The following is a 72089-nucleotide window of genomic DNA, read 5'->3' as shown; positions in this document are numbered from 1 at the left end:
CACCCAGTTTTTCAAAATGAGAGCAAGGGGCCCTGGCAGGCATTCAGACAATGTCTTAGCTTATGCCTAGCCATGTACTTTAATTAATTTTTATTCAAGTGTTTTATATTACAAAACAGATAAAGAGGGAAACGAACATCTACTGCCTCCAATTTCAATTCATAGTCTTTTTCACAGTTCATTTGCATATAGTGAGAGACACTTTTGTCATAGACATCTTGCATTTGGGGAAAAGCAAGGGGGAGAGAGATGTGTTACTGTTCTTTTGTTCTATTGCTCATTATTAGTTTAGTAGGTTTGTGTCAGCATCATGTGGGTAGGTCCTTTATGTATTTCATTTTATTGTTAACGTGAGAGATTAGGGGGTCCTGAGCTTGGTTGGCTGCATTCAATTGACTGCAGTGTGGCTTGTTTGTTGAGGGAGGAGGGTTGGTTGTTAGGTCAGGTTAGCCATAGTGATTCGTATGCTATTGGGGAAGTTTCCTCCATTGACGTCTAATCCTTTCCAATCCAGCACTGAAGAAGCTAAGAGAAAGGGATGATGTGGAGGATGAGATTCAAGAGCTGAAGCTGGAGGACATCACTGAGAAGGAAGAAAAGAATATGAATCCTCTAAAACTGCTGAGGACCCCAAGCCTACGACGAGAAGTGTTCCCCATAGTTGCCTTGATTGGTGGAGAACACCTCAATGTCCTCAATTCGGTAAGGAAAGCAAGATCCTAAGATGTTAGGAGGGCGAGCCTGGTAAAATGAGGGTCCATTTCAAACCAAGTTCAGAGGCACCAGTTATCACTTTTTGTCTCGAGGAATGCCCTAGATCTTTTCTCCAAGGGAGCTGTTTTGTTCTCCGGATTCTATTCCAGGGGCTGGGACTATCTAACCCCCCTACTGTGAAATCTGTGGCCCAGCCAATGTTGTTGGACCCCAGTTCCCATCACCTCCAGCCCGCATGGCTAATGATTAGGAATCACTCATTCACTCACTCATTTTATTTGTTAAATCCATGCTCAAGGCAGTTTACAACTTATAAAATAATACATAACAACAAATATAACCAAAGCAGTCATCAACAGTAATGTGTGGAATAATGGGTGGATTTGTCCCAAAACATCTGGGTGTCTCTTCCATCATGAATGGTCATGTTATCCTGGAAACATGGGTGTCAATAAAAAAAAAATGGGAGGGGGGCAAGTAAGTCCTGCCCCATATAAATGATAAATTGTGCTCAGTATTTGCCTGTATCTGTGTGAAGGCATTGACTGTCCCAAGATCACCCAGTGAGCTTCATGGGCAAGTGGGGATTTGAACCCTTGTCTCCCAGGTTCTAGTCTAACCACTCTAACCACTACACCACACTGGGTCGCAAGGAACCTGGAAGTAGTTTATCTTCTAGACTAAGAGCAGCTGACATACAAGGTTCAGTCCAAAAAGAGAGAGAGAAAGAACATTGCATAATCAGAACACTGAGTTCGACATCCTGTTTCTCACATTAGCCCAAAGCGGAGTCTTCAATTTCTAATAACCTTAGGTGACCACCAGTTGTTTCTTCCAGTCACTCAAGGCTTTCCATTGTGTTGGTCTGATTTCAGGCATACTATTACTCAGAAAGAATCTACCTGGCTATGGGAGTAGAAACAGATAACCTCCAGCTTACTGTTATAGGCGGAATTGCTTTTTATTGCTGTGCAACTGCATTTACGGTAAGCCTCCCCAGATTTTTATTCTCTTGCTTTCTAATTCTTGAAAATCAGTCTTCTTAAAAGGACCGGTCTTTGCTGCGACCGTTTACATCCCTTCCATGGCTATTTATGGTGCAACAGCTCCCTCCACTCTCAATAAATCATGGGAATTGTAGGTCTATGAAGGTTCCCTCATTCTTCTTTGTAAGAGAACTCCATAGATTTAAATGTGGTTCATGGAAACTGCAAATTGACTGAAGCAGGTTATTTTTTTAAAAGAAATCCCTTTTCAAATTTGTTTTAATATGTTTGATGTTATTATTTTTTCTTCACTTGAGATAGAAAAGAAAACTCACATCCGTCTATCATAGAACTGCAGTTCCCAAGATCCTTTGAGAAAGCAGAAGGGAGCAATCCTGTACAGAAAAAGCTGGTGTAGAGCAAGTCAGAGTACATTTACATGGTGTCAAGGTACATGACATCCAGTTATACGATTGCTGCTGCTCTGCTTAATCATGGCAGAGGGGAAACTGCAACACGCTCTACGTGGGGCTACCTTTGAAGGTGACCCAATAACTACAACTAATCCAGAATGCAGCAGCTAGACTGGTTACTGAGAGTGGTCGCCGGAACCATATAACACAGGTTCTAAAGAATCTTCATTGGCTCCCAGTGCATTTCTGAGCACAATTCAAAATGTTGGCACTGACCTTTAAAGCCCTAAATGGCCTCAGCCCAGTACAGTGGTACCTCGGGTTAAGTACTTAATTCGGTCTGGAGGTCCGTTCTTAACCTGAAACTGTTCTTAACCTGAAGCACCACTTCAGCTAATGGGGCCTCCTGCTGCCGCCGTGCCGCCGGAGCACGATTTCTTTTTTTAAAAAATAAATATTTATTAAGATTTTGCAAAAAACAAAGGTTTACAAAATAAGAAAAAAGCATATAAAAAGAAAGAAATAGGAAAAAAACATACAAAAATACATAAAAAATAAAAACAAAAAAATAAAAATACAAAATACATAAAGCAAATAGGTAAGAAAAAATTAAAAACAAATCCATTTTCTGATATCCGTAAACTCATTTGCTTGTTTCCTTGACCTCCTCACACTTCCCCTTCTTGTATTCCCATTTACATAATCAAATCAGCAAATCCTTACCCTCTTTCATTTATCTTAGCTCTATAGCTTAACATATTATAACTATATATTTTCATCCATTATCAATCCATTTTTGCATATTCTTATTAACTTTGTTTCTAATGCCACTTACTTTCAATCCAGCATCATTTTAACATTCATTAATTTTACAATGTTTCTGCAGATAGTCTTTAAATTTCTTCCAGTCTTCTTCCACCAACTCTTCTCCCAGGTCTCGGATTCTGCCAGTCATTTCCGCCAATTCCATATAGTCCATCACCTTCATCTGCCACTCTTCCAGGGTGGGTAAATCTTGTGTCTTCCAATACTTTGCAATCAGTATTCTTGCTGCTGTTGCTGCATACATAAAAAAAGTTCTATCCTTCTTTGGCACCAATTGGCCGACTATGCCCAGGAGAAAGGCCTCTGGTTTCTTCAGAAAGGTATACTTAAATACCTTTTTCATTTCATTATAGATCATCTCCCAGAAAGCCTTTATCTTTGGGCACCTCCACCAAAGGTGAAAGAATGTACTTTCATTTTCTTTACATTTCCAACATTTATTATCGGGCAGATGTTATATTTTTGCAAGCTTGACTGGTGTCATGTACCACCTGTATATCATTTTCATAATATTCTCTCTTAAGGCATTACATGCCGTAAATTTCATACCGGTGGTCCACAACTGTTCCCAGTCAGCAAACATAATGTTATGTCCAACATCTTGTGCCCATTTAATGATAGCAGATTTAACCGTTTCATCCTGCGTATTCCATTTTAACAGCAAGTTATACATTCTTGAAAGTATCTTAGTTTTGGGATCTAACAGTTCTGTTTCCAATTTTGATTTTTCCACCTGGAAGCCAATTTTTTTATCCAAATTGTAGGCCTCTCTTATTTGATAATAATGTAGCCAGTCTCGCACTTTATCTTTTAATTTCTCAAAACTCTGCAATTTCAATTTGTCTCCATCTTGTTCCAATATTTCCCAATATTTCGGGCAATTGGCCTCCATATTGAGCTTTTTCTGAGCCTTTGCTTCCATTGGTGACAACCACATTGGGGTTTTAATTTCCAGTAAGTCTTTGTATCTTATCCAGACATTAAACAATGCTTTCCTGACAATATGGTTTTTAAATGCTTTATGTGCTTTAACCTTGTCGTACCACAAATATGCATGCCACCCAAAAACATTATTGAAACCTTCTAAGTCCAAAATGTCTGTGTTCTCAAGAAGCAGCCAATCTTTCAACCAGCAGAATGCTGCTGATTCATAGTAAAGTTTAAGGTCCGGCAGGGCAAATCCACCTCTTTCCTTTGCGTCAGTTAGTATTTTAAATTTTATTCTGGGCTTCTTGCCCTGCCAGACAAATCTAGAAATATCTGTCTGCCACTTCTTGAAACAGTCCATCTTGTCCAAAATTTGCAATGACTGAAACAAAAATAACATTTTTGGCAATACATTCATCTTTATACAGTGGTGCCCCGCAAGACGAATGCCTCGCTAAACGAAAAACCCGCAAGACGAAAGGGTTTTCCGATTTTTTAGCAGCTTCGCAAGACGAATTTCCCTATGGGCTTGCTTCGCAAGACGAAAGCCCATAGAGAAATCTCCGGGGACAGCGGGGAAGCACAGCGCGCCTTCTCCTCTGTTCCCGGACCTGTCCTGAAGGCTTGCGGTGGGAGGTCCGGGAACAGAGGAGAAGGCGTGCAGCGCTTCTCCTCTGTTCCCGGGGCTTGCGGTGGGAGGAGGGTTTTTCCTCCCCACCGCCAACATTCAGAACAGCATTCTGAATGTTGGCGGTGGGGAGGAAAGCCCTCCTCCCACCGCAAGCCTTCAGGACAGGTCCGGGAACAGAGGAGAAGGCGCGCAGTGCTTCTCCTCTGTTCCCGGACCTGTCTTGAAGACTTGCGGTGGGAGGAAGGTTTTCCTCCCCACCGCCAACATTCAGAACAGCATTCTGAATGTTGGCGGTGGGGAGGAAAGCCCTCCTCCCACCGCAAGCCTTCAGGACAGGTCCGGGAACAGAGGGGAAGGCGCGCAGTGCTTCTCCTCTGTTCCTGGACCTGTCTTGAAGACTTGCGGTGGGAGGAAGGTTTTCCTCCCCACCGCCAACATTCAGAACAGCATTCTGAATGTTGGCGGTGGGGAGGAAAGCCCTCCTCCCACCGCAAGCCTTCAGGACAGGTCCGGGAACAGAGGGGAAGGCGCGCAGCACTTCTCCTCTGTTCCCGGACCTGTCCTGAAGACTTGCGGTGGGAGGAAGGTTTTCCTCCCCACCGCCAACATTCAGAACAGCATTCTGAAAAATTCAGATTTCCCCTCATTTGGTGCATAAACTCCTACTATTAAAATTTTTTCTCCTTGTGATTGAATTTCAATTGCCACAAATCTTCCTTGATCGTCTTTAAAAACGAATTTCGGTGATAGGCTCTCTTTTGCATAAATAACGACTCCTCTCTTTTTAACCTTATCCGATGAAATAAACTCTTGACCCAATCTTTTATTAATCAATACTTTCCTGTGTAGCCTTATCACATGTGTTTCCTGTAAACAAATCAAGTCCAATTGTTCCTTTTTCAATAAATGAAAGATTTTCCTCCTTTTCTCCGGGAAATTAAATCCATGAATGTTCCAACTTAATAATTGCAGAGACATGGTGTATTTATTCTACTTTCCTCCAACTGCTCCCAATACCTCCTCTTGTTCTGACGGTGGTATCACTTTTTCTAGCTTGTCCAATCCCGAAGGTGGTGGTACTATGTCTAGTACTCCTGGTTTTAAAGCTCTTAGCTCTTCTACAGCTTCTTTTTGAAGGTCTTCTCCGTGTTCTCTCATGAATTTTTCTTTATCTTCCACTGATCTTATTTTAAACTTTTTCCCTTTAAAGGTAAAAGATAGGCCTTGGGGGAATTCCCACCTAAAAATGATTCTATTTCCTCTCAACAGGGCCACCAAATCTCCGTAGTTAGACCTAAGGTCCAAAAGATATTTCGGAATGTCCTTATATATCTCCACTCTTGAATCATTTATTTCCAAGGTCTTCTGGAAATGCAGACTCAGTATTTTATCTCTCTCCTTTTTTGATCGGAGGGAAATCAAACAGTCTCTCGACCTGTTCTTTCTCCCTCCTCTTCCAAGTCTAAAAGCACTTACTATCTTAAAGTCTTGCTTGTCATCCAAGTTCCAAAAGCCTGCAAATTCCTGTGTAAGAAAATCACTTAGGCTGTCTTTTTCAAGTTCAGGGACCGCCCTGATCCTCAGATTAGTCTGTTTCTCCCTCAGTTCAATCATAGACAAAAGCAACTGATGGTCCCCAAGCTGTTTGCATATCGGTCATATTTTTTCCTCTACAATCGCTGCTTATTCCCTTGCTTCCTCTGCTGTCTTTCGATTAGAAGTCGATTCTTGCAGCAGTTTTTCAATTGATTCTGTATTAGAGTTCACCTTCTGCCCCAAATTGTTAATGCTAGAAGTATTCTGGTCAATTTTAGTTGTCGCTTCAGTAACTTGTTTGCTTAATTTTTCCAATGTTTCATAAATTTTGTTTAATACTGAAGTAAATCCCTCTTCAGAAGCCATTCCTTTTGACCCAGCTTGTACAGGATCTTCCCCCTGTGGTGCAGGAGGGCCGGAAGCAGATGCTCTACGCTGCTGGGATGCTGCACTGGTCTGCTGTAATCTGACCTTACCCGATCTTGTTACTTTTTCCTCCATCACACTTTGTCTGAGAATCAAGGTCAATCCCACGGCCCAAGCTTGTTTTGCAGTGGAAATTCCCAGGCTAGTTGAGAGTGGAAAATTCCCCAAGCAGTTGTAACAATTTCAGTGTTCCTCTAGGGGGACACAGTAGCAGTCAATAATATTGCAATAGAATGTCTTTTCCAAAGTCCCCCTTCAACAAAATAGGCAACAGTTTCAAGTCCAAAGAAGCCCTTTAACAAGTATCTCCCTAGCAGAGCTAGCTGTCAAAAAGTTACATTGTCCATAAATAGTGCGACTCTCAGTACAACAGTTCTAACAATCCTGGCAATCCGTTCCCAGGGATTAAGTGGTGGTCTTTATTCCCTTTTCTCTCCTTCTTGTCTTTTTTTGCAGGCAAAGAAAAATTACTTTCCCTTCTTCCCTCCCCTCTCCTGCAATTCAGGGAGGGAATTATTTTGCTTTGACGTTTGGATTTAAGACTTTAAACTCAACTCTCCAGGTCTTAGCTTAAACAGTCTTTGCTTTGATCTGTATACAGAAAGTGGAAGGCGGACTTCCTGTTTACACCTTCCCGCTTCAGTGCCAAATTAGTCCCTTTTCCCCCTTTAATCCCAATCTTTGAAACTTCACCTACTCACGGGTAGTTGTTTAGTAGCCGAATTGTCACAGGAAAAAGGTCAGCGCTCTCCAGCAACAGCTGCACGGCTTCACTCCACGGAAAGAGCAATTGACTCTCAGCACCGCGCCAATCTCCCCATTACGCTCCGGAGCCCCTTGCAGGGTTCCCTCGCGATTTGGGGGGGCGCTGAAGGTGCCCGCCGAGTCCCACGGTCACAGGCTTCACCCGCCTGTGATTTTCGAGAGGGTCCCCGCTTCGCCGTAGCGGCAAGACCCGATTACCATGGAGCTTCTCCCTCCAGACTAGAGGGAATCCGCCATTGCCTATGGTGCCGCCTCCGGAAGTCCCGATTTCTGTTCTCATCCTGAAGCAAAGTTTTTAATCCGAGGTACTATTTCTGGGTTAGCAGAGTCTGTAACCTGAAGCGTATGTAACCTGAAGCGTTGGTAGCTCGAGGTACCACTGTATACCTGAAGGAGCATCTCCTCCCCCATCATTCAGTCCATACATTGAGATTCTCTTTCAAGGGTCTTCCCTCACTGTGAGAAGTGGGGTTACAGGGAACCAGGCAGAGGGCCTTCTCGGTAGAGTCACCCTCCCTGTGGAACACCCACCCTTCAGATGTCAAGGAAATAAACAACTATCTGACTTTTAGAAGACATCTGAAGGCAGCCCTGTATTGGGAAGTTTTCAATGTTTGATGTTTTAATATGTTCTGATATGTCCTGTGAGCCGCCCAGAGTGGCTGGGGAAACTCAGGCAGATGGGTGGGGTATAAATAATAAAATGTTGTTGTTGTTGTTGTTGAACAAGCCTTTAAAATAGCACTCTATGCCACATTGCCATGTCACGTGACTGGGCTGAATGTGCTTAAGTCACCACTCTCTGGTCCCATCCTTTCCACACACCCAGAATATCCCCTTTTTTGGAACTTACGCTGCTCCCAGTTCCACCAACCTGTATCTTTGGCTGGGGTTGGGTAATTGAGGCCAGGGGACCCATTGCATCCTAAGCTGCTCATCCTGGCATACCTCATGAGCCTGGGATGCAGTTGTTACCTAAAGACTGCTAGCTAAAATATCTCTGTACACCTCTACCGTGTGACCCCTTGCTTTGCTTTTTTTCTTCCCTAAACAAATCTCTTGCCCCAATGTTCAACTCTTTCCAAACCAGGGAATTACTTCATAGAATCATAGCATTGGAAGGGATCCTGAGTCTAGTCCAACCCCCTGCAATGCAGAAATATGCAGTTGTCCCATATGGGGATCAAACCTGCAACCTTGCTGTTATCAGCACCATACTTTAAGCAACTGAACTATTTGACCTTATAATCATGGCTGGACTCTTCTGCACTTTTTCCAATGCTGTGATATTGTTGTTGTGAAAATTTTGTCTAATGGCATTATTACTTCAGGAGTTTTATCTTCAGTCTCCTCCTTGTTGATCCCTTACAGAGAATTCACTTTTTTCCACAGCTGCCATGTGCTGGGGACAACATTTTCCTTGAGCTGCCCACCGTGTAGTGGGGAGATTTTAGTGGGGAGAATTGCCCCAATATGCATCGTTTATGCTTTCTTATACTGACACACTCAAAGAAATCCAAAAGTGTCATTAGCAGGGAGAGAAACCAAGCTAGGATTTCTTCAGCATGACTTGTTCATATATATGCTTTTAATTTTATCTTTAATAGTGCTTTCTGCCAGCTGTACAGGTAAAGGCATAAGCTAACTAGCTTGTAGCTAAGAGGATCTTTTTCTTTCTCTTTATACTCTTTAGGTCTATCTCACTGATTCTAAGGGGCACAGGTTGATGCTTCTCATTGGCTTTGGAATGTGTATCATTTCCTGTGTTCTGTTAACCCTGAGCCTAGAACTACAGGTTTGTGATTGGTGACATTTGGAACTGAGAATGACTAAGGGTTCTGCTCTTTGCCTCTGTTCCTTCCTCTGTAACAGCTACAAAGGACTGTGCAAGTAGGCAGTAGATGTGACAGAACATTTATTTTCTTGAAATATTTTCCATTTTCTGATCTTCCCTGTGAAAGTCAGATGGGCGTTCCACTCCAAGGCAAGTGATCTCAAAGAGATCTTCACTCTGTGGGCCAGCAGGTCTATGGAATAAGAGATGATAATTGCTTAATAGAAAAAATTATGAAGATATAGTTGTATCTGACAAGCAACAGATCAGCAAAAATGTCAAAATCAATAAAAGGTAACTGCTGGAAGTGTAAAACAACAGAAGGAACCTTCTACCACATGTGGTGGTCATGCAGCATAATTTAAAATTATTGGGAAATGATTTTAAAAAACCTTTTGTTAAAAACCCAGAAGCACTACTGCTGGGGTTAATAACAACAGAAGTTTCCAATAAAGAAAGAAAGTTGTTTCTGTATGCCACAATGGCTGCCCACATATTATTAGCACAAAAATGGAAAAATGATAAAGTGCCAATGAAAGAAGTCTGGCATATTAAACTGTTAGAATATGTGGAGTTAGCAGGGAGGAGCACTGGAATAAAACCAAAACGATGAAAGATGTAAAGAAGACCGGATACTATTTACAGAATATATGGGAAAGTATATGGCCACATGAACCAGAAAAACTGTCTGTGGAGAAACATCAGCTCCCTCAGCCAGTAAAGCGAGATGAGCGCCACAACCCCAGAGTCCTTCGCAGCTGGACTTAACTATCAGGGGTCCTTTACCTTTTACATGTGGAAAATGCTGCCTAAATATGGACACATGAAATCCAGGTGTAAATGACCCCCGGTATGTAATGGAAATACTACCCTACTTTCTTCGACAGGCCACCTTCCCAGAAATGGTGTATTTCAGCTCAGTTGTTGACCACTTGTTCATCTTTGGAGAAGGCTTAGGAACAGGTAAGTGCTCAGATGATGTGCTGTGCTCTTTAGATGATGCAAAAGATATGAATACAATAGATATTCCCCCCAAAAGGTGAAAAGATGGTATTCATTTCTCTGAATCATTTCTCTCTACTTAGGTCCTATTCCAACTGTAATTGTGATGGAGTTGTTTCTTCAGTCATCTCGGTCATCAGCCCTTGTGATTGCAGGAATAGTGCATTGGTTAACGAGCTATCTTGCAGACATGACAACCATTTATGTGGAGGTGGGTGATTTTGAATGTCAGTTTGATAAAGAGCGCATCGTTTCAGTCACGAAACTAAGCTCAACCCCTTCCCACACCATTATTGTCCCCCTCCAAACCCACAAGTGAAGCCATGTCCTTAGAGTGATTTTGATTTATCCGCCATTATTCCTTCCCCTTCCCCAACCGTCAGTGTGTTTTGTTAAAGCTGAATGTTAGATTGTTTCAGAAATATACAGCATACGTTTGTCACCTGGGTTCGGTGTAGTGATGGGAAAACTTTGCCCTTCCAGATGTTGCTGGGTTGTAAATTCTAACATCTCTCCATAATGGCCATCCTTGCTAGGGCTTATGGGAGTTGGAACCCTCCGGCTTCTAGGTGGCCACGGCTTCTACATTTAGTAGGTAGGCTTGGGGTTCAAATGCCCAGTTGGTCATGAAGCCCATGAACAACCCATGTCTTTGGGAAAATCACTCGTGCTCTCAGGTGATAACCCACATCTCACTGACAGAGCACATGGTTTGCATGCAGAAGGTCCCAGAATGAACGCCTGACACCTCCATGGAAGCTCTCAAAAGACCTGCTGGGCAGCATAGACAATGGCAAGTTAGATGGACAAGCAGTCTGTCTCTGTAGAAGGCAGTGTTATGTGTTCATAACTGTGATTAGTTTTGTCTCGCCACAAGGAAGAGAGACACCAGTCATTATTCCTTACAACAGAGGAATGGTGGCAGCAACAGCTGTAGCATGCACAGCTTGGAGACCGGATCTGGGCCCCCTACACACACCATGCCACCTCTACACTGACCTCTTGGCGAAAAGGAGGTGCTGCTGGTTTCCTGATGTAGATCTTTATTTCACCACCACCCTGTTCCTGATACAGATCTCGCCCCTTCTTCCCCAGTGGGATGTGCATGCGGTTCTGTGGTTCGCCTCAGGTGCCGAAATGTCATGGGCCAGCCCTGGTAATAAGGGTAGCGGTCACTCAATAATTAGCAAGCAGCACTACAGTAGGGAGGACTCTGCATAGCCTCCTCCCCTACCTCCAAGACCAATAGTTCCTTCCAAGGCAAGAAAGACTTAGCTAGGTTTTTGGGTGGACTGGCAAGGTTCTGGGACAAGTGGCAGCAGCAGGAAGGTCCCACCATTCAATGTGCAAGACAACATGAAGCAAAACTGAGGTGGGCCAATATGGGGCAGAAATGTCGGGAGCTGGTTCACAATCTACCCCTCATCCTGAACTGCCATCTGGCACAAATATGGCAGCAAGTGTAAGAGGATGACTGGTCTTGATCTCCTTGTGGGGGAAAGTCAAGGAGAATATTTGTACAACAGGCAAATAAAAAGATTCTGATTCTTTCCTCCCCTCTCCTTTTCTTTCACCTCTAGGCATATATTGGAGCCTTCATTTTCCTTCTTTTCTGGCCTATCTCTGTAGCCACAATGTTTTATATCTTCCGGTATGTCCCAGAAACGAAAAACAGGACCTTTGTGGGTATCAGGAGACGCACGGCATTGAAAAAGGCAGTGAAGATCCACATCCAGAAGCAGGCGGAAAAGTAGAAACTCAGGAAGCACCCCTTTCGGCAGATTGTTTGTTTGTCTATTAAATAGATTTTTAAGACTAATGGAAGGATTCCAAAAGAGTAGTTACTGTTATCATTCAACTCTTTATGCCCAGTTGGCCAAATTTCAATAGTAGCAACTTCCTTCCTGGGCTGAAGACAAGACCTTCTTTTCTCATCCCACTCCACCCCAGTTTCCTGGCTTTTCTGTGAAAGCGGGAATATTTCAAGAAAGCAACAGACATACGCCTCATCGGTTGCTACCCTTCTAGACCTCTGCGGTTGTTTGTGAATATTGTGTGGCTGATATTTGGGCTGGGCTGAACTAGATGCACCTCTGGAATTGGCTGAAGCTCAGTTTTATTTATTAGTTACTGATATGCAGCAATGGCAGCTTAGGAAACAGAGGCCTGTTAAGTCTGAGTCGATTCCTGTAAGGAGAGATGGAGAAGTGCGTAACTCATGCTGGGGATAACTTCTCAGGAATGACCCTCCTGAAATTATTGGACTAATACATATCTGCTGAACTCAGCATAGTCAAACTTCATGGGAGATGGGAGTTGGGGGTCCAACAGTATCTGAAGGACCAGTTCCCTCATGTCAGGCTTAACTCAGGCTTAACTCCCTATTTATGAAACCTCAGTACTAAGCTGACACTGCCTGCCTTTTGACCTAATTGGATTGCTGCTCATGTCCTAAGTAGTCTGAAGTAAATATCACAGTCTGAATGTAAACCACTTACAAGGACTATCAATCGTCTCATGAGTGTGGAGAACCAGCCCTTTGACTTCTGTCTGCAAGTGGTTTGCATTCAACCCACTTACACAGAGACTTCTGAAAGGATTGTTCTCTCCATCAATCGGCTGATGGGACCAGAAGCCATCTCCTGAGAGCCAGTGTGGTGTAGTGGTTAGAGTGTTGGACTACAACCTGGGAGACGGCAGGGTTCAAATCCCCACTCAGACGCCATCTCTCAACCTAACCAACCTCAAAGGGTTGTTGTAAGGATGACATGGTGAAGAACAGAACCATGTGACCACCTTTAGCCCCTTGGAAGAAAAGGGTTGTATATATATGTAATAAACACAAATATAATGCTCAAAGTAGCAATTCATCCAGGAATACCAGGAAGGAAGGAAGGAAGGAAGGAAGGAAGGAAGGAAGGAAGGAAGGAAGGAAGCCCTCCCCTTTCAAAGCAAGCTGTTGGTGCCAATTTTCTGGTTGGTATTGGCAGCCCCACTGTCATAATGATGCCAGGTGAGCAACAGATAGGGCACCCATACACCTGTCAATCTGGGCCCAGGTCTAGTTCCCTATCCTTGAAGTACAGCTTCCAATCAGGAACTGATTTTACCAGGGCTATCCTTTTTCTCCAATCATAGTGCTGTGATTCCTATCTAATGCTTATACTAAAAGGGAGATATGGGCAGATGTCTTGGACCACAAGTGTCTGTGTCTATGTCAAGGCAACTGTAAACGGAAAGCTGTAGTTGTGTGTGTGTCAAACTCTCCATCTGCTTGGGACTGGAATGAGAACATTGCAGATCCAACAGATCCTTCCCTGAATTCAGAGCAGCACGTGGCACTCATCAGTGTGCTCCTCCTGGCAAAAATTCTTGGAAAGAGGTGCAAGTCTTGCAGATATATTTTCTGCCTGATCAAGGGTTCTTCAGAAACATTACATTTGCTAGTGCTTAATTGCTTCCACGGGATGGAATGGTGCACTCTCTGTATCTGAGGAAGAAAGGGTAGTTTATTTTTCAGTGCAAGAGATAGGGGCAGGTCATTCAGCAATGAGAGAAGGTAGGGCGGACCCTGTTGGAAACACATGCAGGAAAGCCGCCAACTTCCCAAGACTCTGGGGCATCTTCCCAGTGGTCCTCCCTGGCTATAAATCTCCTTCAGTCCAGAGAGACCGGTAATAAGCGACCCCTCCCTCCTGAGAGGAGCATGCTCTTCTTCTGGCATATCATAGCAGAAGAAAAAGTCAATCAGTAGCCACCGGGCCCATCACCTCCTGGGAAATAGAAGGGGAAGAAATGGAAGCAGTGAGAGGTTTTACTTTCTTGGGCTCCATGATCACTGCAGATGGTGACAGCAGCCACGAAATTAAGAGACGCCTGCTTCTTGGGAGGAAAGGAATGACAAACCTAGACTGCATCTTAAAAACCAGAGACATCACCTTGCCAACAAAGGTCTGTATAGTTAAAGCTATGGATTTCCCAGTAGTGATGTATGGAAGTGAGAGCTGGACCATAAACGCCGAAGAACTGATGCTTTTGAATTATGGTCTGGAGGAGACTCTTGAGAGTCCCATGGACTGCAAGAGGATCAAACCTATCCATTCTTAAGGAAATCAGCCCTGAGTGCTCACTGGAAGGACAGATCCTGAAGCTGAGGTTTCAGTACTTTGGCCACCTCATGAAAAGAGAAGACTCCCTGGAAAAGACCCTGATGTTGGGAAAGATGGAGGGCACAAGGAGAAGGGGATGACAGAGGACGAGATGGTTGGAGAGTGTTCTCGAAGCTACCAGCATGAGTTTGACCAAACTGCGGGAGGCAGTGGAAGACAGGAGTGCCTGGCGTGCTCTGGTCCATGAGGTCACAAAGAGTCAGACACAACTAAACGACTAAACAACAACAAAAGCTCTAAACTACTTTATTTTACATTCTATATACAGATTGTCCATCTGTATAGCCAGATGGAGAGCCAGTGTGGTGTAGTGTTAAGAGCGGTAGTCTCGTAATCTGGGGAACCGGGTTCGCGTCTCTGCTCCTCCACATGCAGCTGCTGGGTGACCTTGGGCCAGTCACACCTCTTTGAAGTCTCTCAGCCCCACTCACCTCACAGAGTGTTTGTTGTGGGGGAGGAAGGGAAAGGAGAATGTTAGCCGCTTTGAGACTTCTTAAAGGGAGTGAAAGGCGGGATATCAAATCCAAACTCTTCTCTTCTTCATCACATCTGTGCACTTTGAGCACCAGCACAGAACAGCATCACAAACAGAAGTGAAACTAACTTCCAACAGCACTCCAGAAGTTCTGAGACTTCCTGTCTCATGCTCTCTCAGACACTCACATGATATACACAAAACATAGTGCTACTGCTGGAGCAGCATGAATGGATAAAAATCCTTGCAGACCCAAGATATTTTGAAATGGCAAAACAACAATTGTCACCACTCCTTCTCAAATCAAGGTAAAGTACAGTACCTTGAGGTACAGTACTCAAAGCTTGCCAAGTTGTTCGGTCCCTGGAGGCATAAAGCCCCCCGTTTACTACTCTCCAGAAATAAAAACACAATAATCATACATTAAACAACTAACAATGTTATGCCCTCTCAAGTCCTCAAATTCTTTCAATTTAAACTCTCCTCCCTCTTCTCTTAATAAATTTCATAAATAAATAAAGTTGCTGTCTAATGGTAGGGCCAGGCCTCAAAAAGATCACTCTTCTTCATAAATACTGCATGTAATTAACTTTTGGATTTCTCTTACTGCAAAGTTTGGCTACTGACTGGAAGGGGTTTTAAAAGAATATAACACACAGGGGATTGCAGGATTGGTCTATAAATCGTGTGGATGTGAGAATGTCCCATAACCATTTTATTCCTTTGCTATTCCCTTAGATCGATCTAAGAACCCCACTTCTTGTGAATCTAGGATTCCTTAATAAAAAAAGTTCACTGTTGAATTTGAGTATGCACACAGTTTGCCGCACCTTTTTTATTTTGCTCTTTTTTCTGTTCCTAACTACATCAACAATCTGCACATGTGGACATAGATGTAGAGATGAAACACTGCAAAAAAAAAGTAGTAGCAGGAACCTCGATATGGATTCTCAGATGGAATCTTTCTGTCTAAGACTGAACTTCTTGCAAAGACTGAACAAATACTTTTTAAAATTTCAGCGGGCATTTAAGGAATGGTGCCCTACCCCATGATGGTTTTTATGATTAACTGGTTTTACCTACCATTCATTTTGCAACTTTATTTCACATGGCTTAGACGCTATGGTGTTCAGGAGCATATAAACGGGTGGAAATACTTCATCAGTTAATTATTTAATATATGTATCATTTCATCCTGATACTTTATCAATGCCCATGTTTCCTTCTACACATTGGCAAAACATGGCACAAAATAATATTGGTCTAACTGAATGTACAATACCATCAAGTTTTCATACCATCAGTTTATACTTCTGCTTGTCTGCTGGGGCAGCACAGAGCATCCCCAGCAGCTGGATCTAGACTTGAGGCGGCTCCTTCATCTCCTCTGCGTTTTCATATTCAGTATGCATCATTTTATGACTTTGAACCACAGCTGTGGAGCTTTTTACCATCTTCCCATTGTCCAAGATTACTTCAGTCTCACGCAGGCTGTTATTTCTGCAACGCTTGCAGTCGGTGACAGAGTTCAAGGACAGTCAATATCATGCCTGGCTTGTTCCATGCCGCTAATATCAAATATAAAAAGAGATGTCACCTCCTACCTTTCCAAGTAGAGATAGCACTGCCACTGGCCCAGGAAATCTGGTGAAAATCTGAATGGAGTCATCTGGCCAAGTCCTGTCCCCAAATGATTACATTCAGCTGTGAACGGAGAAAATGCAGTTCACATCAAATAAAAAAAGGTTAAAGCATAGCACCCAAGGTGCTACAAACTGAGTTTCCCCCTCAGAGAAGCATTATTGCTTATCAAATATCTTTTTCTAGAGAGAAAAAAAGCACTGCAAAGGCCCATTTATACAGCTGGGGAAACCTGCTGGAACAAAACTGCCTTCAGTTGTTTTCCGAAAATGCAGATAGCAGGTGCTGTCGTATCTCAACAGGGATGCTATTCCACAAAGTGGGGCTTTCATGCTTAAAACCCTCCTCCAAGTAAATGCAGAGCAGTAGATGACAATCTGGGACGCGGGTGGCGCTGTTGGTTAAACCACAGAGCCTAGGACTTGCCAATCAGAAGGTCGGCAGTTTGAATCCCCGCGACGGGGTGAGCTCCCGTTGCTCCTATATAGGGAAGTTGTTTTAAAAAAGGTTTAATGTTTTATTATGTTTTTACATATGTTGGAAGCTGCCCAAAGTACTTGGGGCAGCCCAGTAAGATGTGTGGGATATAAATAGTAAAATTATCATTATGGAATGGGGCGTCCCTATTTTCATCGGAGAAATGTTGGAGGATATGCTTTAAAGCCTAAATATGCATCCATTATGGGACACGGGTGGCACTGTGGATTAAACCACAGAGTCTAGGACTTGCCAATTGGGAGGTCAGCAGTTCAAATCCCAGTGACAGGGTGAGTTCCTGTTGCTTGGTCTCTGCTTCTGCCAACCTAGCAGTTCGAAAACACGTAAAAGTGCAAGTAGATAAACCTTCCGGCGGGAAGGTAAACAGCATTTCCATGCGCTGCTCTGGTTCGCCAGAAGCGGCTTAGTCATGCTGGTCACATGACCCGGAAGCTGTACACCGGCTCCCTTGGCCAATAAAGTGAGATGAGTGCTGCAACCTCAGAGTCGGTAACGACTGGACCTAATGGTCAGGGGTCCCTTTACCTTTACCAGAATGGGCTCATATGCATCTCTGTACCCAGATCCAATGTGATTGTGGGTAGAATTGCTGGTGAACTGCCCAAATAATTATTATTTTCAGATACAGTGGTACTTTGGTTCTCAAACTTAATCTGTTCCGGAAGTCCGTTCCAAAACCAAAGCGTTCCAAAACCCAGGCACACTTTCCCATAGAAAATAATGCAGAATAGATTAATCTGTTCCAGATTTTTAAAAACAACCCCTAAAATAGCAATTTAAGATGAATTTTACAATCTAACAGGACCACAGATCCATAAAATGAAAGCAATAATCAATGTACTGTACTATAAAATAAATGCGACACTATTGTAGATGATAAAAAATTAAAATTATTATTATTTTCGTACCTGCGCTGATGATAGTCATTGTTTCCGGGGGTGGGGGGCTTTATCCATATCTGCAGAAACACAATCAATCAATCAATCAATCAGTAGCTGAACTGGGTTCCGCACAGTCACAAAAACAAATGAACCGAAAAAGACTCAAAAACAAAAACACTAAATAAATAGCAAAAACAAAAGCACCAAACTTAATCCGTTCCAGAAGTCCGTTTGACTTCCGAAATGTTTGAAAACCAAGGCGCAGCTTCTGATTGGTGCAGATTCATTCTGGACAGGACTCTTAAGTTGTCTCTAGGAGTCCATGTGAAATCTGAACTGAATCTGAATTGGAACTTTTACATAAGTCTGGTGCATCCTTAATTCCATGGATGAGGCTCCACACGTGTCTTTGGTTGTTGTTGTTTTTAGCTCAGTGGAAGAACATGAGGTTTGCATGGACAAGGTCCTGGATTCATTCCCAGGCATTGTAAGTTATGAAAAGTTTGCCTCAGAGCCCTAAAACCTTGGGATACTGCCATTCTGCAACCTCCACCAGAGAACTGTCACTCCCCTGTTCAAAAAAAAGAGGGCCCATTTGTGGGCGATGGAATATCTCAGGGTGTTTGGAACCATTCTCCAGACAGACCACCACTTCATAAGAGCTAATAGAGAAAAGATCAGGCCTCAAGGAAGTGTTGAAATCAGTTACTGTTAACACCCTTCAGATTTGAATCCTTATGCAACACATGTGTGTGTGTGTGTTTTCTTTGCAAATGTCTCTGGGTTGTTTCTTCTAACGGCTGTCCTTGTGGGCGGTTTCCTTTGGGACAGTTTGTTCTTTGTTGCCCCCTCCCCTTCTCCCGAGCAAGCACCCTGCCAACCAAACAGGGAGCATTTGAATGACTTCATTGTGGCAGCGCTCCAGGAACAGAAGAAGCTACACATGTTTGCACTGCACACTTAATGATCCCATCCAATTTTTTTTGGATTACTATTTCTATTTAAGGGCTGGGACTGGATGAGATAAAATTGCCTCTTTTTCAATACCTTTGTGACCTCAGAAGGGAGTAGGTTAGGGACACATGCATTGTAGTTCATGCTAGTTCTACTCTGAGTAGCATTGAATGCAACAGTATACTGGTGTCTCTTTTCTCCTTTGATGGTTGCCTTGAAAGTACACGCAGGTCTCCCTTACCTCTGTGCCCCGTTAACCCCAAACCTAAGTCTCTGGCACTGGACCATAAAGAAGGCTGATCACAGAAGAATTGATGCTTTTGAATTATGGTGCTGGAGGAGACTCTTGAGAGTCTCATGGACTTCAAGAAGATCCAACCAATCCATTCTGAAGGAAATCAGCCCTGAGTGCTCACTGGAAGGACAGATCGTGAAGCTGAGGCTCCAATACTTTGACCACCTCATGAGAAGAGAAGACTCCCTGGAAAAGATGTTGGGAAAGATTGAGGGCACAAGGAGAAGGGGACAACAGAGGATGAGATGGTTGGACAGTGTTCTCGAAGCTACCAGCATGAGTTTGACTAAACTGTGGGAGGCAGTGGAAGACAGAAGTGCATGGCATGCTCTGGTCCATGAGGTCACGAAGAGTCAGACACGACTAAATGACTAAACAACAACAACAAATAATACTAATAATAATATCATCTAAGCACTTACCTGACCCTATACCATGTCCAAAGATGAATATGTTGTCCAAAACTTTTGACTAAACTGCGGGAGGCAGTGGAAGACAGGAGTGCCTGGCATGCTCTGGTCCATGGGGTCATGAAGAGTCGGGCACGACTAAACGACTAAACAACAACAGCAACAAAGTCTCTGGCATGTTAAACCAGGGACTTTACTGATCTTCTGTTCACCTAGTTAAGTGGCAACCCAGGCAACTTCTATGTGGGATCCCAGAGTGATGCCTTAAGAGATGTGGGCTCTCCTCTTCATCCTCTGGGGCTTTGTGAGGGCTGCAGCTCACTCCTGCTTCTCCTTGCTGACAGAGGGCAGACCACTGGGCCCACTTCCCTTGGAAGGGGAAGAGCGCTCTTGCCATTGCTCCTGCTTCTCAGTGGCTTCTTCTCCCCTTCTTCCTCCTCGTCATGTTGCTTCCTCCACCATCACCCCACCTGGAACCTTTTTCAGTGGGGCTCTCCAGGTTGCTAAGAGGGGCCATGCCCTAGCTTTGGTACTCCTCTCCTTCCACTCCACTCTTTCTGCTTCGGACGCAAGCAAGAGCTGGGAGGTGTCCCATGGTTGAAGTTTGAGGCCCCCAAACACAGCAATATCTTGTTTAAATTTCAGGACTGGACTGAACTCTCATTTGTTCTGGTGGGGAGTGTAGAAGAAGAGTAGTAGTAGTAGTAGTAGTAGTAGTAGTAGTAGTAGTAGTAGTTTGGGTTTGTTATCCTGCTTTATCACTACCCTAAGGAGTCTCAAAGCAGTTAACATTCTCCTTTCCCTTCTTCCCCTACAACAAACACTCTGTGAGGTGAGTGGGGCTAAGAGACTTCAAAGAAGTGTGACTGGCCCAAGGTCACCCAGCAGCTGCATGTGGAGGAGCAGAGACGCGAACCCGGTTCACTAGATTACGAGTCTACCACTCTTAACCACTACACCACACTGGCTCTCAATAAATTGTGATGTCAGAGCCCACCTTACTTTGTGAAAAAACCATTGCATGGAGAATGTGTTTCTTTCCCAGCACATGCCTGTAGCTGTTCCCCCATCTATTACAGCTTTTCCCTTCTTCACTATGTGAACCCAGCCAGCATGCCCATCTGGGCTAATTGTTACATTTTCAAGGAAATGTCCAGGTTTGGGAGATTTTTTTTGGGGGGGGGGCTTGGACAGTTTGGGCTCAGACTTGGGCTGCTCTGCACACCACTGCTGCTGCCAGTCCCAGCTGGGGAAAGAGGCTCCTTGGCTTCCCTGGTTCGGGCTGGCAGCAGCTTGGGTTGTCCTCTTTTTTGCTCTTCAAGATATGGCAACCCTATTAATGCCATTCACAGCAGTTATGTAGGAGGCTTGTGATGCTTCTTATATATTATAAATTCACAAAACATTTTGGCTTTTGGCTTTGAGATGCTGCTGCCAAAACAACTGTTATAGCGCTTTGAGGATAGACTACTCAGAAGCTACTAGAAGAAGAAGAAGAGTTTGGATTTGATATCCCGCCTTTCACTCCCTTTAAGGAGTCTCAAAGCGGCTAACATTTTCCTTTCCCTTCCTCCCCCACAACAAACACTCTGTGAGGTGAGTGGGGCTGAGAGACTTCAAAGAAGTGTGACTGGCCCAAGGTCACCCAGCAGCTGCATGTGGAGGAGCAGAGAGGCGAACCCGGTTCCCCAGATTACGAGACTACCGCTCTTAACCACTACACCACACTGGCTCTCACTATCCTCCAGGCTCAGCCTATGTGGTATTAATATGTCTAGTATGTCCCATTTTTTTATTATTATTCTGGTGCTGGAGGAGACTCTTGAGAGTCCCATGGACTGCAAGAAGATCAAACTTATCCATTTTTAAGGAAATCAGCCCTGAGTGCTCACTGGAAGGACAGACCATGAAGCTGAGGCTCCAATGCTTTGCCCACCTCAGGAGAAGAGAAGACTACCTGGAAAAGACCCTGATGTTGGGAAAGATGGAGGGCACAAGGAGAAGGGGACGACAGAGGACAAGATGGCTGGACAGTGTTCTCGAAGTTACCAGCATGAGTTTGACCAAACAGCGGGAGGCAGTGGAAGACAGGAGTGCCTGGGGTGCTCTGGTCCATGGGGTCACGAAGAGTCGGACACGACTAAACAACTAATCAACAACATGTCCCACTTTGCCTATCTAGCCCAGCTGCATGTTCTTACAGAAGCAAACTGTGAAAACCTGGCAAGCAGGTCCTGAGTGCGAGAGCACTCTGCCTTCCTGGCGTTTCCTGCAGCTGGTATTCAACAGCGTACTGCTATCACCATCATCAACATCAACCACAACTCTCCATCCAAGACATATGGTAATCTGCCCCACAAGTTATGGACTTGTGCGTGCTTTTGCATGAATGTCAGATTTTGTGGGGGCAGGGAACATGTGTAACCAGTGCAGTTCTGTTTGAGGAGCCAAAGTGTGGAGTTTGGAGTTGGGGTTTGGATATGGAAAAGCATGAGGCCTGAGTTGGAGAAAGGTAAACCACTGATGATTGTTCAGTGCTTTTCCTAGCTCTGAGAGTACTGTTGAACTCATGTCCTGATTGCAGCCTTCTCAAAGGTTGGCCACTACAAAATCAATGTGCTGGACTAGATGGGCCCTTGATCCATCAGGGGTCTTTTAATGTGCCATAACCAGGCTGAATCCACCAACAAGCCCACTCCATGAAGGCTTTCAATCTGGGCCCAAGTCTTCAGTTCTAGACCATGGACAGCACTAGTGGAAACATACTTTACAGTGAAGAATGCATTGAAAAAGTGTACTTTAGGAAAGTTTGCACAATTTAAATGGTTCCAAAGAAACTGCAGCAGAATATATTGCAATTGTTGTTTGACTGATACTGCATTTTGATTGTATCCCATGATGTCATGCGGGAGAAATAATAATGGAGAAAAATAGGAAGCCTGAGATTTTTCAATGCAGTTGGAAAAACCTTGTTATTTAGTCCTGATTATGTCGGCTTCCTTTCCTCACTAAAATTACCATTGTCTCTTAGCAATTCAGAACTGACCTGTAAGGTTGTCTCCTTAATATGGAATAGCTACGTATGTTGATGTTACTGTAAATCCTAATGCATCCCTTTTACATTAGGTCATTCTCCCACTGGCTATCCATGCAAACATTTTATTAACAGAAATATTTTGTCAGCTGCTCTCTTCCTTTTCTCCTCCCACAACCCTACTTTCTCAGAGATTTCAGCTCAAATGGACTGTGAAGAATCCAGATATTTGCTTTACCAACTAAAAGAGAGAAACACACCTTTCCTTCTTTTATATTTTATGTTATACTAGCAGTCTCAAACTCAGTATTGCTCAGAAATTAAAAGGAGCAAAAAAAATAAAAAGGTCAGTGTAGTTTCAAAATCAGTGGTTAAAAGCAGTGCAGTTTTGAAAGGTTCAGTCTGTCATTTTTATTCAAAAAGGTGCCCAATTGTATCCAAACACAGACAAAAGTCTCTTTCTGATCTCTGGAAATGTTATGCCCCACACCATTCTGCCCCCATTCTGCCTTCTTCCAGGTCCAAAAGGAACTGTGTGTTGATGATCATGCATCAGTTGGATGTGCCTAAAATGATTGGTGCCTGTACAAACTAAAAATATGTGTCTTACATTACCAAGAGTTTATTTTTCCAGTTCAATACAGTGGTACCTTGGGTTACAGACGCTTCAGGTTACAGACTCCGCTAACCCAGAAATAGTACCTCGGGTTAAGAACTTTGCTTCAGGATGAGAACAGAAATTGTGTGGCGGCGGTGGGAGGCCCCGTTAGCTAAAGTGGTGCTTCAGGTTAAGAACAGTTTCAGGTTAAGAACGGACCTCCAGAACGATTTAAGTTCTTAACCTGAGGTACCACTGTAACTTACAAATAAAGAATACCACTCTACATACTGATTTGGAACTGAAAGGCATTCCCAGAGTTGTGCATATATGCTCAACCATAAGCTCAATCCATCTCATTTCTCTGGACTTAAAAAAAAAAGCAGGGTAAACATTGCATTTAAATTGTATACATTTTGCATGCACTTTCTCCTGTAATATATGTGGATGTACACACAGTTGATACTTGCAGAGAAAGGTGTTTTGGAGATAAGAGGCTATCGGTGATAGCTTCTGAGAATGGAAAGGGCTAGCAGGGACACAGAGGGGGGATGGCCATTTCCCATTGTCTCAGACTGGCAAAATCACAAGTTCTTCCAGTATTGAGAGGATAGGGCAAATTAGCTATGTAAAGCCTAAAGGTAATTGCCCATCACTGCTTTTTTTTTTTTAAGCTCTCATTTGTATTTTTAAGCTCTCGGGATGGGCTACAGAGGAGGTGGTTAGGGTACAGGTATAAACCAAAACACATACACACAAACATACAAACACACCACAATCCAGTGCATGAGCTCATACTTCCCCCCTGCCCGTACGGGCCAGTCTTGACAGACTCTAGGGTTGTGCGCCCATCTCACTTAAGAGGCCGGGGGCCAGCGCTGTCCGAAGACACTTCCGGGTCACGTGGCCAGCGTGACAAAGCTGCATCTGGCGAGCCAGCGCAGCACTTGGAAACGCCGTTTACCTTCCCGCCAGTAAGCGGTCCCTACTTAATGATGTACAAAATGGAGCTCCACGGACTATGGTCAATTTGCTCCAGATCAGGGTAATCAGTTACTTATTAAATGGATGTGCCCCAAAATAAATTGGAAATCTATTAAATGGATCATATAAATATTAAGAGTTCCACTTTCTTACAGATCTGGTTCATATTAAGTTTTCAATCATTCATGTCTTCCATGGTGTCCATTTATTATAATGTAGTCACACTAATCTTCTATGTAATTAATTTTCTAGTTCCTTTGCTAGATAAAATTAGGGTTGGTTTTTTTAAAAGGAAATTTTGACTTTTGTGCCATTAGATATGAGAGACAGATAGAGATAGAGCACACACTTATGGTACCTGAACCTGGATGTAGAATTCTGAACACTGCATCCATTTCTCTAGTCGTTTTCATAGGAAGAAAAAAAAATACTATGAGAGGTGTGGGTAGAAACGGTTACGTTACATACACAGGAGAATAGCTGGGAGACGGGGTGGTGGACAGATGGCATTTCAGTGCCCAAAGAAATGGAAGTAAAGGAGTAGTAGGTGAGATGGTGCCCTTCAAATGTCATTGACCAGATATGACTTGTATCTGTAGCTCTGGGAAGCACCAAACAGCTTGGGAGCCACTGTGTCTTTCCAGTTCAACTTGTTACTTGGGACCAAATTAAATCTGTTAAAAACAAAACTCTGTTGCCCCCATTCCCTATATACATAGCTATTCTGTCTTTCACAGAAGTGGATTAAATTTGCAGGCAAAGTTGCTCCACCAAATCGTAGACAGATACATCCAGGGGTTTTCGTGTAGGGAACTTTAAAGTCTGGTGTCTAAAAACACAAAAACAAAGGAAATGTTTGTATATATTTTATTTTTGCCCATAATTGGATGCAAGATGCCGGATGGTCACCCCTGATGAGGGGATGAAGCCTGCCAAACTTTGGAATGGTGTTGGTTTTGCTGCAATGGTAGATGCTACCTGTTTGGGGGTGATTGCATATGAATCAAAGAGGGATGGGACATAGATCCCCAATAAATACTGGGGTAGGTGAAGGACAAGATGTACCTCGGGCCCATGTATAAATAGATTGGCAGTGGAATTTTACTTCAACCCTAGCCATAGGTCAGAATCTTCCACTGTACCCAAGGGCAGCAGGCTAGCTTAGGTGGTCCCAAGGTACTCAACATGGCACACACAGGCCTGTTCTCCAACACTTCCCCACCACCCATGAGTTTCTGAGTAGTTTTCAAAACAGCCTCACATCCGTGTTGCGCATTGCAACTAAAACCTTTTCTTTCCCATGAAGTTTCCCAGGATTGGCACAAAGTGTGTAAGTTGTCATATATGTGTGATTGGTTTCTAGATTTGCCAATAGACTGTGTTGCTCATTTTCTCATTGGATGGATCTACAGGGTTCATTCATGTTCAACACCACTCAAAGGTTTGCACCGAGAAATACTGTGACAACCATTTTTTCTCATCCCAAGGATCAATGTGGGGCAACATTCTCATTACATATTGCTGAAGATTATTGTATTCTGTATGGCATCCTCTTTTAAAGCCCAATGTAGCATTTATTCTTTAGGCTGAAAAGATTTGGAGTTGGGGTGGGAACAACAGTTGTCCAATGATCTATTATCATCGGTCCAAAACATATATCGTAAGCCTGTGAAATGACAGTTTAGTATTTGTGTGTGTGCATTCTACATACATTATGCATTAAGAGACAAGATGTGTCTTAGAAATTTAGTTTCTAAAAATCCCAGGGATATAACTGAACCATTAAAAGAGACATTACAGGCAAACCATGCTGGTGATATGTTAACAGCAGATAAGGCCTCCTCGGTAGCTGCTCTCAGATTGTGGAGCTGACTCCCTTCCATGGGAAACTAGGGCCTGCCCCCCACCCATTGCTTTCCTTTCACCGGTAGACAAACACTTGTTGCTGTTGTTGTTGAGACAGGCCTTTGGGTGCCCAGTTACTGTTACGGCTGGATTTTCTGAGGATGAGTGTTGTACATTGACTTGTGTGCTTAAAAGATTTTCAGTGTTTTCCGTGTTGTTTCTAATAGTGTGTGGTTTTAGCTGTTTACATTCATGCTATGTACCCCTTTGGGTGCTGAACAGGGAGAAAGGCAGGGTATTAAACAAACAAACAAACAAAGGCATCTCGAAAAGACAAAAAGCGGGGACAAAACAGAGCCATTTACCAGTCACAGAAAGCAGAGGTGGGTAAACACTTCTCTGACAAACTGATTTGTTATATATTTAAATATGAAACTCAGAAAATGAAATGTAGAAGTGTCCCTAGGGATGATGAATTTCAGTTTATACATATATTTCATTATTCCAGTCTTAGGTTCACTTCACCACATTCCCTTTGCCTAATGAAAATTTCCCAGCAATTTAGCATGCATTTCTCCTAAAATGCACATCATGTATGCAATTTTGCCTGAGAGCACATTTTTGCAAGCACGTCCCCCCCCCAATATATCCATTTCTGTACACAAGCAGCTCAAACAAAGCCATTGAGATAACAATCAATGAACAGAGGAAGCTGTTTTATGCTGAAGCTGGACAACTGGTATGTCCAATACTGTCTGCAAGGACTGGCTGCACTTCTCCAGGTCTTCAGGTTAAAATCCTTCCTAGCTCCACCTGGAAGTTCTCAGGGTTCAACCTAGGACCTCTTTCTTGTAAACCCACTGAGCTACTGCCCATCCCCGATCTCCATATATTTTGACTCAGCCAAAACATTGAAAAGATGGCAGCTAATAAGATGTAGGTAAGCTGCTTGCTCAGCTTGTCCCTGTTTTCACAGGTAAGACTGAACGTAAAAAAGAAGAAGACTGTTTTTAGATCAGCAGGGAATCTTATATTATTACTACATTAGCTGAACTAAGGCAATTGGAGGATATCAATAAGAGCTTTCTTAGAATCGTTTGTTTGGAAATTCAAAAACAAAAACAAAAAAAATCCCAACTAAATAACTGCATAGGGTGATTCTTGAGTTTCTAATCAACCACCGTGGCTGAGACCTTCTTGACTGACCGCAGCAACATGATTCTCTTGATATCCACAAAGGTCCTCTTCTTGGTTTCTGGGAGAAACTTCAAGATGAACAAAAAGGTGGCTAGGCAGATAGGGAAGTAAAGCAGAAAGCAGTAGGATCCAATCGACTTCTAGAGTTGGTAAGGAAATGGGGGAGGTTGGGTGGGGAGAGGGAGAGAGAGAGAGAGAGATGAGCATATCATGGAAGCTTATTTACTTATCTATCATTCTCATGGTGTATGTGTTTCTGTGTTTAGATCCTCATTCACACTCTGGAAGAGGGGAATGACGGTCAGTCTGGGGAAGCTTTAGGTTAGGCTACAGAATCAGTGTGAATTCTTCAACCCAGTCAGTTTATGGATGTCAGGTTTTGATATGGAGTCTGGAGAAGTACAATATGCTGGTACTGACATGTCAAAGAAGCAATCCAGAGGTTAGACATGGCCCACCAATCACACGGCCTGAATTTAGGTATTACTATACCCTTCCATGACTGTGTTGTTGTTTAGTCATTTAGTCATGTCCGACTCTTTGTGACCCCATGGACCAGAGCACGCCATGCACTCCTGTCTTCCACTGCCTCCCGCTGTTTGGTCAAACTCATGCTGGTAGCTTCGAGAACACTGTCTAACCATCTCGTCCTCTGTCGTCCCCTTCTCCTTGTGCCCTCCATCTTTCCCAACATCAGGGTCTTTTCCAGGTAGTCTTCTCTTCTCCTGAGGTGGGCAAAGCATTGGAGCCTCAGCTTCATGGTCTGTCCTTCCAGTGAGCACTCAGGGCTGATTTCCTTAAAAATGGATAAGTTTGATCTTCTTGCAGTCCATGGGACTCTCAAGAGTCTCCTCCAGCACCAGAATAATAATAAAAAAATGGGACATACTAGACATATTAATACCACATAGGCTGAGCCTGGAGGATAGTGAGAGCCAGTGTGGTGTAGTGGTTAAGAGCGGTAGTCTCGTAATCTGGGGAACCGGGTTCGCCTCTCTGCTCCTCCACATGCAGCTGCTGGGTGACCTTGGGCCAGTCACACTTCTTTGAAGTCTCTCAGCCCCACTCACCTCACAGAGTGTTTGTTGTGGGGGAGGAAGGGAAAGGAAAATGTTAGCCGCTTTGAGACTAGATAGGCTAGATAGGCAAAGTGGGACATGTTGTTGATTAGTTGTTTAGTCGTGTCCGACTCTTCGTGACCCCATGGACCAGAGCACCCCAGGCACTCCTGTCTTCCACTGCCTCCCGCTGTTTGGTCAAACTCATGCTGGTAACTTCGAGAACACTGTCCAGCCATCTTGTCCTCTGTTGTCCCCTTCTCCTTGTGCCCTCAATCTTTCCCAACATCAGGGTCTTTTCCAGGGAGTCTTCTCTTCTCATGCGGTGGCCAAGGTATTGGAGCCTCAGCTTCAGGATCTGTCCTTCCAGTGAGCACTCAGGGCTGATTTCCTTCAGAATGGATAGGTTTGATCTTGTTGCAGTCCATGGGACTCTCAAGAGCCTCCTCCAGCACCATAATTCAAAAGCATCAATTCTTTCGCGATTAGCCTTCTTTATGGTCCAGCTCTCACTTCCGTACATCACTACTGCAGAAGGCACCAAAACATGGGCATCTACACAGTAGCTCTGAGCCCCAGTCCACGATGCAATAGTTGGCATCCGTCTGTCTCAGATGTGCCTTGGGGTGGGTAGGTGAGTGAAGCCAAACCGCTGGACAGTTACAGTGCCTGCTGTGGCTATAGAGACCAATATGGGAGAGGCATGTTTTGATGCAGTTGGGGCAGATGAAGGAATCTGGTTGCACACTGACTTGCTAGCTATGATGCTTTATATGGCATCAAATAACTTTTTAAAGAAAGCAAACCAGTAATTTATAAACTGCTTCACAGCTTAAAGCTTCTAGGGGCAAGCAAATGGGGGGGGGGCAACCATATTACTTTATATTTGGGTGGATTTAATTAGAGGGGGAGGTAATGGTGCTACATGTGGCTAGGATTAATTTACCAGTGCAAACCACTGGCCATCTGTTTTATGGTTCCAATCCAGGGTCAACCTGGGGACCAAATTCTCACGCCAATCTGTTCCTGAATACGTTTGTGGCCAGGGCTAATGTTTAATTAGGGTTTTAAAAGCCTTTCTAAACTCGAAGTCAGGAGTTGGGTGCGGGAAGGAACCTTGTGTCTCCTTCCCCTCTCCCTACCGAGACAAGGGTGCCACCCCATCCCCGGTGTCATGGACTGGTTGGGCACAGAGGAATGGTGGGAGGAACAAGCTGAGGAAGCACCAAGGAAAGCTCAGAGCCCAGGAAACGGTGGTGGGATGACGATGAGTGGTCACAGGGAGAAGGCTGGGAAGAGGAGATGCCAGAAGCTGAAGGGGTAGCAGGACTTGGTGAGCTGGGAGAGTCTGTGGCAGAGTGAAATCCAGAATCAAAGGCAGAAGCTGAAGCAGAGGAGGAGGGAGGTCAAGAGGCCAAGATGAGTTCGGCTGGTGAGGAGTCACAAGTGTCTCTTCCTTCTGCTGTGACAAGCTCCCCTCCCTCCTTTTCTCCCTGAACCAGAAGTGGCATGAAAAGGGCAGAGGAGAGATTGGCTGCATACAGGCACAGTCTCAGATTGCTTGGAAAAAGCCCTAGAGAGGAAGGGACTTAAGACTGTTGTGGGGAAGAGGGGACTTTCAGCCTCGACAACTGATTTTTGACAACAGTTGGTCCCTTACCTTTCCCACCCCGACCTGGCCACAGTGATCCATGTGACGGTCACCTCCAGGCTTGACTACTGTAATTCGCTCTACACAGGGCTGCCCTTGAAGCTGTCCCAGAAACTCCAGTGGGTGCAGAATGCTGCATTGAGGCTCCTCACAGGGTCTCTGCCATGGGAGCATATTCACCCAGTGCTTTTCCAGCTGCACTGGCTCCCGGTGGAGTACAGGGTCAGATTTAAGGTGCCGGTTTTGACCTTTAAAGCCCTTCATGGCCTAGAACCCTCGTACCCACGGGACCGCCTCTCCTGGTATGCCCCACGGAGGACCTTAAGGTACATAAATAGCAACACCCTAGAGGTCCCGGGCCCTAAGGAAGTTAGATTAGCCTCAACCAGAGCCAGGGCCTTCTCAACACTGGCTCCGGCCTGGTGGAACGCTCTGTCTCATGAGACCAGGGCCTGGCAGGATCTGATTTCTTTCCGCAGGGCCTGTAAGACAGAGTTGTTCCACCTGGCCTCTGGCTTAGAATCAGTTTGATTCCCTTCCCCTCTTTCTTTTTCCTTTCACCTCCTGTGAAGAGGCTGCATCCTAATGTTTTAATGTTGTATTTTAATCTTGTTTTTTAAATTGTATTTTAATCAACTTGTTCTTCTTCTTCTTCTTCTTCTTCTTCTTCTTCTTCTTCTTCTTCTTCTTCTTCTTCTTCTTCTTCTTTTCATGGAGTAAGACCACAGGGAATGAACTCTTCTGCTCATTAGGCCTGACATTCAACCAAGTCTGTAGTGTACCTGGTAATAATGAGTTAACTCCAACATGCACAGTGTGATTTATTGCTGGCTCACTCCTGACACCCAGGTCCTAAAGGAAAGCTGCTTGCACAGTATCACCCACACCCAGCTGTTGAGCGGAAGGGGTCATGTGGGGAGGAGGAAGCATCCAGCAGTCATGCAGTTTTCCCCCACCCTGCCTGCCTCTCCTTCATGCCTAATTCCCCACCCCCAACAGCCATGGATTGTTCTGGGCCATGCAACGTGACCTGCAGTCAAATGTGGCTGTCTGAACCTGACTCATCCAAAAACTGAGTCCCTCCAAATAGGCCCGATTTGTTTCAGGCCTCAGCCAAATCTGCTGCACAGCCCTAAAGAAAACCATGAACTCCCCGTCAAAACTGACCATCAAAATCACTCACCTCTGTGTGATAAAAAAGCACTCCTGATACAAAGTTCATGAACCAGTGCACAAAGCCTGCAATCACAAAGCCTGAGGCCCGCGATGTCTGAAGGAACAGCTCCAATACAATTAGACACGGAGTTGAATCTTGGTAGAGAGAAAGGATTCAGAACATTGAATGCAACGTTTTCACTGACTCAGTAATTTATCTTTCCTATTCATATCCTTTACATCCTCCATGGAGCTTAGTACTTACTTGGGCCAATGCACTGTGCAAGGAGAAATAGGAGAATAAAAACTGTGCTGAAATACGCCATCTCACTTATGGTGTCCTGTTAGGGAAAGTTGGGTATATGTCAGTTATGTATTACTAAAGTTGCTAACTACCATTTACATAGAGTAGGGGTTGCCGACATGGTGCCCTCCACAAATTGCTGAGGCACAACTCTGGTCATCCCTGTCCATTTCACCATGCTGATTGAGGATGATGGGAGTTTGGGGTCTACCACACTGATTACCCCCTTGATCTTCAAGGATGTCCCTTCTTTACAATTGCCATGTCTTTTCCCACAGCATTGCTGGCCCACGGAATGCAACAGGTGCCACAGAAAATCAAGAGTGAATCCCCTGTGAGATCCCTCGTAATGGGGGAAATCAAAATGCATGATCCTGGGAGTCATTTTGGACTCACAGCTGTCCATGGAGGCGCAGGTTAATTCCGTGTCCAGGGTGGCTGTCTACCAGCTCCACCTGGTATGCAGGCTAAGACCCTACCTGCCCGCAGACTGTCTCGCCAGAGTGGTGCATGCTCTAGTTATCTCCCGCTTGGACTACTGCAATGCACTCTACGTGGGGCTACCTTTGAAGGTGACCCAGAAACTGCAATTAATCCAGAATGCGGCAGCTAGACTGGTGACTGGGAGTGGCTGCCAGGACCACATAACACCGGTCCTGAGAGACCTGCATTGGCTCCCAGTACGTTTCCGAGCACAATTCAAAGTGTTGTTGTTGACCTTTAAAGCCCTAAACGGCCTCGGTCCTGTATACCTGAAGGAGCGTCTCCACCCCCATCGTTCAGCCCGGACACTGAGATCCAGTGCTGAGGGCCTTCTGGAGGTTCCCTCATTGTGAGAAGTGAGGTTACAGGGAACAAGGCCTTCTCGGTGGTGGCGCCTGCCCTGTGGAACACCCTCCCTTCAGGTGTGAAGGAAATAAGTAGCTATCTTATCTTTAAAAGACATCTGAAGGCAGCCCTGTTTATGGAAGTTTTTAATATTTAATGCTGTATTGTTTTTAACATTTGATTGGAAGCCGCCCAGAGTGGCTGGGGAAACTCATCCAGATGGCCGGGGTATAAATATATCATTACTATTACTATTATTATTATTATTATTATTATTATTATTATTATTATTATTAGAGTGACTTTTCCAGGAAAAATCTGCAATTCCTTATCACTCACGTCTTGAAGCTTTCACACACAAACCTACTGGATTTTAAATTTCAGAGTCTGCATTGGACATCCAATGAAGCTGAATATTGGAAGTTCAGGATGGATAAAAGGAAGTCCTTCTTGCAACACACAGTTGAACTATGGTACTCACTCCCCACAGTGATGGCCACAAGCTTGGATGGCTTTAAAAGGGGATTAGACTAGTTCATGGAGGAGAGGGCTATCGATGGCTACCAGTTACTCTATGCATAGTATAGGGGAGGGTGCCCAGGTTCAAATGGCTATACAGATGCCCAAACTTTTTGAATTACCCACCTGCAATTCCACAGTAATTGCTAACAGAACACAGAGGATGCCACAGATCCCAAAGCCAGAGAGAAGCAGAATCTTCCGCCCCACAGAATCAACTAAAAACATCTAGAGAGAGAGAGAGAGGCAAAGAAGCAGGTAAGAGGCCATCATGAGCCAGGAAGGTGTAATAAGTAGCATGTGGGATTCTGGCCTGGTTCAAACACTTGCTTGGCCAAGGTTCATAAATCAATGTTTGCTCACTGTCCCCTCAGTGGCCACGGCTGCTCCTCTCTTTCACTCCAGAAGAGCCTGCTACTGATGCTTTACCACAGTCCACTCAGCGCTTGGCCTCCTCCACCCCCTCAGTATTGGGGGGGGGTGCTGAGCCCCCTGATCAACAATATTGAGGGGGCTGAAGACAAAGACTCCCTAAGGAGCTGGTGCCTATGGGTACCAGGAACTGCAGCTCCAAGAAGGATAATCTGCAGCACCAATGGTTCCTTGGGGAGAAGCCATGTGCGTTCAATGTATGGTGATGAAACCTTAGAATCCAATAATTGTACAGTTGGGAGGGACCACAGGGATCATCTAGTCTGACCCTCTGCAATGCAAGAATCCTTGTGTGGCTTAAACCCACAACCCTGAGATTTTAGAGTCTCATGCTCTACCGAATGAGCTAAGATGAGAGAGAGAGGAGTCGGGAGATGCTTACCGAAAATATGTTTGCCAGGCAGAAACTCACAGTGGTAGCTATACTCATGAAGCGGACATTGTCTTTTCCCATATGTGTATACGTGTAGGTTCTCTCTGAATAATAGTAAGCCTGAAATTAGACCAGAACAATCAGAGGTTTTAGCTCAAAGTAATTTGTTTATTTGTTTATTACATTTCTGTCCCACCCTCCCTCCCAATGGAGTCCATGGCTGAGAACATCAAATGTTAAAAGAAGTACAATCAATTAAAACTGTAATGATTTAATTATTAAAAGTGCTGGGGTGCTTGATAGTTGCAGACCTGGAGAACAGAATATCAACCGAGTGCAGAGAATATGACCATCTCCCTAGATACACAGCATGAATGACTGGTGTCATCGCCTGTGAACTTTGTGTTCAAAACAAGTCTTTGTTTCACCTGACTCAACCTCAGAACACCTTGGCCTGCATCTCTCTTACCGCAATGACTCCAGTGAGATGCTGGGAAGCCATCAAGGTAATTACAGTGATGACTTGCCATCGCAGGCTTCTCTTCCAGAGCAATTTGGGCGTGTTCAAGGGCTTTTCTGCCTTCGCAGCAAAGAACTCCTCGCGGAGCTCATCCATCTCGTCCTCCACGTCTTCCCGTCCTCTCAACATCTGCAAGGCTAGGTGGGAGTAGAGGCAGAAAGGAGGTGACTTCCAAAATAAGCAAAGGGGTCAGTGGAAATGAAGTTTTTTAAACACCTAATTAAAGGCAGTGCAGCTCACGAAGCGCCCAACAGCCAGCTGGTTGTTGAGAGCCATTGATATGCTGGGTGTGGCGTTTGCCTCCTAGGTGGGTCATAAGGAAAGGGTTAAAATGAGTGTGATGTGATTGGCCAGTGGAAACTGATAGGGGGCGTTAGAGTGGGTGTTGTGTGAAAGTCAGTTGAGGGTTGGGAGTTGGAGAAGGAAGAGGGAGGATATAAGTTTGTGGGTTGGTCGAGTGGTGTGGTGAGAGAGTGACAGGAACTGTTAGGACTGTTATGTGGAGTCAGATAGATAGATAGTTGGGATAATCAGTTTGAAGTTGTTAGGAACTAATAGGACAGTTAAGGAACTAAGATTAAGAAACTGCCAAGAAAAATTAACTGAAACCATAAGCTTGTTTATGCCTATAAAATAAACTTGATTATTTGTTAATGTTAACAACTGTCTGGACTCCGTGTGTACCTGTGAGAAACGGGTTGGTGGCAGCGAAGAAAGCAATTACAGTGGTGGCACAGGGTCAATAGACCGTCAAACGTCGGGGGACCCTGTGGGATCACCACACTGGGCAAAGCAGAGACCAAGCGCTAAGCAGGATTGCTCCTCCTTTGTATTTTTTTTTTTTTTCAAATGATATTTATTAAAGTTTCAAAAAAAATTACAAAAACAAAAAAACAAAAAACAAAACAAAACAAAAAAGAACAAAAAATACAAAATACAGAAAAATAGAAAACAATTAGAAACAAATCAGTCTTTCCAAATCTTATCTTTCATTTACTTATTTCCCTGACCTCCTCTCACCTCCCTTTTTTGTATTCTAATTCAATAGTTATTTCAGCAAATCCTTACCCTTTTGACTTTTATCTTAATATTTTATCTTAATATATTGTAACTTTACATTTTCACCTGTAGCACTTCCTCTTAATCCTTTTATCTTTCCTGCTAAAACCACATAATTTAATTCCAACCTCTTTCTAGCATTCCTTAATTTTACAATGTTTCTGTAAATAGACTCTAAATTTCTTCCACTCTTCTTCCACCGACTCTTCTCCTTGGTCTCGGATTCTGCCAGTCATCTCAGCCAGTTCCATATAGTCCATCACCTTCATCTGCCATTCTTCCCGAGTGGGTAGATCTTGTGTTTTCCAGTACTTTGCGATAAGTATTCTTGCTGCTGTCGTAGCATACATAAAGAAAGTTCTATCCTCCTTTAACACCAACTGGCCGACCATGCCCAAGAGAAAGGCCTCTGGTTTCTTCTGGAAGGTATATTTAAATACCTTTTTGATTTCATTATAAATAATCTCCCAGAAGGTCTTAATCTTTGGGCACGTCCACCAGAGGTGAAAAAAGGTACCTTCACATTCTTTACATTTCCAACATTTATTATCGGGCAGGTGATAAATTTTTGCAAGCTTGACTGGAGTCATGTACATCATTTTCATAATATTCTCTCTTAGGGCATTACATGCCGTAAACTTCATACCTGTGGTCCATAACTGTTCCCAGTCAGCAAACATAATGTTATGTCCAAAGTCCTGTGCCCATTTAATCATAACAGATTTAACAGTTTCATCCTGTGTGTTCCATTTCAACAGCAAGTTATACATTCTTGACAGGTTCTTGGTTTTAGGTTCTAACAATTCTGTTTCCAATTTTTTTGTCCAAATTATATATCTCCCTTATTTGATAATAGTGAAGCCAGTCTCGTACTTGGTTTTTTAATTTATCAAAGCTCTGCAGTTTTAATCTGTCTCCTTCTTGTTCCAAAATTTCCCAATACTTCGGCCAATTTGCCTCCATATTGAGTTTTTTCAAAGCCTTAGCTTCCATTGGTGACAACCACCTTGGGGTTTTGTTTTCAAGCAAATCTTTATATCTTATCCACACATTAAACAGTGCTTTCCTGACAATATGGTTTTTAAACGATTTATGCGCTTTGACCTTGTCATACCACAGGTATGCATGCCACCCAAAAACATTATTAAAACCTTCCAAATCCAAAATGTCCGTGTTCTCAAGAAGCAGCCATTCTCTCAGCCAGCAAAAAGCTGCTGATTCATAGTAAAGCTTCAAGTCTGGCAGGGCAAATCCACCTCTTTCTTTAGCATCAGTTAAAATCTTAAATTTTATTCGGGGTTTCTTGCCCTGCCAGACAAATCTAGAAATATCTCTCTGCCACTTCTTGAAACAGTCCATCTTGTCCAAAATTTGCAATGTTTGAAACAAGTACAACATCCTTGGCAATACATTCATCTTTATCGCAGCAATTCGGCCCAGCAATGATAGCTTCAGATTTGACCATATTTCTAAATCCCTTTTCACTTCCATCCAACATTTTTCATAGTTATCTTTGAATAAATTCACATTCTTGGCAGTCATATTAACCCCCAGGTACTTCACTTTCTTAACCAATATTAAACCTGTCTCCTTCTGGAACCTCTCTTTTTCAGTCACTGTTAGATTTTTCTCTAGCGCCTTAGTTTTCAGCTTACTCAACTTAAAACCCGCAACCTGACCAAATTCTTGAATTAATTGTAGCACTCTTTTGGTACTGGTACTCCTTTTAATTGCATTCTGTTGTATCAAAAACCCTCTCATTACTGCTTTACTTGCGTCCCATATTACTCTTTTTTCAACCATGGTATTCATATTTATCTCAAAATAGTCTCTCAAGGTTTTTTGGGCCTTCTTAATCACTCCTTCATTCCTAAACAAGGTGTCATTCATCTGCTCCTCCTTTGTATCATCCGATGCAAAGGGGGAGTGATCTTGTTGAGTAGCAAACTCTCTGGTGCAGCTGCACTCAGCAGTAAGCAGTGGTCCCAGTACACCTCAAAGTATTGTAAAGCTATCCACCATTCCTAATGGGATCCTAAATATGAGTTGCCCGGGAATGATCACAGGAGCTTTGCATGGTGTCCACTCCTAAAGGTCCCAGTACAAATGATAGTATTTTACCTTCTCTTGCACCATCTTCATCCTTCTTCTGAATGTATAAGTACCTAGGACTTTCAGGAATGAAGGGCAGTAGGAAGACCTGACACACTGGCATGACCCCAGCAAAGCACATCAGAATCGGCCAACCTGTGCAAGAAGGGTAACTGATGATATTGCGAACAATAAACGAACGGGGATTGTGCTTCTGATACAGCACAGGGTGCTCTTCTCTAAATTACCTCTTTCATTCCCCAGGACTTCCCGAAGAGCGAGGGTCTGAGCCAACAAGACACCAATGGAAAAAAAGAAGTTGGCCATCATGGTTATGCATCCTCGCAGCTCTACAGGCGATATCTCACCAATGTATATGGGAACAGCACTGTAGATTATTCCTGGTTAGATGATAAATCAAGGGATAATCATGATCTGCTTGTGACATGATGTATATAAACATCTGAATATCTCCACGGTGTATAGGAGGCCCTAGTGGGAAGTAACAGGAATTGGTCAGCACCACAAAATGTTCCCCTCGGAGGTATGCAAAATGCCAACCAGTTTTTTCTGATCTGCATGAGACATCACTGTGTTAAATGATGCGGAGACATGGCAGGTAACAGCATAAGTTATGGGAATGTGTTTAATGAAAATCATCATCATCATCATCATCAACATCACTCAATCCAGTACCCTGACTCACCTGAGCATATTCCAGTCACCAAGCGTGCAACCATTTTGAATTCATATGTAGTTACCTCATGTGTGCAACCCATGAGTACAGCAGAGAGAATGGACAAAACATTAGTAATAATCAAAGTACCTTTCCTGAAAAGACAAGGAAAGCAGAAAAGTTTGTGTGGGTTGGGAGTTGCTAGTGAAGATATGATACCACCAAAAGAGCAGCAGTAGGAGAGCAGCTATGGGATTGCAATAAGGCCTTCAGCTTTCTATGGATACTTGGTTCTGCCCTTTGCTAGTTATGGGTGGAGACCTGCAAGGCACTGACTGCCCTACTCTTAAGCACTTTAAAATTATCCAAGCCCTTTCTAGGATTTCAGCAGACATTGCTCACATGTTTCCATGAGGTCTAGTAAGTTGGCTTTTGCAACCCTGCTATGTTCCCGCGAGGGGTGCAGAGCTTGGGATCATTTACATGGAAGCTTGTGCTCTACCTCTGAGCTACCTTTCTAAAGGGTATATCATAAGGCCAGTTATTAGATGCTACCGCAGAGATGTAGGTCTGCAGCAACTGTATTTCCTCACTTCCCCTGAAGCAGGCATAGGCAAACTCAGCCCTCCAGATGTTTTGGAACTACAGCTCCCATCATCCCTGACCACTGGTCCTGTTAGCTAAGGATAATGGGTGTTGTAGTCCCAAAACATCTGGAGGGCTGAGTTTGCCTATGCCTGCCCTGAAGCTTACTGCTTGGTCCCTCTCCAAGGTGCTGATTCTGTCTTATCTTCCTTTCTTGTCTGCCTAGAACTTTGAAACTTTACTTAGCCCTGGTGGCTATATCTTCAACTATCTGAGTCACTATGGGGATCGCAGACCAGTTGATGGTGGTTACAAGTGTGGGGAGGCACCCAGAGCATGCTTTTAAAAGTGAGTAGAGAATGAGACTCTTAATCACAGGGTCGTGGGATTGAATTCCACATTGGGCCAAAGATTCCTGAAATGCAGGGGGTTGGTCTAGATGGCCCTTGTGATCCCTTCCAACACTACAATTCTGTGATTCTATTTCCATTCATCTTGCAGATTTATAACCACGTTGTGGCCAAAAGCTATCAAAGCCGCAGACGATAAAACAAAATACAAAAGATACTGCCTCAAGAATCTAAGAACAATAAGAAACATTTCAGGAGTTCTACAGGTAGTATTCCATTATAGAATTGGGTAACACTTCAGGGAAAGCTTTCTTAAGTTATTAGTAGCTGTCTTGTGGGCTTTCCATAGGCATCTGCAGACATTCCATGGGCACCTGTAGGCTATCGTGAGGACAAGATGCTGGAACTAGATGGGCCTTTGGCCTGATCCAGCAGGGCCTGTCTTATGTTCTTCTTGTGACCTCCTCCCCCTTCATGGGCCATTTGGCATCTGTGGTGGTGAGCAATGCGACAGATCAGGGCATGTAGGTCAGAAGCAACTCATTTCCCCTCACTTCTCACCAGCCTAGGGCATGCAGTTCATCAGTCATGATTCGGTCTATACCTGCCACATCTATCCTCCAGGACGCCAATCAGAAGTGCCCCAAATGTACCTCCCAGTGGATATAAAGCGATGGAGGAGGACATCAAGAATAACTTGATGTTGGGGTTCATCTTCGGGGGGAAAGTGGTTACGTTATAAAAGTCTTTTATGAGCTAGGAGAGAAGCACAGAAAAGTTGATGTTAGGACAGCACTACACATCACATGACAGCAGAATCTCAACGGTTGTGACCGGGGATAGGAGAGTCTGTCAATCTCTCTCAATTTCTCATTTGTCCCTTCTTAAATTCAGTCCTCTTCTGGTCCATATCAGTTTGTGATGTTTTTGAAGTCCTCATGAAAATTCAACCACCTTTAAGTGTGGATTTCTCTAAATTTACAAATGTTTATGCTATTTTGTCTCCCCCTCCCTCCCTTATAACACCAGAAATTGAGGAAATCCAATGGATCTAAATGTTGGAAGATTCAGGAGAGTCAAAAGAAAGCACTCCTTCAAGCAGCACGGTCGCTGTTGATGGCACTGACAGTCACTAACTTGGACAAACTCATGTAGAATTAGACTGTCAGTGACTGCTAGCCACAATAGCTATGGCTTACCTCCACTTTCAGAGGCACAACAAATTACCCCTTAGGGAACACAGCCCACAAAATAAAAGAAGCCATTTGTACCACAGAAGGGGAGTAGATCAGCCAGATGTTGTAACCATAGGTTGCAGACAGGAGGCAGGCAGCAAACAACACCCAAAGAAGTGTCATTGACAAGTCCTACAGGAAGAAGTAGGAGATACTGTGATGAGACAGGGCAAAATACTTGCATTTCTTTCTTGTTAATTAGGTGTATTTACAACCAAGAAGCAGAAAGATAGAATAAAGACAGAGGTGCATTCAGTCCTCAAGGGAGGTACATTTGGTGGACATGCAGATATTCCTTGACAATTACAACTTTTGTGGAGATGTAACAATCCAAAATCATCATCATCATCATCATCCCAAGGGGTCTTTGATACTAAGAGGCCACTTGGAGTTCTGAAGATACCAGGGATTTAAAGAAGGAGAAATCTGATTATGATGGTTTACTTATTTCCCTGAACAGTTTTCAACATTAGTAAAACACCAAATGCAAGATTAAAAACAAATAAATAAACAGGAATAAACAAATATTGACTATAAGCAACACAAATGCCACTCAGTATATAAAACCCTATCAAAGCCAGAACAAACTCAACAACAGAAAACCCATTTAAAATCTGCCTAAAACCAGACCTGGAAAAACAATTTAGTGAAGGAAATTAAATGTTAGCAAAATCACTTAAATAATGTAAATAAAACTTTTTTAAAAAACTTGAAAAATAATACTGTAGTATAATGGGTTGGATTCAGACTTGTTGTTTAGTCGTTTAGTCGTGTCCGACTTTTCGTGACCCCATGGACCAGAGCACGCCAGGCACTCCTGTCTTCCACTGCCTCCCGCAGTTTGGTCAGACTCATGTTTGTAGCTTCGAGAACATTGTCCAACCATCTCGTCCTCTGTCATCCCCTTCTCCTTGTGCCCTCCATCTTTCCCAGCATCAGGGTCTTTTCCAGGGAGTCTTCTCTTCTCATGAGGTGGCCAAAGTATTGGAGCCTCAGCTTCACGATCTGTCCTCCCAGTGAGCACTCAGGGCTGATTTCCTTCAGAATGGATAGGTTTGATCTTCTTGCCGTCCATGGGACTCTCAAGAGTCTTCTCCAGCACCAGAATTCAAAAGCATCAATTCTTCGGCGATCAGCCTTCTTTATGGTCCAGTTCTCACTTCCATACATCACTACTGGGAAAACCATAGCTTTTACTATACGGACCTTTGTTGGTAAGGTGATGTCTCTACTTTTTAAGATGCTGTCTAGATTTGCCATCGCCTTTCTCCCAAGGAGCAGGCGTCTTTTAATTTTGTGATTGCTGTCACCATCTGCAGTGATCGGATTCAGACTTAGTCATGCTTAAAGAAGACCCGTTGAAATGAGTCCAGTGGGACTACTTTCACCATGATTATTTCTGGACCCCACCCAATATATTATGAACCAAACTGTACTATTAGCTTATAAGTAATGCTGTATCTGAAACCCGGGAAACAATTACACAGAAACTTTGATTTTCAATGTGTTATAAACCCAGTACCTTGAATGCAGCCTCCAGCCTCACTCGTTTCTTGGGTTTTTTACTAGTTGGCGCCTCCTTTTTGTCCATGGTTTCCTGAGTAGAAGTCATAAAAAAGGCTCACCTGGGGGGAAATAAGATAGTGTTGTTGGTAGAAGGCAGCTGATCAGATGCATGCAGGAAGTCCCTAAGCAAGGTATGGAGGCAAGGCAGTTATTTGTCTCTGTGATGGCCACCTTACAGCCTCCCTAGGGTCTTCCCAGCTAAGACAGAATGCACTCCTCTGCTCAGCTGACTCCCCCCCTTTAAAGAGCTGCTGCCATGATAAAGGGGTTAATTATTGCCATGAGGCTCTCCCTTATCATCCAATTTCCAGATATCCCTGAAGTCTCCCTAAAAGTAGTGTGGAATGAAATCTTCTAAGCATGAGGGCATCATGTTAGCTATTCAAATGGGGAGATTGGAAGGCAGGCAAAGACCACCACTGCAAGGCCTACTCAAACTGAATTTCCCCCTTTGGGGTGATCTACCATCAGCTGCACTGTGTGAAGCATCCCGGTGTGTTTTCAGTACATAGATACCCTTTTCTGTGTCTTTACAATATGCAAATAAACATTACTTTTAAACTGCCCTTCTAGAACCTATATCCTGAATGCTGGGCTATAAATAACTGACCCAGAGTGATTCTGGGGCTCTCTTGATGCAACCTGGCTGAAGCCTGAATCATCTCCTCTGAATCAACCCAGTTCATCTTGGGATTTGACTGAATTCAGTGCACAGCCCTAATTCGGGCAACAGGATCAACCAGATAACTGGGAAGTAATGAGATCTGCCTGGAAAAATCCCTTCAACCATGCAGAGGGTAGATCCCACAGGATGGAAGACGAATAGGCCAAGAGCACCCGGACTTACCATAGCTTTCTGTAACTTGTAAGTAGGGGGGAACTGAACCTAGCACAACTGTTCTGTAGAAATAAGGCATTTCAGAACCTCAAAGAGAATTCTGGGAGACAATCAAGGGAAGGGCATCAGAAGGTTCCAGGAAAAGCTGTTGACAGTTGGAAGGTGACACAATGCAATGATGGAATGTGGATTAGCTGCTGGTGTGGCAGAGCTGGAAGGTGACTGAGCTATGAATCAAGAAGTCCTCCTGCCGTTATTGATTGAAGTGCAGAGTGTTTGAGGACATTCACTGGGAAACCAAAATGCTTGTTTATAAAGCTATTGTAATACCAACGTTACTGTATGCATGTGAAACATGGACCACTTAAAACGCCATCTCCAACTTCTTGAAAGATTCCATCAACAGTGTCTCCAAAAAATCTTACACATAACTTGGGAAGACAGGTGAACTAATAGTATACTGGATGAAGCAAAGATCACCAGTGTTGAAGCAATGATTCGTCAACATCAACTTCGTTGGGCTAGTCATGTTGTGTGGATGCCTGATGATTGTCTTCCAAAGCAACTACTCTATTCCGAACTTAAAAATGGAAAGCGTAATGCTGGTGGTCAACAAAAGAGGTTTAAAGACTGTCTCAAGGCAAATCTAAAAAAATGTAGTATAAACGCAAACAACTGGGAAACACTGGCCTGCGAGCACTCCAATTGGAGAACAGCCTTTACCAAAGGTGTCATGGACTTTGAAGACATTCGAACTCAGGACGCAAGGGAGAAATGTGCTAAGAGGAATGCATGCTTGGCAAATCCACACCGTGATCAACTACCACCTGGAAACTAATGTCCCCACTGTGGAAGGACGTTTGGATCCAGAATTGGCCATCACAGTCACTTACGGACTCATTGTTAAAACCGTGTTTATGGAAGACAATCTTACTCAGCTACGAGTGATCACCAGAGAAGAAGAAGACTACGACTTTATGGCCTTAGCCAAGCCACATAATCCCTTAACATTCTTTTCCAACTGAAATTTTAAAGGTGTTTTAAATACTGATTTATTTTCATAGAAACATTGAATGGGAGAGTTGGAAGGGTCCCAAAGGAGTATCTAACCCAACCTCCTGCAATGCAGTTAAAGAACCCCTGACATATTTTAATATGGCTGCTGTTTTAGGAAGAAGGGTGGGATATACATTTAACAAACAAGCAAACATGAGTTATAAACTCATACTGACCTACTTTTATAGGATCCTTATTAGGAGGCACATATTGCAGCTATAACAAAGGCGGCATTTTTTCATCTCCACCAAGCTAAACAGTTGGCTCCTTACCTCTCTCGCCCTGACCTAGCCACTGTGATCCACATGACGGTCACCTCGAGACTTGATTATTGTAACTCACTCTACGTGGGGCTGCCCTTGAGACTGACCCAGAAACTCCAGCGGGTGCAGGACCCTGGTACCTACAGGGCTGCCTCTCCTGGTATGTCCCACGGAGGACCTTACGGTCTTCAAACAAAAACACCTGGGAGGTCCCGGACCACAGGGAGGTTAGGCTGGCCTCAACCATAGCCAGGGCTTTTTCAGCTGTGACCCCGATCCAGTGGAATGCTCTGTCACAAGAGGCTAGGGCCCTGCAGGACCTGACATATTTCTGCAGGTCCTGCAAGACGGAGCTGTTTCCACCAGACCTTTGGCCAAGGCACAGTCTGACCCCCTCCTTTGGTAATCCTCATAGAACTCTAGCCCAATGGTTGCCATTAATTTGATTTTGAACTGATTTTATAATGAATTAATTTTAGAATGTTGTGTTACTTTTATTGCTGTTAGCCGCTCTGAACCCGGCTTCGGTTGGGGAGGGTGGGATATAAATAAAATTTTATTTTACTATTACTATTATTATTACTATTATTATTATTATTATTATTATTATTATTATTATTACAGTGTGATGTTAGGCATAGGAGCCAACTCCTAGGGGCCAAGGAGTCTTCTTCCCCCCAAATAAAATATTTGAGGGGGCCACCCCCCAAAAAGTTGGTGGGCGTTGCCATTCAAATGGTGTGTGTGCATCATGACACGTGACATGTGTAGGGAGGCTTACCTGCCCCCCCCAATATATTTTATTCAAGTTGGCACCCCTGATGTCAGGGAAGCTTTTGAAAGTGCTACATTCAAATATGTAAACCCCAACATTTTCCCATTTGAAAACAGATACCTGCTTTGAGATTGCTCCAATTCTCATTCCAAGCAGTCGTGTTCCAGCCACTTTACCTCTCAGTTATTAGAAGCATATCATGAAATGGTTTACTCTGCTGAAGCCTCTCTGTTGATTTAAAAGCTAGTGGGGGGTGGCCTACAGAATTGTCTTACAATGTGTTCTTTATAAATCTTTTATTCAAGTTTTAAACATGCAAAATCAGCCACCTGGTCATGGTCTTCACCAATATAATGAGATATATTGTACAGTGGTACCTTGGTTCTTGAACTTAATCCATTCCTGGAGCCCATTTGACTCCCGAAACCGTTCGAAAACCAAGGTGAGGCTTCCGATTGGCTGCAGGAGCTTCCTGCAGTCAAGTGGAAGCTGCATCAGACATTCGGCTTTGCAGGGTTTGCAGCATTCGGGAGCCAAAACGTATGAGTACCAAGGTGTTCGAGAACCAAGATAAGACTGTATTCCTATTTCAAACAGAGGAATTATTCTAAAAACATATCTGTACACATGAATTGAGACTGACAAATTTTAGGCATTTCTGTATTCTTTCGCAACTCTTTTGGGGGGGGGCAGGGGGAAGGATGCAGAAAGGACTGGCCTACCTGCAAGCTATGGTGTATGGTGCAAGCTATGGTATATAATGACAATAAAGTCATTGTAAGTATACCAGGATCTTTCATCTTGTGCCATGCATGCCCATTCAGAGAGCAGGGAAATTCCAGTGGCCAGACTATAGTTTGATTTCGGTAATTGTGGTTTATTGTTTCACTGTTTGCATATCTTCTCTGTTCTTATATTTGAATAAATATAACCCTTTTCACCACAGCTACAGTTTCTTGCGTCTTCTTTAAGAATTTGCTGGCAATGATTTACTAGGGATAAATAACAAAATAACAGGACCTATCTCTGATAGATTGGGAGTGTTGGAATGTGTGGTTTCAGCCACCAGACACTTGCGAGAGATCAAAAGAAAATGAAGGAAGCTTGGAGCAACCAGTCTCCTTAAACACACACATACCCTTTCCTATACTGTGTCTTTTTTCTTTTTTTAAAAAAATGGCTAAAAGAAAGAAATCATCAAAAGGAAGAATTTTATAATGATTCTCTTCAATGGCCAGATTAAAATAAAAAATTACACGCTCCAAACTTCCTGTTATTCATGGCAGTATTCAAAGAATTGCCTCAAGCCAGTCAGTGCTGATAGCCATCTGGGATGGAAGCATCGGGGAACAGATGGGATACACTGACAAATACAAGGGGCAGATGGAAACAGATGATCACTGTTTTCGTGAAGAGCAATCCATTTTGGTGGTGTGTGAGTGAGGACTTTGCAGCAGGCCAAGTCACTTGGAGGTGGTGGAACTGAGGAGACTGAGAGGAGATATACAGCCACCTTCAAATATCTCAAGGGCTATCACAGGGAAGGTGGAGAAAGCTTGCTTTCTCCTGCTCCGCGGGGTAAGGACTAGAACCAATGGCTTCAAGTTACAGGAAAGGAGATTCTGACTGAACATCAGTAAGAGCTGTTTGACAGTGGAATGGTCTCCCTTGGGAGGTGGTGGGCTCTCCTTCCTGGGGAGAGGTTTTCAAGCAGAGGTTGGATGTCCACCTGTCATGGATGCTTTAGTTGAGATTTTTGCACTGGACTAGGGTTACTTCCAACTCTACAGTTCTATGGTTCTATTCTCTGGTGCCTCGATTTTTGGAAAAGACGAAGGAAGTAGCATGGAGATATATGCTCTGGCAATGTGGGACACAGGGTAGATGGGAGGCTTCCAGCAGGTATGGTGGCTATTATTATTATTATTATTATTATTATTATTATTATTATTTGCCCTGCCTTTTCTCCTTACAGGGACTCAAGACAGCTTACAGATAAAAATAAGAACAGCTAAAAAAAATAAGGAAAAAAATCATTAAAAAACAATTAAACATTGATAAACTATCTATCTATCTATATCTATCCATCACCTATCTATCTAATCTTCGATTAAAAACATACAGAAGATTACAATAAAAACTGAACAGTGCTAGTCCTTTATTTAAAAGCAGCCAATTCCCAAAAACCTTTTGGAACAAGAAATAATTCACCTGCTGGAGGAAGGACAGGAAGGGAGCTAGTCTAAATTCTTTAGGGAGGGAGTTCCACAGTTGGGTAGCAGCATCTACCAAGAAGGCCCTCTCCCATTTCCCTACCAATGAAGCCTGTGATGGTGGTAGGACCAACAGCAGGGCCTCCCTGGAAGATCTCAAAACCAAGGCTGGTTCATATGAGGGAATGCATTCTTTCAGAGAGAATGAATACAAGCTATTTGGGCTTTGCTATCATTATTATTTTATATCAGGTGGCAAGGGTAAGGACTGATGGTAAGAAATCGCAGCCTGCCTTAGTTCCCTCTCTCTGAATTTTAATGGCTGACAGGGATTTTGCTCCCAAAACCTGTCCGCTCACAGTTCACACCCTTTGTTTGTGATACACCCCTACTTAAAAGAGGTGGGGGTTGAGGCCTTGTGAGCACCATCTATAATAAGATCCTAGCCTCAGCTGCCTTACCTTCAAGGTCATTCTAGGTCTGGTGGTGGGAACATGCAGTGTTTTATAACAGAGAATAATAAACCCAAGAGTTCTGTTTTCTTTAGCAAGGTCATTTAAAGCAAGAAGAAGAAGAAGAAGAAGAAGAAGAAGAAGAAGAAGAAGAAGAAGAAGAAGAAGAAGAGGAACAACAACAACAACAAAAAACAAAAACAAAAACATCCCTCTGTGTTTTGTGTTAGCTCTAAGTGCAAATCACTGAACAGCCTTAAAAGCCTTTACCTAAATTCTTCTCAGTCGTTCCACAAAACATCACAGTTCCTTTCGTTCAGAAGCAATGAAGGGGGGGAGCATTACTGCTAAGGAAAAAGTGTGTGTGTGTGTGTGTGTGTGAGTGAGAGTGAGAGAGAGAGAGAGAGAGAGAGAGAGAGAGAGAGAGAGAACTGTTCTTCTTTCACTTGCATCAAAAACGTTTCTTTACAATAGAAGACTTGGAGCCCTCAGGATTCAGAAGACAGGTGAAGTGACCCACAAGTCTTTTAATTATATTTCCTAAGCCTGAGGCATGTAGAAGCATCTTCTATCTTAAGAAGGGTAATTTATAATATCAACGCCTGCCTGTCCAAAATGAATGTGCAATTTTGGCAAGCAGAAATACTTGACAATGTTTCCTTGCTTAAGGAAAATGACAGTGACAACGCTAATCCGACCAACTTTTGGGAGGCTACAAAAGCATTGACAAGAAGTATCTGCATCAAAGAAAAACCATACATTAAAAAACAAACCTCTACAATAATAACCAAACTAGAAATGGATTTACTAACTAATTATAAAAGTTTGGATTCAAAAGACCTCTGAAATAGATGCTTTGAACATTTATAGCACACTAGTCAATTTCATATAGGTGAGTGTGGAGGTAAAACTCAGAAGTTTGGGAAACCCTTCTGCAGATGATATTACTTGATATGTGGTTAAGGAACTTGCTACATTTTGGGTTGGGGTCTCCTATTAATTCCGCTAAGCAGGACCCTGGATATCTGCTCTAAGCCACTGTTGCATTGCTCTGTATGTTTCTGAAATGTCAGTTCTCTTGGTAAGGTGCAAGGGAACATTTCAGTCCTCTTGTGAATAAGGACATTCCAAGCATCTTTATAAGCCTAATGAAAAGTGACTCAGTGAATCCCATCAGCTGTTCATAATCAAAGCATCTAGATGGGGAGGGTGTTCTTGGCACCCTCCCCTTTTTACGATGAGTAATAGAACAGACAGTGCAGATCATTTTTGCAACTCACGCAACCCGACAAAAAGATTTATTGTGAATTATTATAACATTCTGAAAATGCATAATTACCTTTTAAGCCAAATTCTCAGGTTGGCAAACTCAAATCAATACTTTACAGCTCTGGCAGGGCATTTTACTGGCCTTTAATGGCAAGATGTGAGGCACACAGAATGAAAAACAGGCTGATGTCCCATTAGAACTTGTGAAACTTTCAATGGAATAAATCAACTTTGGGGAAAAGCCAGTGCTGAAATAGGGAAAGGTGTTAGTTAATGAGAACAAAAGTATGTAATGACAAGCGATAAACCAGAACACACACGTTATACTCTCTCAATCTGTACACACAAGGCCATCCCAATACATTCTGGTACCTGAGGCAGACCCCAAAATGATGCCAGGAAAGAAAAGAAGGGGTGAGTGAATATCTACATCATGAACAAGGGGGAAAGAAAGATAAACATTGAGATCTGCTGCCTGAGGCAACTGCCTCAGCTTGCCTTACAGGTGGGCTCGCCCTGTGTACATATAACCTGTCATGTACTCAACCCATTGATCTATTTAACTCACAATTGTCTACTCACTTTGGCAACAATCCCCAACCACTCAGGAGCGGATGTCTTATACTAGAGATCCTTTCAAGTGGAGATGTCAGGAACTGAATCTGGAATCTTCTTTACAACTCAACTAAGGTGAAATGTGCAAGACAAGGAGAGATTCTCACTAAATATAGTTCAGAGGTCATAGACCACAGGCGGAAAGTGGAAAGCCATAAATCTCACCCCAGCAATTGAGAGGACCAGATGCTCAGCCAGTGTGACGCAGAGGAGTTTAAGAAAAGATGCTCTGCGATCCACGGTGTCAAATACAATGAAATGTGAAAAGGCTCCTTCTTAAATTTATCAGAAATGCTACTCAGCTTCTCTTAACATCGATGACAAAGATCAAGAAGTGCAGGCACCGTGCTACACAGCTCTCTGCCGAGAGATCAGAGCTGACAGTGATGAACAAGAGGCATAGTTTCTTCCCTGACCTCTGGGTGTGAGGTCAGGTGTCCAACAAGTAGGGAAGCAAGTCTTTCAACTGCTGACAATGGTGCCTGGGTATTTGGAGACTGCTTGGCTGATGCTCCTGAAGCAATCATCAATGACCAGAGGAGACGCCCACCCAACCCTTTCCCTGGGGCTATGTAAGCCACATTACTGACAGGGATGAGAAGGTCTGAACGTATTACAATGGCTGCGCTGGTTACCAAGTAGTTTCTGTGTTCAGTTCAAAGTGCTGGTTTTTAATCTACAAACCCCTATGAGGTTTAGGACCCCAATATCCCAAGGACCACCTCTCTTCACATGAAACAACCTGAACCTTGCAGTCCTCAACAAAGACCCTTCTCCATCTACCTCAAACCAAGATTGTGGAGAAAGGAAGCTACACAAGAATGAGTCCCCCACACCACCACAGAGTGGAATGCTCTCCCCAAAGAAATATGCCTGGTGCCATCATTTGCATTTGATATTGTTGTTAAAAATAAAGTGAACATTTAATGCTAATAATTATTATTAATGAGGGCTGGTGGAAGGCAGATGCAAGGCAGCCCAGTCTAGAGAATGAGTGTGATTGGCTCCTGCATGGACCATCGGTCATCCTGAGAGAAGTCCTCCATTTTGTAGGTTTTTAGAGTTGTAAACTACCTTGAGTGCCTTGGCAGAGGAATGATAAATAAACTCAATGCATAAATAAATGATCCATATTATTTTATTGAATCTCTTATGTCCTTTCTATTTCACCTGGACAAATCAGTTCAGGACACCTCTGTTTGTGTGAAGGAATGCTTAAGTATAAGAAGCTAAAGCAACTTAACTAACTAACTTAATAAGAATTCACTTTGCAACCTGACATCAAAGTTGAAAAATGCTGATGTCAAAGTGGAAACATATTTTGACATTTGCAGAGATCTCATTAAGAAACCTACCAGGGGAAAACTTAAATGGGCTCATTTTACTTGCATTGGTGCTGGAGCTGCATTGAGAGAGAACTGATTCATAAATGATCCTATCAGCTATCATTAGCCATAACAGCTAAATGGAAAGTCTTTGCCAGCACACCACCAGGAGCCAGCAGCTAATGGAAGGGGAATCAGGGAAGCCATCCAGTTGTTGGCTAGCTGCTACCAGCAACAGAAGGCTAAACTTGTACCCATCTGGGGAATTCATTCTATGGGTAATGGCCATACATAGAGTCTGCAACTGCTAGGAAGTAGTAGCTATATGCTGAGGTGCCCTCTGCAGATGTTCTGATGAATGTGTCCAGGTTGGAGGCCCCAAGTCTACAGTGTTTATCATGAACATTCATAAGAACAATTGAAAGGGCGCCGGAACTCACCATTAAGTTGTTACAGTAAGTCGTCAGGCAACATGGGGCAGCGCTGAACAGATGCTAGTTTGACAAAAGCCATGTTCACCTCCCACAGAGGTGCTAAAAACTATGGTGAGCTGTCTCCCTCACTGGTTTGGGGTCTCTCCTGGGTTCTGATGTGGGTCAAATAAATGCACCCCCACTTTCATCATCCTCTTAGTATCAAGCAGATGGCTAGGGCAGCTTGTAGACACCCTGGAAGGAAAGCTTAAAGTCCACCACTGTGACACAGGAGATGGGTTGAAGAAAAGGAAATATGACTTGGCCTTGCCCCATAGCTTGACCAATCATGGGTAGGAGTGGCTAGGAGCTAAATGGGCTCATAGATCTTTGAAAAAGTGAAGACTCGCACAAGCTGGCCAGCATCTGTTTTGACTTGAAGTGGTCATTTTGGGCTTTTCAGAAGTACATACAGGCAAGAAGAAGGGGGAAGGACCTGCAGCCCGCAATGGCACCCACCTGAGAGGTGCCCGAGGTGTACTCTGGCGCTTTCTGGCTAAAAAAAAAAGAGAGAGAGAGCACTGGGTGTAGTTCATAAGGCAAACATTGCAGGCTAAGGCACGTGCTTCATGAGCCACAACAATCAGCAGATTGTTGTGTCTCATGAAGTGCATGCATAGCACTGTACAGTGGTACCTTGGTTCTCAAACTTAACCTGTTCCGGAAGTCCATTCCAAAACCAAAGCGTTCCAAAACCAAGGCGTGCTTTCCCATAGAAAGTAATGCAAAACAGATTAATCCGTTCCAGACTTTTAAGAACAACCCCTAAAACAGCAATTTAACATGAATTTTACTCTCTAACGAGACCATTGATCCATAAAATGAAAGCCATAATCAGTGTACTGTACTATAAAATAAATAAGACAGTATTGTAGATGATGAAAATTAAAATTATTGTTGTTTTCTTACTTGCTCTGATGATAGTCATTGTTTAGAGGGGGGACTTTTATCCATTTCCGCAGTCACAAAATCAATCAATCAGCTGAACTGGGTTCCACAAAGTCACAAAAACAAATGAACCGAAAAAGCCTCAAAAACAAAAATGCAAAATAAATAGCAAAACCAAAAGCGCTAAATACAGTGATACTTTGGTTCTCGAACGTAATCCATTCTGGAAGTTGGTTTGACTTCCAAAATGTTCAAAAACCAAGGCACGGCTTCTGATTGGTGCAGGTGCCCAGAAACAATAGCCAACAGCCGCCTCGGACATTTGGCTTCCGAAAAACGTTTGAAAACCAGAACACTTACTTCTGGGTTTTTGGTGTTTGGGAGCCAAGGCGTTTGAGAACCAAGGTACTGCTGTACAGGCATCAGTCACATCAGGGTGGACAGATAGAAAACCCTAACTGGGGAAAGGGTGCCCAAAATGTATATCTTTACATTTGCTTTCACTGAAGCTCATTTGCTGACTGAAGGTAGCTCTGAACCACAACATCATCACCATAAAAATAAAAATATTTTTCCTCCATAGCTTGGAGGCAGCCTGCTTCTGAATGCCAGTTGTTGGAAACCTCAGGCAGGGAGAGAGATGTTCCATTCAGGTCATGCTTGTGGGCTTCCTGGGGCATTTTGTTGGCCACTGTGAGAAGAGGATGCTGGTCCACAGGGGCTATGTAGTCAGAGGGTCTCTAAAATATAAAGGTAAAGGTAAAGGGACCCCTGACCATTAGGTCCAGTCATGACTGACTCTGGGGTTGCAGCGCTCATCTCGCTTTATTGGCCGAGGGAGCCGGCGTACAGCTTCCAGGTCATGTGGCCAGCATGACTAAGCCGCTTCTGGCAAACAAGAGCAGTGCACGGAAACGCTGTTTACCTTCCCGCCAGAGCGGTACCTATTTATCTACTTGCACTTGATGTGCTTTCGAACTGCTAGGTTGGCAGGAGCAGGGACCAAGCAATGGGAGCTCACCCCATCGTGGGGATTCGAACCGCCGACCTTCTGATCGGCAAGTCCTAGACTCTGTGGTTTAGACCACAGCGCCACCCGTGTCTCTAACCACCTGCGTCCCTAACCTCTAAAATATAGGTTGATGCTAAAGGTGGATCTGAAAAGGAAGACATAATATATTGGTTTAGAAGCATTTGTTGCTTAATTAATTCATATATCCCAGCGCACTGAATCAAATTCTTGCTCCAGATCTGAAAAAGCTTTGAGTGTGAAATATACTCGGAGTCGAGTGTGGATTTCATGCTCTTTATTCAGCTCATAGTAGTGAGGAGGAATGGAAGTTTCCCCAAAATGTCCACTTTATATACATTATTTACACAATGGGCCCCACGTGATTGGCTAATTCCGGGAGTCTCCTGTAGGCAAATCAGGTTGCGGATTCACTTCCACCTGGAGTTGGATTGGGTGGCTCCTGCGGACCAATCAGACTGCTGCATTCTGGATCCTATTGTTCTAGGTCTAGTCAGAATGCTGCATTCTGGATCCTATTGTTCTAGGACCAATCAGACTGCTGCAATTTGGATCCTATTCAACTCAGTACATAACAGAGTGAATGTCAAAATTGTAATTCACTGCAAAGTGCACAACATTTGTTGGCATTCCCTGCAACAAGCGAACCTGGTCAGATTTTTTTTATTTTTATTTTTTGGTTGGCACTTTCTTCTTTCATATGGTAGGAATAATCATAAAATCAAATGGCATCTAGTTCTAATTTTTATGGTAATTGCTTTCTATAGCACTCGCCAGATTTCCCCCTTTTCATAATAACATCATACATAATTACTACATAATCTTCCAGCATAAATAACACTCCAATTAGTCTGTAATCTGTAATTATAATGTACTTACCAAATAGTTTTGTGCTTATTTGAACTCTGTGAAATAAAATACCTTGTTAATAAAAATGCTGCGAAAGAATTATGTAGATTTTTTTCATGCCAAATCCAGTCTCTGCCAGTAGGATACAAACTATAATGAAGTCACAGAGAATTTTAAAAATATATTATATTTTCTTTGTACACTGGGAAAACAACCACCCTAGGCTCAGATCACGCCTTTTATTTTAGGAAGGGGAGCAAATTGGCTAGTGACCTGTGGCATTTCTGCGTAAAACAGACCAATTTATGTATTTTAATAGCTCCTCATTCCCATGTTTATTAGTGTTGCCTGCAATATTCTCCCAAAACAGTCTTAGAAATAAACTTCAGGGTTTCTTAAAAGCCTGTATCCGACAAGAGGTGAGCTTTCAAAGCCTGATAATTCTTCTCCTTTCTAGAATAAAAGTGGAGCAGAAAAGCAAATCACACCTCCCTGCTGGCCTCCATAATCTATAAAGGGTCTTCCAACCAGAGTTAACACCCCTCCCAGCAGATGCCAACCCCCTAAAATAGGTGTAGCCAACGTGGTGAACTCCACCTCCCCTGCCAGCATGGACAATATTATTATTATTATTATTATTATTATTATTATTATTATTATTATTATTATTACTCCACCCATCTGGCAGGGTTTCCCCAGCCACTCTGGGTGGCTCCCAACAGAATAATATTATTATTAATAATAATAAAGAGATAATACATCAAACATTAAAAACTTCCCTAAACCGGGCTGCCTTCAGATTCTAAAAGTCAGATAGTTGTTTATTTCCTTGACATCTGGTGGGAGGGCATTCCACAGGGTGGGCACCACTACCAAGAAGGCCCTCTGCCTGGTTCCCTGTAACTTCGCTTCTCACAGTGAGGGAACCAGCAGAAGACCATTGGAGGAGGACCTCAGTGTCTGGGCTGAGCTATGAGGGTGGAGACGCTCCTTCAGGTATACTGGGCTGAGGCTGTTTAGGGCTTTAAAGGTCAGCACCAACACTTTGAATTGTGCTCAGAAACGTACTGGGAGTCAATGTAGGCCTTTCAGGACCGGTGTTTTATGATCTAGCTGCCACATTCTGGATTACTTGTAGTTTCTGGGTCACCTTCAAAGGTAACCCCATGTAGAGCACATTGCAGTAGTCCAAGTGGGAGATAACCAGAGTATGTACCACTCGGGCAAGACAGTCCATGGGCAGGTAGGGTCTCAGCCTGCATACCTGACAATGGTCAGGGATGATGGGGGCTGTAGTCCTCTGACAACTGGAGGTCCACAGGGCTCCCACCCTTTAAATAGCAGATCTATTGATCTGCCTTCCATGCACCTTGGCCAGCAGCAAAGCCAGCTTCCACTTTTCATGAGGTACTGCCTTCATCAGTGGCTGTCTTTCAATTCACTATTGGAAGCTGTACAACAGCAGTACTCTGAGCAATGGTGGGCAGCAGGCAAAACACTGGCTCATTTAAATTTGATTGCCAGTGCTGATAAAGCCCTGTGCAAAATAGTGTTTTAAAAGGCATGATGTGGACCCCCAGGAAAACTTTGATTCTGCTAGAAGTCTGTTTGTGATTTAAATGACCAAACAATCTCATGGTTGGCTCATTTCCACTAAATCTGAGCTTATTTGGCAGCATTCGAGAATATTTGGTTAAAAATATGATATAAATAAGTGGAAGCAGGAGGCCCCATTGGCGAAAGCACACCTCAGATTAAGAACCGTTTCAGGTTAAGAACAGACCTCTGGAACGAATTAAGTTCTTATCCTGAGGAACCACTGTACTTAGGCAAAATTTCCTACAGATGTATTGGGAGGAAATTGCACTAAAATGCTGAGAATATTTTTTAAAATAATAATAAGAATCGCAAACTGATGTAGACAGGTGCAGAACAGAGCCTAATGTCAGAAAAATTAGAAATTGGTGGAAACTGAAATTGAGAGATTCACCATCCCTATTCCCAACCACCAAGTGTGAAGCATGGGGTCTCCATCACAGCAGAGCACCCCTTCCCCAGCAGTGCTCCTCTCTACTGGCAGAGGTTAGCAGAGAGAAACTGCACACAGCCATATGAGAAATATGTAAAATAACTGAGCAAGTATTAGACATCACCCCGGAATTGGCCCTACTAAACATCTTCCAAGACAACAATGCCCATTTACACCACAAAGAACTCATAACCCACCTACTTTCAGCAGCCAGATGCACCATAACCAGACACTGGAGAGACCTGTCAGGAGTAAGCATGGACCAATGGTACCAAATAGTATGGGAAACAGTCCTACTAAAAAAATTAACCAATAAACTGAAACTGACATGGGGACAAACAGAAGAAGACACCTTTACCCCGGTATGGCTCCCCTTTATCACAGACACAGCCCAACAAGACAATGAAAATAATTCACCAACAGCGTACAAATCAATATGGCTAACCTGATCCAAAACACCCACCCACCCCACTCACACATGAAAACAAAGATCACCACAGCCAATCACAAATGAACAACCACACCCTAGGCCAACCCCAACCTCTCTCACCACCAAAGGAACACAAATGAACAGCACGAGCATCGCTGACACCAAACCCTACATACATTAAGCAAAATAGAAACATCGCCACCCAACCCCAACCCCACCTATCTTCCCCCCTCCACCCCTTTTTTTCCTCAACAAATGTCTCAACAAATGAAACTGATTTGTAAAAATGTTGCATGGAAAAAATACGAGAGACATTACACATACTTCTGTAAAACAAGAAAATATTTAATAATAATAAAAAAAGAAACTGCACACAATCCTAACCCCCCCCATCAAGCTCTCCAACATCATCATTACAGTTAGTTTTGTGCTATAACTTAACATTAACCCCCCCACACACCAATTTGACACCAGTCATCAATGCAACAAAGCAGCCACCAAACACTAAGACAGTAGAGAAATATATATATACATTTCTCTATAAAGTACAACAGTCATTCTAAGCAATTTAATCTCAGCAATTGCACCGCTTCAAAAAGGAAGCCACTTATGGTTCGAGGACCCAACCCCCGCGATGTGAAATGAATACACAAGGACACGAGATATAAGGTTAATGGGCAAGAAAAGGCCACAACTTTATTGATTACAGCAGTGAAAGGTATTGGCTTAGGCACTGGATGTCTAAAAAGGATGGGTTTATTCACCAGTAGGTGGAGCCTGTTGATGCTCATCCAACTATAGGCTCTCCCCTGATGTCACCGAGGGTCGTGCCATGGCCTCCCGCCAAGCAGGCATCGGACAGAACACACGACCGCCAGATTCCTTTAACGGAATACCCAAAATATTGAAGGCATAGGCGATGGCCACACCTAGCTCTTCTACACCACAACACATATTTCCAATGCCTAACCTACCCACCAATACCACGAAAGTTGTGACGATTGCTACGAGGTAGGCGAAAAAACCAAAAAGCCTAATGCCAAATGGAAAAATTCCTACCAGGCCCCCCGGGCAACCAGGGCGACCAACCTAAGGTCCATAGCAAGGCCAAGGAGAGTTTGAGACCCTAAGCTAAAGGGAGTGGAGGGTGGGTGACTCGCGCCGGGACAAAGGTGAATGAGGCCAAGGAGGGGCTGGCGCCGCAGCATATAGGATGCTGAAGAAACGCCCCCCCGGTGTCGCCTGGTTGGTTGCCCACCGGCGGGGGTGGGCGCCAGCCAGGTGAGAGAGGGAGGCGGGGCTCGGGCTCCCGCCCACAACCACTCCCCTCCCTTCCAGGGAGGAGAGTCTTTCTTGGAAAACCACTTCAAATGCTCTATGCTTCCCACTTCAAGTTGAAAGTCCCACAATCGCTTTGCCTTGCAGGCTTACCCAAAAGTGAAGTTCCTTGCCAAGGAACCCTCTTGCCAATTTATTGATTTTCTTGTTTGCAAAGAAGCAGCCGACGTCAAGGTGGGGGAGAGGAAATGCAAGCCATGAATCATCACATTATAGAGGAATAACACACTTCTCGTAAGCAGGACAGGAAACTATCAATAAAAAGCAAGCAATTTGGGAGGAGGGGGGGAAGCACATGAAATTGTACATATGCGTGGCGTTGTGGAATGGGTGCAATTATGTTCACAGTTGCGACACCTACATTTTGCAGCAGAAAGGCAAACTGTAGAAGAGGGAAGGAGAAAACAGCAAATTGTGAGCAGCACGTGGACGAAATAAAGAAAGGAGACGAGTTTTTGCAGCCATATCAATGTATTTCTTACATGTTTACCCTGCTAAAGAGCTTCACGTAGGACTAAGAGAGACTCCTGCCTGGAGCCCTGGAAAGTGCTTGCCAATCACTGTAGACAATACTATACTGGCTGGCAGAAACTAGCCACTAGCCACAATGTCTATCCCCTGTCTCAGCATTTGAAGGGTGCAGTGCTTCTGAATGCCAGTGGCTAGTAGCCTCAGGTTAAGTACTTCATTCATTCTGGAGGTCCGTTCTTAACCTGAAACTGTTCTTAACCTGAAGCACCACTTTAGCTAATGGGGCCTCCTGCTGCCGCTGCGCTGCTGGAGCACGATTTTTGTTCTCATCCTGAAGCAAAGTTCTTAACCCGAGGTACTATTTCTGGGTTAGCGGAGTCTGTGACCTGAAGCATATGTAACCTGAAGTGTATGTAATCCGAGGTACCACTGTACTCAGATTCTGCTTGTGGGTTTCCCACAGAAACCTGGTTGGCCCCTGTGAGAACAGAATGCTGGTCTAGGTGGGCACCTGGCTTGATTCAGCAGGCTAGTTTTATGTTCTTAATCTATGTCCACATTGAAACAGCCACAGCAAAACAACAACAACAAAACCACCAATATTATTATGTTGAAAAATTTGTTGCATTTTACAGTCTGAAAGGGGGAAGAGAAATGCTCATCTGGGGATGAGCTGTGGTATCTTTCCTAAATTGAAAAGTCTTGCTGGGTGTTCTTAGGTTCCTAAACTGAGAGATGGTCTGACAGCTACAGTATGTTCCTATTCTAACAGGCAGAGGCTACTCCCAGTCTCAGGGAATTGGAGTGGCTTTAAAAACGTTATCCTTTTTCAGAAGAACACCGTGCATATTATCCCACTGTGTGGTGTATACTGGCTACAAACTGCAGACTGCTGCAGAAATAAGATGGACTGAATTTAAGGTTGGGGGGGGATGGAGAGGGGGAAATAACAGAAACTAAAACTGATCATTTCATCCATTCCTATGCTTTTTGCAAGACCGTGTTTTAAGCAAGAAAAATATGGATTTCATGACATGGAAAAAGCAGTAAACACAACTCTGGAGTATTGTTGAACAAGCTGTCAAGTTCATGGTAGATATCCAAGAGAGAACAAAACCAGCTTAGTAGCTAACCAGTCCTCATCCCGTCCCTTCTCTTCCATTTTGATTTGCTACAGCTGTATGCCTAGAAATGTTTATTATTAATTAGTTAATTAATTAACTTTCTAGGCCAACCTTCATCCATAGGTCACAGGATGGTTTACAAAATCAAAATACAAAACACATACCACAATAACAAACGAAAACAATAACCCCTCCTCCCAGCTTAAAAGGCCATAGACCATTTCATTAGCCAAAGACCTGGGAGAAGAGGAACGTTTTTGCCTGGCACCTAAAGATATGTAAAGAGGGTGTCAGACAAACCTCCCTGGGGATAGCATTCCACAAGTGGGTTGCCACCACAGAAAAGGCCCTGTTGTTGTGTTGCCACCCTGTGGACGTGTCATGGAGGAAGTTCATGAAGAAGGGCTTCAGATGATGATTGCAGGATCTAGGTTGGTTCATTAGGGGGAAGGTGATCCTTGAGATATTGTGTTCTGAGCCATGCTGAGCTGGTCCAAGAAAACAAGTGATCTTACACAGTGCTTTTTTTCTTAAAAATATATATGTTTAGGGCTATACTCTCATTTTCCTACTCACATTGAAATACTGCCCCTCAATGAGGCCAAACTTAGATTCACAAAATGTTTAGGGGTATGCGTACCCCCAGAAAAAAACACTGATCTTGTTGTTTTTAGCTACTGCTGTGCCCGATATATAAACAAGGAACTGGAGATTACGCTAAGCGTGGCCAAATTCTGTGCAACTGCCATAAAACTTAAGGAACAAGCTGTACTACCAAAATGATTAAGGTTTTAAATGATAATTATAGGTTATATTTTAGTGATCAAGATTTAATATATATATATATAAACTGCTGCTGTATCTGAATTGTCTCTGTTGTAGCCAATTGCAATTCAATGTATCCCTGTTGTGTTTTATGATTTTTCTGATATTGTAAGTGACCCGGAACTGGTCTGTGACCGTAATAATAAAATTCATTCATACTGCTGTGCCCGGCACACCTATGATCCTCAGAAATCATAGGATTATAGGATAGAATCCCACACAGATAGATGATGCTATTGCCAACGCTTCAACAAACTAGATTTGAACATTATGATAGCAATCTTTGACAGCTAGAGTCTAGTTCATGCAGCTAGAACTGTTACTCAAATTAACAGATTTTCTTTTTTTTAAGAAAAAAAAGAATATCAAGTCCCAAAGTAGTAACTAAAAGTAAGCAATAAGGGGTGGGTTGGTTATCAAATATATTTTTTATAGATTTGCCTGTACCTCAAATGATTGGTGCTTCTACAGACACATAACAGAGCAATTATGAAGCACAGAAAGGAATGATAATTTTTGCATGAGTGTTTTAGAACAATGATAGGCCATTTAATTGAAACACTAATTATCTTTCTTAAGTGTTTTATGAGGTTGATGGTCTCTAGCAACAGAACCCAAAGCATGATTGCTATTCAAGCTTTTAGGCTGAATTCTAGTGTCGAGGGAGTTAGTCTGTTCGCCACTGGCTGTCTAGGGCTGATGGGGACTGCAGTCCAACAAGATCTGAAGAGCATCGTGTTGGCTGCACCTGGATTATATGAAGAGGAGGGCAGCTGGTCTTTCTTATTGCAGTCAATCCACTGGACTAGTGCTATTTAACTGTCATGGGGCCTCATCTTTCGCTACAACCAAGCTCCCAGGTCTCTGCAATATGGGCATCTCTGCTAATTACACTGAGCCAGGATCATCTGCCTTCAGGATATTACAGCCCCTCAGCCTACCAGACATGGGAGAGAGGGTGAAATCTCCATAGACCTCTTTCCACAGAAAAACAGATTGCAGCCAAAGACCCAATAACCCTATTACAGACATTTGAGGGTAGGAGTCTGAATCAATTCAAGATGAGTTTTCAAGACGAGCCAGTCATTTCTATGATTTTTTTTATTTGCACCTCCTTCTAGGAATGAAGGGAAATTAGATTCAGTTCAGATCTAAAGGCAAATCTACCTGATTTACACTCCCCCAGAACAACCTGCAAATCAAAACACAGTCATTTTTTGAAATTCGCACTTCTTTGAATTTTGCAATGCAGTTCTCCAGTCAAGTAATGTGTGCAAAAATGCATATGCTAGGGTGAAGTGTGCATTAAAAAATGTGTATATTGGTGAAACAGTGTGCAACAAAAGAATTGCATCAGGGGAAATTGCTTTGCAGAAATCTGTATATTAGGCAAAACTGAACACAAATGTGTGTATGTCAGGAGAAAATCACAACGGAGAGAAATGGAAATAATAATAATAATAATAATAATAAATTTTATTTATATCCCGCCCTCCCCAGCCGAAGCCGGGCTCAGGGCGGCTAACAACAATCAATGGGTAGGTTAGCTGCTGCTACCTTTTATTGACCGCACTTGAAGCAAGTTCCAAATAGCCAAGCTGAAAATAAACAAGATAAAACAATATCAAGAAAGCTCTCAAAGCTGCGAGATTGGACTTTTTGCCTACATAACTTGGAAATCTCTGATAGTGCATTTTGGATCCCCCTTATGCTGTTTCCTTTGTGTTTACGTTCCCCATTATGGTGGGCATACCTCTGATTGAACTTTGCTACAATAGAAGATGCCACCTTACGCCCGCCGTTTCCTTTTGGATTTAACATGGCACTAAACATTTCCTCCCAATGCATCTGGTGCAGTGTTAAGATTAAAGAGGAGCCCAGATGGGTGTTTGGTTAAATGGCATAGCTTGCAAAAAAAAGGAGGGAGTATCTAATGTTTCTCATCTCCGTTCCTGCTGTAATCCCCTTCAGAAGGCACTGGCATACAAAATGAACATCAAAAGCAATGCAGCCAATTGATTGCAAGGGAAAGGCCTCTTAATCAAAGAGGAGGGGGAGGGAGGAAGGGGAGAGAGAAAAAGAATTGGCAACCCTAAAGGAATGGCCCAGCAAGCCAGCTGCTCCTTACAACAGCCCCGAACGAAGTACTAACTCGTTAACCGCCATCAGCCATGTGCGAAGCTTGCCAACTGAGCTGCCTCTGCAAAGACAAGCAGAAATCGGGAAAAGCACTCTGCAGATGCTTCATCTCCACCGTTAAAAGTCCTGATCTCAGCAACTGAGCGTTGTCTTTGCCAAGGAAACATTCCGAATGGCTGAAGGCACTGCTGAGCCAGACGTCGAGCAACAAGAGCCCAGAGAGGGGTTAGGAAACAGCTCAGAGAAGGAAAGGCATAGACCAGCAAGTCAGAGGCGATCGACAGGAGGACGGATATACCGCCTGCTCCTGATTAGGGTGCAGATTTGGCTTCTGATGTAGAATGCCATGCATGGGGGTGAGTAATCAGAAGTTCCTTTTGTACCTGCATTTGAAGTTACTTGCACACATGGGGCACATTCAAAACTGACATAAAGGCTGCAGTCTATTCCCCAATGTGCTGGTGATGGGTAATGCACTATGTAATGACTGGAACGGGCAATTTTAATTGCAGCAATAATTCCTAGGAAAGTGTCCAGATTGGATTAATGAATGTGTTTGTTGCTTCTGTCAACGGTCACAAATGTTTCAATGGGGTTGCAGAAGTATAATCGAGCTTCAACGGTTACATGACTAAGCCAACCTCAGATAGTGCTGTTTCCTGAGTCGAGGCACCGAAGATCACTAGAAACAGCCTTGCACTAAGTCAGATCAAGCTCATTATTGCCAACACGTAGTGGCAGTGGCCCTCCGGGGTTTAGACTGCCCTACCTAGAGGGACGCAGGTGGCGCTGTGGGTTAAACCACAGAGCCTAGGACTTGCCAATCAGAAGGTCGGCGGTTCGAATCCCCACGACGGGGTGAGCTCCCATTGCTCGGTCCCTGCTCCTGCCAACCTAGCAGTTTGAAAGCACGTCAAAGTGCAAGTAGATAAATAGGTACCGCTCCGGCGGGAAGGTAAACGGCGTTTCTGTACACTGCTCTGGTTCACCAGAAGCGGCTTAGTCATGCTGGCCACATGATCCAGAAGTTGTACGCTGGCTCCCTTGGCCAGTAAAGCGAGATGAGCGCCGCAACCCCAGAGTTGGCCGTGACTGGACTTAATGGTCAGGGGTCCTTTTACCTTTACCTTTTTACCTGGAGATACTGAGAATTGAACCTGGGACTGTCTGCATGCTGGTTTTGACCTTTAAAGCCCTTCATGGCCTAGGACCCTTGTACTTATGGGACCGCCTCTCCCGGTATGCCCCACGGAGGACCTTAAGGTCCATAAATAGCAACACCCTAGAGGTCCCAGGCCCTAAGGAAGTCAGATTAGCCTCAGCCAGAACCAGGGCCTTTTCAACACTGGCTCCCGCCTGGTGAAACGATCTGTTTCATGAGACCAGGGCCCTGCGGGATCTGATTTCTTTCTGCAGGGCCTGTAAGACAGAGTTGTTCCACCTGGCCTTTGGCTTGGAATCAACTTGATCCTCTTCCCCTCTTTCCCTTTCCCTTTCCCCTTCTGTAATGGGATTCCTATTTGGGGACTTCCCTGGCTTTTTTCTGGCCCATGTAGGACCAGTCTGGATAGTTGGCCTTGGTGAAGATTTGACATTTTCATCCCCAAAAAGTTTTTGATTTGAGTTTCTACTGAAATGAAATGAGGCTGCATCTTAATGTTGTATTTTATTCTTGTTTCTAAGTTGTATTTTAATTAATTGTTTTTATATCTGGTGTTAGTCACCCTGAGCCCGGTCTTGGCTGACGAGGGCTAGGTATAAATAAAAATTATTATTATTATTATTATTATTATTATTATTATTATTATTATTATCATGCAAGGCAGATGCTTCACCACTGAGCTATGGCTCTTCTCTATGCTCCATTTTCAGACTGATCTTAATAAATTTGTTTTGTTCAGCAACCAGTTTGGCCTGGTTTCTGCTTTAAAATAGCCTGACTCTATCTGAATAGCTCAGCTGGTTAGAGCATGGTGCTGATGACACCAAGGTTGCGGTTTTGATCCCCATAAGGGACAGGTGCATATTTCTGCATGGGAGGGAGCTGGATTACACCAATCTTTCCCAAACTTGGGTCTCCAGCTGTTTTTGGACTACAATTCCCGTTGGTCCTGCTAGCTAGGGATGATGGGAGCTGTAGTCCAAAAACAGCTGGAGACTCAAGTTTGGGAAACTGGACTACATGATCCTCGGGGTCCCTTTCAACTCTATAATCCTAACTATCACTCCCTATAATAACAAGCTCAGGGGGGTGAATGCCAATGGCTTTAGGGCCCAAATGGGGCTGCTGAGAATCAAAAGGAAGGTTTCTCAATATGTTGGGGGAAGGAAGTAGACTAAAGTAGAATGACTGGACTGGATTTTTCTGTTCCACATGGGCACTACATGGGCCACCCCTAGTCTACACCAACTGGTTGAGGTTCACCAGGAGTTCCTGTCCAGGGTCTTTCCCATCCCTGCCTTAAGATGGAATTCAACCTGGAGCTGTATTCAAGGCAGCTATTCTACTACTGAGCCATGATCCTTTACTGCCCGAGTCTACTGATTGCGTAAATTTGCCACTAGAATCCAGTGGGTCGAAGTGATTAACTCGAAAAGCCTCCCACCAACATTTCACATACGTAGGAGGCGAGGCAAGTTTGCGTGGTGATGGTATAAACTGACATCTGTCAGACAAGCAGAACTGAAATCCTCTTGACATCGTCACTGCAAAGCCAGCTAAGCCTCCATAAAGCTTACACATGATCAAGTCGGATGATATTCTAATAACAAGTGTCAAAAGGCAAAGCCTCATAAAGATATAGATACGGATGTGTGTGCACACATACCAAGAGAGTCAAAGTACATGAAGAAATCATTAAAATATTCAGGCTAGATTAATTCTGTACAGATGAAAGGATGAGAAAGTTTCCCAGGGGTGTCGAATTCCTACCCCAAAGACAGCATCTTTGGTGGGGTCAAACACACCCAGATTGCCATAGGTGGGAGAGGATGTCCAACATAAACTCTCGATTGTGGATTGACAGCTAGACTATAAGGTATTCTAATAGCCTTCCTTTTGCAATCCAAGACTGTCTAAATTTGCAGCTGTAGTTGCAAATTATGGTTTTATTATATTTCATTTTAAAGGGGACCTCATGAGAATCCTTCAGAATTTTAGTGCAAATTTCTCTTAAGGTACACATATCTGTGTGCAATTTTGCCTAGTATATACACTTTTGCAAAGCAATGTTCCCTAATATACCTTTGTATGTTATGTTCACTAACATATGTGGACAATTTATGTACATGTATCTCTCTATACACATTTTTGTACAAACTGACTTGGCTGGAGAACTGCATTGAAAAGATTTTGAGACATGCAAATCTGTGTTTTCAGTTCATGTTTCAAAAACTGAAAATTAGGTAGATTCACCATTAAATATGAATTAAATGAAATTTCTTCCCCAGCCCCAGTGCTGATGACCACTATAAAAGATTCCCTATATCAGGGGTTTGGCCCTCCAGATGCTACTGAATTACAACTCCCATCATCTTCAGCTATTGGCCATGCCTGCTGTAGCTGAGGATAAATACATTAATGGTGGTGTCAATATCCTACATCCACTATCACAGGTAGTGTGCCAGCTATTATTATTATTATCACCATCATTATTATTTGCTTTATCTTGTCCAAGGAAACCCAAAATAACTTACAACCAAATGCCTGCCAGTTGCTGGGATTCCCAAAGAAGGAGAAAACTGCCGTGTTCAATCTTGAGGCTTCTGAGAGATGTCTGGTGGGCCATTAAGAAAAACCACTAGATCAGGCCAATGGTCCATCTAGTCTAACACCCTCCTTTCACAGCAGCTAAGCAGATGCATATCAGAAGAAGAAGAAGAAGAGGAGGAGGAGGAGGAGGAGTTTGGATTTGATATCCCGCCTTTCACTCCCCTCAAGGAGTCTCAAAGCGGTTAACATTCTCCTTTCCCTTCCTCCCCCACAACAAACACTCTGTGAGGTGAATGGGGCTGAGAGACTTCAGAGAAGTGTGACTGGCCCAATGTCACCCAGCAGTTGCATGTGGAGGAGCGGGGACGCGAACCTGGTTCACCAGATTTCGAGTCTACCACTCTTAACCACTACACCACACTGGCTCTCATGAGGAGGACCTGAGCACAAGAGCATTCTCTCTCTCCCCCTGTAGCTTCCAGAAAATAGCAGTGCTTTTTTCTGGGGGGACTCAGGGGGTAAGCATACCCCTAAACATTTTGTGAATCTAAGTTTGGTCTCATTGAGGGGCAGTATTTCAATGAATAGGAAAATGAGAGTACCCCTAAACGTTTTTTTAATAGAAAGACAGCACTGGAAAATAGTATGCAGAACCATACTGTCTCCCACCATGGCATGCCCTCCAACATATCTCCAATGAAAACAGGGATGTCCTATTCAATAATAGTATTAAATAATTTTAGAATTATAATAGAATTATAATAGAATTAAATAATTTTATTAGTTATACCTCACAAATCTGACTGGGTTGCCCCAACCACTCTGGTGGGCAGCTTCCAAAATAGAAAGTAAACACTAAATATTACAAAAACTTCCCTACACAGATGCCTTCAGATGTCTTCTACAGGTTGCATAGTTACTTATCTCCTTGGCTCAGGGGTCACATAACTCCAACATTTCCCTGATGATAATAGGGGCGTCCTAAGGAAAAGCAGGACATTCTGGGGTCAAATCAGAAACAGGGACAGCTTCTGTAAATCCGGGGCTGTTCCTGGAAAATAGGGACACAGAAGGGCTTCCATGGCATTGCCATTGTGGTTAGTAGCCATAGATGGCCTTTACCTCCACTGTGAAAACAGGATGCTGGACGAGATGGGCCTTTGGCCTGATCCAGCAATGCTCTTCTCACAGTCTGATGAGTACCAAAGCTTGCCAGAAAACACCAGTCTTTCTTCCCGTCCACACCTTGTCCGTTTCCACAAGGTGGCCGCCATGCTAAGTCTCCAGAGAAATAGATGCTTGTCTTGTTCTTTGCTTGGACTCATCACTTTCTTTCCACCAGGAAAAATGTTCAGGCCCCAATAACAACTTTAAATTCAAAGTGGAACAGATAAATCTCCCCTTCCTGCCTAAAGCACACTGGGGGAATTATTTCTTCATTTAGCAGGATATCTCCTCTTAAGCTTCCTCGGCTGCTCTGAACAACTTGTATCAGCTGGGCCTGGAGGATGCTGGAGGAATAATCCTCTATTTCCTCCCCTAGCTCACCTGTGCTAATCTGATCCTGTGCTTTGCTAGGGGTGCTCAGGAAGACCTGGAAAGGAAATCTTATTTTCCTAGTCTGCCAGTCACAGGTGATATAAGCTGAATGTTTTTTTTTCCATTGGTGTGGACTCACTGGCTGGCTATTTGAGGCAAAATCTCAGTGTCGTTTCGCTAGTGAAGCCACCGTAGACAGACTTAAAGCTTTCTTTAGGTGCTGTTATCAGTCATTAATGTTCTTGCTGTCTGCTTTGTGGGTGCTGTAAAAGAGGTATTTTGGGGGAGAGGGGCGCATCCAGCTAGAGTTTTCAATTTAGTCAGGGTATCATAGCTCACCCCCAGAATATTTTTCATTTTTTCATTTTTCACTTTTCAGAGCTTTCAATCCAACGAAATTTGCAAACGTATTTTTCTCCCACCTTGATAATATGGTCTGTTTTGCACTGTGGCTGTGTTGAACAGGTGCGGACATTGATTGTAAGTGCTGCTTGCAGACTTGACCCATATAATTGTTGTTATTTACTTCGTGTGTTTGTGTGTGTTAAAAATCAATATGAAATGATTTTAAAACAGAAAATGGAATTTTCTATGAGGATTGTTGCCTTCTCTGCCCCCAAACATAAATCCAAACTCAGTGAGTTGCATTAAAAACATGCAAACTATTACATTTAATCACAGTCATAATCATTATTTTAGGGATGTAAACCAATGGAAGAAATTTTCATTGCTAAAACTATGTGCATAGATAACAGAAAAAGGGGATTACATTTCCAATGAAGTCTGGGTGGTATAATAAAACACTTGGGAGGGTTGCTCAAGGAAAAACTAAACGTAATCACTTTGCTAGCACACAGTTTCCATTCATATGTTTCAATAAATGAAACACCAACAAAAACCCTTGCCCTCCTTTGAATCATACAGCGAAGATACCTTCAGTTGCCTTTGTGATGAAGATAACAACAACCTCTTGTCTGGATGTACTCCATTGTTATGAGGCAAACCAGCATTGTTTGCTAATGGTTCTGTTTTGTGTCATGGGGTCAAGAATTGTAGAGTTGGGAGGGATCTAGAGGATCATCTAGTCCAATCTCCTGCAATGCAGGAATAATAATAATAATAATAATAATAATAATAATAATAATAATTTATTTGTACCCCACCCATCTGGCTGGGTTTCCCCAGCCACTCTGGGTGGCTTCCAACAAAGATTAAAAATACATCAAAATGTCACACATTAAAAACTTCCCTGAAGAGGGCTGCCTTCAGACGTTTTCTAAATGTCAGATAGTTGTTTCTCTCTTTGACATCTGATGGGAGGGTGTTCCACAGGGCGGGCACCACTACCAAGAAGGTCCTCTGCCTGGTTCCCTGTAGCTTTGCTTCTTGCAGTGAGGGAGCCGCCAGAAGGCCCTTGGTACTGGACCTCAGTGTCCAGGCAGAATGATGGGGGTGGAGACGCTCCTTCAGGTATACTGGGCCAAGGCCTTTTAGGGCTTTAAAGGTCAACACCAACACTTTGAACTGTGCTCGGAAACGTACTATCACAGCTATCCATATATATTGTGAAAACTCTCTCTCTCTCTCATGGTTGCTGACCTGCTATTTACAATGGGAACAGTGGCGTAGCGTGGGGGGTGCAGGGGGGCCGGCCGCACCGGGCGCAACATCTGGGGGTTAGGGCAAATCCACGGGTTAGGGGCCCAAATCCACGGGTTAGGGGGCGCAAATTACTTGCCTTGCCCCAGGTGCTGACAACCCACGCTACGCCACTGAATGGGAATAAAGCTCTCCTTGGTGGGAACTTATCTTCCACTGCAGTCACCAGTTGTAGTAGGAGTAAGTTCTGATCAAGACTGTTGAAGATCCCCTCCCCCTATTCCATGGTCTTGATCCTGGCTTGGACCACTCTGTGCCTGCTACTGAAGCTCACTGCTTGACTTTGGGTCAGTCATGTCAGTTTGCATTTCTTAGCGGATAAAGTATTGATCTGATGCATAGAGGTTTTTCCTATTCTAATTAATTCAAGAGGGTTCTGGAAGATTCTCTGTGTGAAAGAAACAAGCAGGAGGTTCATGATGTTTGGGTTATTCCTTCAGAGAAGCTGAGTACAGCTGACTTAAACTGGTTTTCTGATCTCGTCTGTCAAGATTATGCTGACTATAAAAATAGACGAGAAGGAGCCTGGGATTCACTTTCTCTTTCTATCTCAATTCCTTCTGGTGTGGTGTTCTATACATAGTACAGTGGTACCTTGGGTTAAGAACTTAATTCGTTCCAGAGGTCCATTCTTAACCTGAAACTGTTCTTAACCTGAAGCACCACTTTAGCTAATGGGGCCTCCCGCTGCCTCCACGCCGCCAGAGCACAATTTCTGTTCTCATCCTGAAGCAAAGCTCTTAACCTCAGGAACTATTTCCGGGTTAGCGGAGTCTGTAACCTGAAGCGTCTGTAACCTGAAGCATATGTAACCCAAGGTACCACTGTATGCTTAGTTTTAAGGTTTTTTAAGTTACTGTAAGTTTAAGTTAAGTCTGGGTTTCTTATGGACAGTGCCAGTCCTGATTCTATTGGATTTGTGACCATTATGCTCATTTGCCTTCAAGTAGCAGAAAAGCTCTGCTGGGTGAAATATTAATTGCCTCTGTTCTGTTTTTTGGGAATCCTGTAATATGTTTAAGTTTTTACTATACGTTGGAATCTGCTATGAATCAATATTGAGTAAAATTCCATGGCAAATATGTCCTTTTATGTGTGGGTTCGGTATTCTGGGTGAAATTCCAAATGGGTTCCTATGGCTCTTCTTTTTGAAACCCCACTGAATCTTTTCCAAACCAATGCAAGTCCACTTTAGCACAAATTCTTCCATATCTAAGCCTGGCCGAGAACTCCTTTTTTTAAGCTTGTATGATTTGCTCTTTTTTACAAGAGGCTTTTAAAAACCTTCAGCTAGTAGTAGAACCATGCATGGTTTTTTTTAGCTCCAGTCATAACTGAGAGTCAGTGTGCAAAAGCCTCTCCCCTCCCAGCACAGAGCAAATGTCAGAAGAATGGCTCTGAATCAGACAAGGGACCCTGAACCACATTTATGAAAATCTATGGCTAATTCCACTGAGATTACACAAATTGTCTTCCCCTTAATTGGCAGTTGCCAAATAGGCTCTGCAGGAACCTCTATGCAGTGGAAGATTTAAAATTCTATTAGCCGTGGTGACAGCATCGTAGGCTGTGAGGAGGTAGTAGGGCTGGTCTGATCCTTTGTCTGAGAAATTCCGAGTAATTGATGATAGAAAAAAGAAAGGCCATTAGCCGAATGATTGATACTGTCTCCCTTTCTAATTACATCAGCCCATTCCACGAGAGACAGGTCATGAAACATATAGATCTAGATCCACAGGTTTCAGAAAGAGCATTTCTCTCTCTCTCTCATCAAGAAAGTGGGCTCTGTATACAGCATTGCACTACAACCCCAGACCCGCCAAATGCCCCTATTTTCCAGGGACAGTCCCAGATTTACAGAAGCCATCCCGGTTTCTGATTTCATCCTGGAACGTCCCGCTTTTCCTTAAAGGTAAAGGTAAAGGGACCCCTGACCATTAGGTCCAGTCGTGGCCGACTCTGGGGTTGCGGCGCTCATCTAACTTTATTGGCCAAGGGAGCCGGCGTACAGCTTCCGGGTCATGTGGCCAGCATGACTAAGCTGCTTCTGGCGAACCAGAGCAGCGCACAGAAACGCTGTTTGCCTTCCCACCGGAGCAGTACTTATTTATCTACTTGCACTTTGACGGGCTTTCGAACTGCTAGTTTGGCAAGAGCAGGGACCGAGCAACAGGAGCTCACCCTGTCGCAGGGATTCGAACTGCTGACCTTCTGATTGGCAAGTCCTAGGCTCTGTGGTTTAACCCACAGCGCCACCCGCGTCCCCTGCTTTTCCTTAGGACGTCCCTTATTATGTTTTTGTGTATGGTGGAAGCCACCCAGAGTGGCTAGGGCAACCCCGTCAGATGGGTGGGGTATAAATGACAATATTATATTAATTATTATTGTGGAATAGGGCATTCCTATTTTCATCGGAGAGATGTTGGAGAGTATGCAACCCACACTGTACATTAAAAGCACATCAAACCACATTACTCCCCCCCCCCATAAATCCTAGTAACTGTGATTTGTTAAGGGTGCTGGGAATTGTAGCTTTGTGAGGGGTAAATGACAGCTCCCAGAATTCTCTGGCAATGATGTTGTTGCTGGTCTACAGCTCCTATCCAACCTGCCCTGTGCTTGCAGGCGCTGGTGGAAATTAAATTGTAGGAAATATTGGAAGGGCACTGCTTGGGGGGGGAGGGCAGATGGGGAGCACCAGAGATGCTTTGATGTGCCTTGCCTGAAAATTTATGTTTTTACACCACGTTGAGGACTTTCAGAATCTAAATTTTCTAAATAAACAAGAAATCCCTGCCCCAAATCGTGCTGCCTCTTCTACATTTGCCATTGAGGAATGTTTCCTTTTTCAAACTTTCTTTGCCAGAAAGGAAGAGGCAACATTTGTCATTTATGTGTAACAACTGCGAACCTTAAAATCTCAGAAAGCAGAAGGCAAATAAAAGGGAAAGCCACATTTATTTTCTCTTTAAAATATCACAGCTTTGAAGAAAAGCCTGGTTCGTAAATCTTGGACATTTGGGGCTGGCAATGCCAGTATTCTCGGTCACCCAGCTGGCCTCCAGACTTAGCAGGCGAGAGGAGAACTGTCACAATTCCCAAAGATGATTATTGTCAGACTTCCCAGTTATGCCGATTGGAAGGCAAGTTAATTTGAAGTTCCAGCTTGCAAATTTCCAGTGTGGCCCTTTGGCAAGGATGCTGCGGTCTCTCTCTCAAAGTAAACATGCAGAGTGTTGGGATATTCCGTTCCACCTTAAGGAACAGGCATGATGGTTGCGTGTCACATGCCTGTTTACACTCCAGCACAGTATGCTGGGAATTTCCATTTGTGG

The 72089-nt window shown here is 43.6% G+C and overlaps 2 protein-coding genes across 9 annotated transcripts in view; one reads left to right on the top strand and one right to left on the bottom strand.

Moving 5' to 3' along the window:
* LOC310766110 (solute carrier family 2, facilitated glucose transporter member 5-like) overlaps positions 1-11878 on the top strand; it is a 22742-nt gene extending 10864 nt beyond the window's left edge. For 6 of the 8 annotated variants that reach the window (XM_083622077.1, XM_083622076.1, XM_083622079.1 and 3 more), the window contains 6 exons: positions 515-702; positions 1590-1700; positions 8917-9018; positions 9945-10020; positions 10143-10270; positions 11640-11878. In XM_083622077.1, coding sequence (XP_083478203.1) covers positions 515-702; positions 1590-1700; positions 8917-9018; positions 9945-10020; positions 10143-10270; positions 11640-11813 — 779 coding nt within the window. In that variant the 3' untranslated portion in view covers positions 11814-11878. Of the gene's footprint in view, positions 1-514; positions 703-1589; positions 1701-2021; positions 2151-8916; positions 9020-9944; positions 10021-10142; positions 10271-11639 lie in introns of those variants that run through there. The other 2 variants (XM_083622078.1, XR_014549942.1) reach the window with 2 other exon arrangements.
* A 14972-nt stretch (positions 11879-26850) lies between these two features.
* Positions 26851-42401, bottom strand: LOC310766137 (solute carrier family 2, facilitated glucose transporter member 5-like). The gene is made up of 13 exons (XM_083622133.1): positions 42290-42401; positions 41399-41501; positions 39913-40008; positions 39246-39397; positions 37737-37861; positions 37279-37431; positions 37061-37186; positions 33830-34017; positions 33370-33480; positions 32682-32783; positions 31170-31245; positions 30933-31060; positions 26851-27180 (listed from the first exon to the last, which is right to left on the bottom strand). Exons 2-13 carry the CDS (start codon positions 41486-41488, stop codon positions 27013-27015), a joined length of 1515 nt encoding a protein of 504 aa, XP_083478259.1. The 5' UTR covers positions 41489-41501; positions 42290-42401; the 3' UTR covers positions 26851-27012.
* Positions 42402-72089: the final 29688 nt, after the last annotated feature.

This window comes from Podarcis filfolensis (assembly GCF_964270895.1).
Source record: "Podarcis filfolensis genome assembly, chromosome: 7".
In the NCBI taxonomy this organism is placed as follows: domain Eukaryota; kingdom Metazoa; phylum Chordata; class Lepidosauria; order Squamata; family Lacertidae; genus Podarcis; species Podarcis filfolensis.
The sequence above is the reverse complement of the archived record's forward strand: the minus strand, read 5'-3'. Positions and strand labels throughout refer to the sequence as shown.

Excerpts from the sequence above, each read along its gene's own strand:
- LOC310766137 (XM_083622133.1), bottom strand. The coding sequence starts at position 41,488 with ATGACTTCTACTCAGGAAACCATGGACAAAAAGGAGGCGCCAACTAGT. Across the intron at positions 39,398-39,912 it reads TGATCTACTCCCCTTCTGTG|CTCATAAAAGACTTTTATAA; the intron begins GTACAAATGGCT and ends CTTCTCTCCTAG. Across the intron at positions 33,481-33,829 it reads ATCTCACTGGAGTCATTGCG|GCTTACTATTATTCAGAGAG; the intron begins GTAAGAGAGATG and ends GTCTAATTTCAG.